This window comes from Phyllostomus hastatus, unplaced genomic scaffold (assembly GCF_019186645.2).
Source record: "Phyllostomus hastatus isolate PE091 unplaced genomic scaffold, TTU_PhHast_1.1 phas_contig_86, whole genome shotgun sequence".
Classification (NCBI taxonomy): domain Eukaryota; kingdom Metazoa; phylum Chordata; class Mammalia; order Chiroptera; family Phyllostomidae; genus Phyllostomus; species Phyllostomus hastatus.
The window spans coordinates 16780262-16852350 of NW_025333977.1; positions in this window are offsets into that span (position 1 = coordinate 16780262).

Sequence of the window (72089 nt, forward strand, 5' to 3'; positions counted from 1 at the left end):
TAATAATTAATTATTCAATCAGTACTTTCTTAAATATGCACCACTATTAACATAGATATTTAGTTAGTATTGAAAAAGAAAGGGTGCAAATAGAATTGCACATTAAGCACCATTTACTAAGAAGCCCCAGTGTTCTCAGGCTCCCCAGGCAACCTAATCCCTGAAGGGAGCAGGAAGAGTCAGCTATGTGTCATTACCTGGGATTACTGAGGAAGAGATAAAACAATAAAGAGGAAATTTCTTTGTTAAGTACATGTGCAAGGTCCTTCTACTTCAAGGCATGCCAGTAGGAAGCAAAACAGAGACCATAAAGAGGATGTCTGTAGCCTGGAAAAAGGATCAAAATGGATAAGAGACACAAAACACCAGAAGATCTAGGAACAGGATTGTTTAGTGGGAGACCCAACAGAAGCCCACAAAGAACCAGTAAAGAGATTGGTTAGTTTGAAAGAAAACTTACCCCTTCCTGAACCCAAGATAATATAATCAGAGCCTAACAAAGGCCCATCTCAGGGTAGCAGGCATTTGCTTGTGCATTTGCACATTCATATGCTTGTGCAATCTCTTTTCATTTGCAGCCATACAGGCCTGGCAGGCATTAGCCTACCCTGGGCCATTGCACAGAATCTCTGGACCCTGGGCCAATGCACAGAATCTCTGGACCCTGGCCCTTCTTCTAGACTCGATGAAGAGCTGGAATTCTCTAGCAGGATTTAGCTGAGCCATCTGGTCATGGATGAAACACTGGGTACATGGGAGCAATCATTTATTTGTACTATAGTAAGTTAGTAAGTCTTTTTTTAAGGTTTTATTTTTTATTTATTTATTTATTTTAAGAGAGGGGAAAGGAGGGAGAAAGACAGGGAGAGAAATATCAATGTATGGTTGCCTTTCACATGGCCCCCACTGGGGACCTGACCCGCAACCCAGGCATGGACCTGACTGGGAATCAAACTGGCGATCCTTGGGTTCACAGCTCGTGCTCAATCCACTGAGCTACACCAGCCAGGACAATTGTACCACAGTGAGTTTTACTACTACACTTCATCCTCCCATGTGTGGGTCCCCTGAAATGTTTTTTGTGTGACTCCAAGGTAGAACTCTATTTCTACCAGCAACGTTTAAACATCAAAATTGTCTGCTTTGCAAAATAGAAAGTATTTGTGGAAGAGCTAGTATTAACCTTCTCTATTTCATGAAAGTGTTAAATTGTAGTTAAGAATCTATTAGGAAAAAATCCTGAATAATGAGTTAATATTTAAAAAAAAAGCTTTTGTCCAGAGAGATAGAAAGGTCTTTGTAGAATAGTGATCCAAAGAACTTTATAGAATGTAAGATTTAGAGTTCATTTGGAATGATATATCTAGTAGAAAAATAAATACAGTTTTCTGTATCAGAAAATTTTCTCTTCATTAAAATGAAGGCTCTGGCTGGAGAGCAGGTGCTTTTTCTATTTTATACGCTGACGTTTCTCAGGTACTCCAAGTAGTAGTGTGAGTTACATAAGAAGTGTCTCAGTAAATAATTTTTTGTGAAATAATTAAAGTAATGAAGTTGCATTTGAGGTTAAATTTTGCACCACATTAATATGCTGAAAGTTAGTTGTGTGAAGCCACATTGAAAGATATGAAGCTGAAATATTTCTATACATGAAAAAAGATAACTGAGAAGAGAAAAAGAGCTTTGATCATAAAGATATCATTTGGATTAAATGACATACCATGAATATGAAATAACTTGGCTATAGAGTTATTAATGGACAATGAAGGCTGTCTGACCACTGTCCAAAAATTATATGAAAAAGCATCCTGGACATAAAACTAAAAATGGTGCCAGGATGGAAAAAACACAAAAAACATTTATTTTGATTATACAAGCTTAATGTGTAGTCATAAATCTATTAGTCACACTGGAATAGTATTATAAAACAAAAAAAAAGTATAATGAAAGACAGCCTTTAATGCATTTTTAAAAATGGAATCATGTTTCATATGGTTGAATTTAAATCAGATTTCTTTGTTTAAAATATTATTAGAAATGAAGGGTCCTATCCCTGGCTGCTATGGCTCAGTGGATTGAGCACAGGCCTGTGAACCAAAGGGTTTCCAGTTTGATTCTCAGTTAGGGCACGTGCCTGGTTTGTGAGCCAGGTCCCCAGTAGGGGGCACACAAGAGACAATCACACACTGATGTTTCTTTCCTCTTTTTCCTTCCCTTCCCTTTTCTATAAAAATAAATAAATAAAATATTTTTTTTAAAAAATGAAGGGTTCCAGATTCAGATTACTATTATCCTTAATATCTTCAATATCTTGCATCTAGCTTATCATTGGTGTCTCTAACATAGTAGCAACTGAAGTACAAAATTTAGTCATTCCATTTTAAAATAATATGTGATGTCAGAGAAGTCTCTGTGTCTCTCTCTCTTTTGTGCAGAAATACACATTCAGGAACCAAACACAAGAACCTGTATCACAACTTCAAATCACACAATACTTGAGAAGAATAACAACATATTTTTATGATTTGCTCTAAAATTTAAACCTAAAAATACTTTCATATATTATGGTTTATCTAAATCTTTTAAATGTTAATAAATATCATAGGTCTATTTGAACACAAATCAAAGTTAAGAGAATATTTTTATGGTGCCCCTTTAACACATGGAAGAATAGATAGTTTTGATTGCTTTACTTTCAAACAGAATAGTAAATGGCACCTCACAAAGAACTGTTTCCATCTCTATCTGGTTCATAATTGCCTCTTTTTTTATGTATAATGTCTAAAAGACCGGTGGTGCTAATTTGTTTTCATTTCTGATATTTATACTTTATAGTAAATATTGAGAGTAAAATTATTATTTTTAAATTGTATACTTGTTTACTTTCAAGTTCCTGTCTCAAAAATACTTAGTAAATAGTATTTTATAGATAGATTTTAATAGAAAAATATGCACAATATGAATTTACCACTTTGTTTTAAAAGTACAGTACCATTAAATACACTAACTTTATTTGCAACCATCATCACCATCTATATCCAGAACTTTTCACCTTCCCTAACTGAAACTTTCTACCCGTTAAAACAATAATTTCATATTCTTTCTTCCCCTAGCCCCTGGCAGCTGTCCACCATTCTGCTTTCTGTCTCTATCAATTTGACTAATCTAAGTACCTAATAGCAGTGGAATCACATATTATTCATATTTTTGTGGCAGACATTTTACTTATTATAATGTTTTCAAGATTTATACATGTTGAAACTTGTATTAGAATTTCCTACCATTTTAAGGTTTTAAGGGTATCCCATTGACTGTATGAGGTCTGTCTGTATAAAGTCCAACCGTTTTTAATATATAACAAGAACGGTTTGCATGACATCAATGTAATTAGGCAGCCAAAAAGAGTGGATGGAAGGTGTATGCATGAACAATGATGGTTTCATTTTACTAGTTAGTGGGACAGTAGGCACCATTGAGTGAGTATGTGTACTATGTGATTTGAGTGAATAGAGCAACAGATCTGCATCAAATTTTGCATTAAGCTTGAACATTCCTCCACAGAAAAAATTCAGATGATTCAGAAGGCCACAGCTATGGGCAGCTTCATCGTGACAATGTGCCACTCATGCATCATGTTTCATGCAGAGATTTTGGTGAAATATCTAATTTTGGCTAATAAGCAAGCAAATTGTAACCAGAGATATTGAAATAAAGAACAAATCAACAGTAACCAGAAGAGATTGGGGTGGGGGATAATGGGAGAAGGAAGGGTAAAGTTCATCAAGGGACATGTATAAAGGACCTGTGGACAAAGCCAAAAAGGGGTAGGATTGAGGGTGGGAAGTGGGGGTGGGTGAGGCTGGTGCAAGTGGTGGTGGGAGAATAAAGACAAAAGTACTTGAACAAAAATAAAAAAGAAGAAAAAAAATAGAAAGCCTTTAAAAAGTAAAATTTATATAGGTCAGAAACTCAGATCTACATGAACACAAAGCATTAGAGAAAGACTAATAATAAAAACAGGTAAACTATTTAAAAATAGTTTTATTCCTAATTGATTAAATGCTTAGGAATAAATATACTAACATATGTATAAGCTCTAAATGAAAAAATACATAACTCTGATGGAAAAGAATCAAGGCTCTAAATAATTTGACATGTACATGATGTATTAGGAACACAATGTTTTTAAGACGTCAGTTTTCCCAATTTGATCTAAAGATTCAATGAAATCCCAATCAAAATTTCAGCAAATTATTTTGGGCATATAAACCAACTGATTTCTAAAGTTTAGAGAGGCAAGACAGGCGTAACAGCCAATGTTGTATTGGAAAGAGCAAAGTTAGAAAACTGACAGTATCAGATTTTAAGACCAACTGTAAAGCTGAAGTGATCGAGACAGTGTGGCATTGGTAAAATAATAGACAAATAGATCAACAGAAGAAAATGCAGAGTGCTGAAACTGACTCCTAGAAACATAGCCAACTGATCTGTAACAAAGGAGCAAAGTCAATGAAATAAAAAATGGATAGTCTTTTCAACAAATGGTGCTTGAACCACTGGACATCCACATGCAAAAATATGAATTACGACACAGAATTTTCACCCTTTATAAGAATTAACTCAAAATGAATTATATCTAAACATAAAACACAATTAGAAAATTTTTAGAAATGAACATAGAATAATACTAGGTGATAGGTTCGGCAATCACTTTTTAAATAAAACACCAAAAGCACAACTGGTGAATGAAAAACTTGGTATTTTTACTTCATTAAAATTAAACACTTTGTCTGCTATAAGATTGTAAAGGGAGTGAAAAACAAGCTACAGACTGGAAGAAAATAATTGTAAGACACCTAACTGCTGAACAACTATTATCTCAAATATATAAGACCTTCTAAAAGTCAATAATAAGTAAAGGAACCAAATAAAAATTGGACAAGAGATCTTGAACAGATAGTTTACTAAAAAATATAGACAGATGACATTCAGGCATATAAAAAGATGCTCAACATCATATATCATTAAGTAATTACAAATTAAAATAATCAGCTACCACTATATTTTTATTAAAAATGCCTAAATTTAAAAACAGTGACAGCACCAACTATTTGTGAGGCAATAGTAATTCTCATGCATTGCTGGTTGGAATGAAAAATGGTACAGCCACTTTGGAAGACAGTTTGGTGGTACTTGAAATCATACTTACTGGTATTGACTCAAATGAGCTTAACCAAATTTATGTCCACAAAAAACATGCACAAAAATGTTTACAGCAGCTTTCTTCATAATTGCCAAAACTTGGATGCAACTAAGATGCCCTTCTGTGGTATATAGCCAAACGAATTGTGGTACATCCATTAAATGGTATTATAACCATTGATAAAAATAAATGAATTATCAAGTCATCACAGGACATGGAACAACCTTAAATGCATATTGCCAAGTAAAATAAGCCATTGTAAAAAGACTATGTACTGTAGAATCAAATTCTATGCAAATATTGGAATGATATTTTCAAAAATTCAAATAGGTATTATCACTCCCTTCTTGTCAACATTTCTGTGTTATTGCTTTACACTGAGAATACAATTCTAAATCATCAGACTTACAAGTTTTAATTCTTCTTGACCTTGGCTGCTGCTTTCAACTCATTTCTCACCATTTTCCTCCTGTTCACTCTATACCAGCTGCACTGAAATGATTGCTCTTTTTCAGTCGCTGAAACTACTCTTGATTTAGGATTTTAACATCTGCTGTTCCCTCTAGTTGAAATCTTTCTGCTTAGATATTTTTATGTCTCTTCACTCACAGTGATTTCTTAGTGGCCCACACAGGCAAGATCAAACAAAAATAATTTGTCAACTACAACAAAAAGATGAGAATTTAATGGTGAACACAAATGAAAATTATAGATACATTGCAGACATTTGTAATGATCTATTAATAGACATTCAATTTTTACTTGAGATAAGCAACATTTTTTATTATAAGTATGTCTCACACAAAACTTAGGACATACCAATACTGAGAAATGTATTTATTTTTGACTATCTAAAATTAAAGTAATTGAACATCCTGTATTTTTATACATTAAATGTAACATCTGTACACTCATACATTTTATTATTATCTGTGGAATAGAATGAAAGTCTCTTCCAAACCAAACATGGGATTCCCGAACTTTACTCTGATTATACCATCCAAATCACCTGCCACAACTGAACTGATCATTGTTGCAGAAGAATGCCTTCTACTGAGTGGCTCTGGTCAGATTGTTTGCAATGGCCTAAATCAATCCCCATTGCAAGGGCTGTTGGACTTGCTCCAGCTTCTATCACAGGCCAATTCAGAAACAGCATTCTATTGGAAACAAGGATAAGCCTATCCAAATAGCACGCCTATTTTACAATTTCAGAGGGTGAACTAAATTTTGGAAAAATAACCATAACATATTGTCACAAATGGCAATTTACTTTTACCTAATTGACTCATGTTAATCACATTTCCAGGCTAAATAGAATAAATAAAGGGAGGAAGGAAGGAAGGAAGGAAGGAAGGAAGGGAGGGAGGGAGGGAGGGAGGGAGGGAGGGAGGGAGGGAGGGAGGGAGGGAGGGAGGGAGGGAGAGAAAGAAAGAAAGAAAGAAAGAAAGAAAGAAAGAAAGAAAGAAAGAAAGAAAGAAAGAAAGAAAGGGAGGAAGGGAGGGAGGAAGGGAGGGAGGGAGAGAGAGAAAGAAAGAAAAGAAAAGAAAAGAAAGAAAAGAAAAGAAAGGGAGGGAGGGTGGGAAGAGAAAAAAAGTCAATGCCAATCATTATTTACATTCAATAAGCCACACAGCTTAATTGCAGTGAAAAAAAATACCATGAATCAATAGTGATAGATTTAGGTACTGTTGTTTAGGCAGTAACTAATTAAGCACACAGAGAAAAAATGTTGGATATAACAAAGTTGTCAAGTTCAGGCAATTTTGCTTATGGATAACAGAAAATTTTCTTCAAACTTTTGCACTTCATGAACAAATTCTCTCCCTCTCCCACCCCCATTCTCCATATGTGCATATGCATGTAATATAAATCATATCTCAAAATTTCAAAAGCTCAAATTACCTAGGCCAAAAATTTGGTTGCTTTTTTTCTTGCTAAAATTAAGAATTAGTATCCTTAGGTCTTTCATGTCTTTCATTTCATAGTACTATAAATAGATAACTAGAAAGCACCATTGTAATTGTAATAAAAATCATTTGCTTTTAAAGTAATATTTTATAAAAATCATAATGTATAACATTGTAGAACCGACTTATTGAAATACCCAAATAAAACATCAAACTAATTTAATTGCATTCAGAGGACAGAAAAGATATATCTGATTTACAAATAAATAACATATAACAGATATATTTTGAGGTCCTTAAATTTCCTCACCTATAAGTATACATATTAAAATTTACATTATTATATTATTGTTTATTATTCAAATCTATTTCTGCTTTCTGAAGCCAAAACTCCTACTCTTCTTATTTGTTCTGAATTTGTAACAGTAGTTTCTTAAAATTTTCTAATTATAGATTCCGTCAGAATGTAAAACCCTTAAAAATATAATTAACCTCTTGATTTATCATTGGAATTTCTTAACCCAGTAAGAAAGATTTCAGTTATGTCTTGGTTAAAATGTATTACTTTTTTGTTTTGAAAAGGGCATAATTTACATGAGTTATTTATGGACTTTCCTTGTTTGGTGTTTTAGAAAGCCGGTATTTTAAAATAATCTAGAGAATTTCTTAACATGGAAAAAATGTGACACTATTTTATTAAGGAATCTGTTAGTTTGGGATCTTTCTTTGTTTTTATATAACATAAAAATCTCAGGAGTTCTCTCTACACTTAACTAAAAATGAGGCATCATGAAAAAAATCTTTTGAAAGGGAACTTCCTAGTCAAAATGCTGCAGGGTTTTTCCTTTTTCTTTTTTTTTTTTCCTTTTCTCCCAGAGGAAAGTATTTTTCAAAACTTACTGGGAATGTAACCTTTCTTTGCAGAAAGTGAAACTCCACAAATCAGCTATATGTATTCCGTACTGAGTTTAAAAACATTTTACTGATCTAAAATATTCAATAGCAGGAGGATTTTTTTTTCTGTGATACAAGGTTACTTGAGGATTCATACATTTCAAGTGAAACTGAATTTTTTTTTAGGCCATGCTTATATTTCAGCTGCTACAGATTTGGAAGAAGAAAAGTACTAGAGTTCTGATTTTTATTCTTAGCTTTTGGCTGAACAAAGTTTCCTGGATTACAATTGAGGGGGAACTGTTGGCAAAGCTGAGACATAATCTTGAGGAAAGAAGCTTAGCAATAAAACTATGATTATCAGAGAAAGAAGGAAGTTGAGTAATTGTCCTAAGGTACTATGAAGGCAGAGTAACTAAATAACAACAGAGACATCTATTATTTAACTGACATTCAGGTCTCAGTGGAACACGCTTGGGAAATTAAAATTGGCATGGAATTCTATATTTATCAAGTTATGATGCCATGGGGGAAAAACAACAACAAAAACAACATATGTCTTCCACACCAAAAATAAAGTACCAGTGAAATCAAACAGCAAAACAATATCTTTGTGTTACATGAGTCAGCAAGTGGGCTGTGTTCCAGTCACATTGAAACCTGAGTCAAGGCTGACAGAGGATTCACTTTCTAATAATACTGCCAACAGAATTTCCTATACAAGCCATCAGAATTTCCTTCTACCAGGAAAGAAAGCATGAAGAATCACACAGTGCTTTTTTGTTTACATACAATTTTGTTGCACTATTTATCAAGCCCATGTTGTAAGTAAGCCCATGAGTTAGAGTAATTTATTTATTTGTGTGTTTGTTTGTTTGTTTTCAATTACAGTTTACATTCATTTTACATTCATTTCTATTCTGTTTTCTGGCCACAACACCTTTTGACAAAAGTCAATATATACCTTATATCCAAACATAGTAACTTAAAAAACACAGAAAAAAAAGACATTCTAGTATGTTTCTAAAGAACAGAGGATAAGTAAAGTAACGATGATCACTAGAAACGTAGAGGCGAGGTTGCATGGGCAAGCCTGAAGACTAGGGAGGCCTAGAGAAAAAAAAAATGGCGAGCACACAATTGAAAAACTTGGGTCTTGGTTATAAAATAATGCATAAAGATAAATTTGAGAAAGAAGAAAATAAGTTACAAATTCTGACAATAGTGATGACAAGGTTTTGATGCAATAGTTAGGCAGAATTACAGTGACAAATAAAAGGAATCATCAGTCAAATGAAAAGAATTAGTTAAATGTCATATTCTTGTTTTTGAAATTTTGCTTAATGTTATGTGTTATAATTGATATTACCATCACAGGCATTGTATCATTATTGTTATTTCTGCTGATTAAAGCTTTTGTGGATCTTGTCTGACATTTTGTGAAAAGTGGCAAATGATGTTATAAATGTATTGGTGTTTTAGAAGTGGATTTGAAAATTCAAAGTAATTTTGTATTCAACAAAAATAAAACATACACAATCAAGGTAACATGTCTAGCTACCCTAATAGTGTAAATGCCTTAAAATATGGCAGTGTATTTTAGTTAATATCCTTTGAAATGCATAATACAAATAACAAAGAAATTATTTTCTATTTAACTATATTAAATCTACCAAGAAGTAATGGCCAATCTACTTCTTTATAAAAAGGCTGTCAGGGAGGAAGCTGTCCTCTTCATAGCTCCAGTGAGAGCTTGTGAAAACAGAATGCTAAGGCAGCTGATCAGCCCCAAAGGCTACTCATTACCCATGTCGTAAAGCTAATGCAAGAAAGCTTAGATCTGGTCACATCCTGAGAAGGGCTAATGTTTTCTCAACCATAAACATTCAGTTGAGGCCAGTTTTCTACCATGTCATGTTGTAGTAATATCAAGCATATGCCTCTTGGTTCCTGAGAATTGCAGCTAAGTAGCTTGTGAGTTAAAGATACAGGGCAAGAAACAAAAATTCTTCCAAATGATCTCATTGCCATATCTCAGTCTCTGATCATACTAACTTTTGAGCTGATGTTTTCTCTCATGTGTCATTTAAAAATCCCACAGTAGAAAGGTCAGATAAACTTACTCTTAGTTGAAGATACAACCCTTCTAGTTTTCTCTGTGCTGACCCAGAGGCAATGTGTACAGGACATGAGAAAAATTCTGTTCCAGGGAGATTTTATCTATTGCCAGTCATTTACTCTTGTGTGTCAACTACATTAAATATTTCTCTTCTTTTGTTTTCTAAGATAAAAGTTTGGAAAAAAAATAAAAAATAAAGTTTTCCAGCTATTTGCTTACAAATTTAAGCTGTCAGATGAGTATCAAATTTATAGATAAATATTGGACTTTGACATACTTTATACAAAGATGCAGAAAATGTTATTGATACAGAGCCTTCCTCTGTGATGCTTAATAATTATAATCATATGAGTAGCTTTATCAGAATAGGCAGTTAGTTAGTTATTAAGAAAAGAGAAGGATGCAAACTAAACCTGATTAATCTGAAAACAGCAGTTTCATAGTTATCCTGGAGAAAAACAGGCATCAATCTGGACAATATTGACTTAGTGGACAAGGAAGGAAAGAAAACAAAACTCAACACCCAAAAAACAACCCAAATAAAAAATGGACAAAAGACCTGTATAGATGGGCATACAGTCGATCAATAAACATTGAACATCACTAATCTTCAGAGAACTGGCAATTAAACCCACAATGAGATATCATGTCACTTGTCAGAAGAACTATCATCAATAAATCAAGATGCAAGTGCTGGTGAGGGTGTGGAGAAAAGGGGGACCCTTTTGCACTGTTGGTGGGAATCAGCTACTGTAGAAAGCTGTATGGAGATATCTTAAAAAATTAAAAATGGACCTGCTTTTTGACCCTGTAATCCCACTTCTAGGAGTAGATCCAAATTAACCCAAAATACTAATTTGAAAGAACATAAGCCCCCCCATGTTCACTAAAGGATTATTTACAATACCAAGATATGGAAGCAGCGTGAGTGTCCATCAGTGGATGAGTGGGTAAGAAAACTAGGGGACTTTTACACAATGGAATACTGGTCATAAAAAAGAAAATTGTACCCTTTGCAACAATATGGATGAACTTGGAGAACATTATGCTAAGTGAAATAAGCCGGTCAAAGACAGACAAATATCATATATTTTCACTCATATGTGGAATCTAAAGAACAAACTGAAGGAAAATAGAGACTGATTCATAGATAGAGAGCAGGATGACAGATAAGCAGGGAGGAAGGTTAAGGTATGGAAGGATGGATCAAAAAGTTAAAAGAACTTGTGAACATGGACAACAGTGAGGTGATCATGGGGGGAGAGGAGTATAAAGGGACTAAATGGTAATGAAAAAGACAATAAAATTAAAAATAAATAATTATATATGTATTTTATTATAACATTGTTATTTCAACATACCAGGAATAATCTACTATAATCTTATGGGAAGATTCATTAACAAGAGAATGGAAGCAAAATCATACTTCAAAAAGACTTCTTGCCCTGGCTGGTGTAGCTCCGTGGATTGAGTGCAGGCTGTGAACCAAAGTGTCGCAGGTTCAATTCCCAGCCAGGGTACATGCCTGGTTTGCAGGCCACAGCTCCCAGAAACCGCACATTGATGTTTCTCTCTCTCTCTCTCTCTCTCTCCCTCTCTCTCTCTCTCCCTCCCTCCCTTTCCTCTCTAAAAATAAATAAATAAAATTTTAAAAAAAGACTTCTTATAAATATAGACTTTTGAAGGGGAATTATCATTATGTAGTATTATATTATTATTGCTTTTATCTTGCAATGTTACTATTAAGTTCCTTTTTGCAATAATAAAAACTTTAACTTTTCATTTAAAAAAAACTTTCCAAATCAGAAATGGTGAGTAGAATTTGTATTTAATCATCAAAATGTACAACTGTGATGTAGGAAATTCAAAGGGCACTATTAAAACCTCCAGATAAAGGTAAGTTTAGCAAAGTCCAATTAAAAACCAAAGGCACCACCCTGGCTGGTGTAGCTCAGTGGATTGAGTGCTGGCCTACAAACTAAAAGATCACTGGTTCAATTCCCAATCAGGGCACATACCTGGGTTGTGGGCCAAGTCCCCAGTAGCAGGTGCTCAAGAGATAATTACACATTGATGTCTTCCTCTCTATCTCCCTCTCCTTCCCTCTCTAAAAAATAAATAAATCTTTTTAAAAAAACCCTAGGCACCAAAACAAATGGCAATTTTATATTATGTCAGTAATCAATGGGAACATACAATTTTAAAGATAATTTTTGCAGTGGCATCAAAAAATGGAATCCTTAGGAATAAATATCTTTAGGAATAAAAATTCTTGGGAATAAATCCTTAGGAATTTAATGAAAATCAAAATATCTTAATTAAGTAAGGGTGTTCCATGGCCTTTATTGAGGGATTAAAATTTTTTTAAAGATTTTATTTATTTATTTTTAGAGAGGGAAGGGAGGGAGAAAGAGAGAGAGAGAGAGAAATATTAATGTGTGGTTGCTGGGGGTCATGGCCTGCAACCCATGCACCTTGACTGGGAATTAAATTTTTTGTACATTCATTATCATCACAATCAAAATTTTCCTAGGCTCTATTGTAGATATGGACATCCTAGATATAACTTTATGGGGGTATACAAGAAAGTAGAAGCTAGAATACCATAAACAATTTATAATTTAAAAAATTTGGAGACTTTTAGAACATCTGAAGGCTAACTATTAATCCAATGAAATCATAAAAAACAATATTGGAATATAGACAGACATAGATATTAATGGACATGATAGTTCAAAAATAAACCTATATATATATAAATACATATATTTCTATATTCAGTTGATTTTCAACAAAGTGACAGGAAAGTTCAATAGGAAAAGAATAATACAGGAATAAGTGGATCCATAACTTAAAAAAAATAAAATTTTCTTATTACTTAACACACTAAAAATAATTATGACATAATTATTTATATTTAGGTCATAGCATGAATTATGACCTACATTCAAAAAATAAAACTACAAAAACCTCCAGAGAAAAATCTTATTGCACTGAGGAAGGGAGCATTTCCTGGGTAAGACAGAAAAAATATATACCATAACTTTTTGTGTGTCCTTGAAAAACACTTTAATAAAATGAAAAATTAAGCAACAGTCTGTAACAAAAAAATTAAATTTATTTCTGGATAATATGTTGAATATAAAAATTATTACAAATATAAAAAATCAAATAAGTTAATAATAAACAAAAATTTGAAGACAATACACACAAGAACATCCAGAAATGGAATAAGCCCATGGAAAGATGCTCAGTTATTAATACGTTAAAGAAATGGAAACTAAACCAAAATGAGAAACCCCTACATATCCACTAGAAAAGCTAAAATTAGAAAGACTTTATCAACAGTTCAGAAATAGCCAGAGTAAAATCAATGAATCACTGAAGTAATATTAATAAAAGTTAATTGTGCACACACCAAAAAGATAGTTTGAAAACAAGAAGACATCAAAACAAACATAGAATGCGGCTCAGGGGTGTTTGTACAGAGCAGCTTATTTGGGAAGAACGAAGTGGCTTTTATTCTTGGCAGTGATTGGTTACAATATTAGAATTTTTATGGTTACTTCACAGCAACCTTGGGAAACCGTTCAAGATTTGCTTTTGATTTCCAGAGTCATAAGCAAGAAACAGCCCAGGTCTAGTTAGTCTTACAAAAGAAGCTAAATTAAGCTCTGCTTTTATGACTAGACTGGTTTTGTCTGCTCAGGGAATTTCCAAGGTTGGTCTCTGTTTATGTTTTACTTTAACAACCGACAGTATCAATTTTGGAAAAACTGTAAGACTCATATTGCTGGTGAGAAAGTAAAATGTTAAAAGCAATTTGGGAAAGAGGTTGGCAGTTATTTTACAAAACAAAGCACAAATTTGCCAAGTAGCATATCCATTCTGAGATATTTACTCTAGAAAAATTAAACACACACAGATGAAGACTCATCTATATTTCCTCATATTAGCTAAAAATCGGACAAAACCCAAGTGTCTTTCCATAGGTGAATAGAAAACAAACCTCCAGAATGAAATAGCCTGCCAATACCTCGATTTTAGCCAAGCGAGACCCATTTTGGACTTCAGATCTCCAGAGATGTAAGATATTACATTTGTGTGTTTTTTAAACCACAAAATTTGTAGTAATGTGTTACAGCAACCATAGGAAATTAGCAAAGGTATATCTTGTAATCTAGAACAGAGAGTGAAGAATCGAACCATATCTAGTAATAGGTTTTGGGGGCTACAATATAATAAAAATCAGATTCCAAATTTGGGAGAGCTCAGGATACTAAGCAACCTACTCTAGCAGTAAGAGCAAATATAATTTAAGGTGTTTCCATGATTAAAAGGCCAGCTCTTGTTTCTTTCAGTCCTTAAAGGAACATTAGGGATATCATCAAAATTTGCTAATGGCCCTAAGTTCCCACCAGAAAGACATTCAAACCTCTTAAACAGAAGATAATATAATCTTTACATTTATTTTTGTTTCTTTAATTTTTTAAAATGATTTTATTTGATTTTAGAGAGAGGAATGGAGGGAGAGAGAGAAACATCAATGTATGGTTGCCTTTCGTGTGCCCCCTGCTGGGGACTCAGCCCACAACCCAGGTATGTGTCCTGGCTGGGAATAGAATCGGAGATCCTTTGGTTCAAAGGCTGGAGCTCAACTCACTGAGCCACACAGGTCAGGGCTTAATTCTTTATAAATAGTTCCCCATTCTCAATCAAAATGAGTAAGCACCGGAGGTAACACGATGATATAAAAGGAAACTGCAAGAGAAAATGAACCATACAAATGAATCCACAGGAATTAAAATAACCCTGCTTATTTTAACAGAAATACATAAAATACAAGATTGATAAATACAAAATAAACCCCAAAACAATAAAAAACCTAATGGTATGGCTCAGTGGACTGGGTGCTAACCTGTGTACCAAAGAGTTGCTGGTTCAATTCCTAGTTAGGACACATGCCTGGGTTGCAGGCTGGGTCCCCAGTGGAGAACATGTGAGAGGCAGTCTCACCCTGACGTTTCTCTCCCTCTCTTTCTGCCTCCATTCCCATCTCTCTAAAAATAAAAAGTCTTTTAAATAGTAAATCACAATATTCACTATTAAGGACTGAATAAATGAGTTAATCAGCAATCTGGACTGAGCTGAAGACTGTGTTCAGAATTGGAAATGCATAAAAAATAAATACTCATAAAGAGAAAAAATATAGAAAATACAGGAGAGGGTTAGAAATATAGGAAATAAAGTTTAAAATATGTATAACTGATATTTCAGAAGAAAGGTGTTTGCAAATATGAAAAAAAATGAAGTTAAAACTTTTAAAGAAATTTAACCAAAGGGAGGAAAAAAGCAAAGACCAAAGGAAATAAACCAAATTTCAAAAACTATAAGGACTCCAAGAATGTTCTACTAGGACATCCTACCAAGCATTGTGAGGGTGTCAGACCACTAGAATGCTCATATGTTGCTGGGAGAGATCTGAAGAGGTGGTATGTAAGTTGGTAAAATAACTTGGGAGAATGTCTGTCATATATGCTTTCAATACACTTATTATCGATGACCACACCATTCCACTCCTCGGCATATACCAAGGAAAAATATAAGTGCATATATATTGACACATAAAATAATATTCATAAGGCACTATTTATAAAATCCAAAATGAAACAAAACATACAAAGCCCCATCATTATAGTGTGTTTAAATAAACTATGGTGCATCTATAAAATAAAGGTTATACAGAAATAATTTACAAATATAGAATAACTTCTTAAACCCAATGGTGAATAAAAAAAGCCAGACAGATATAATATATTTGTATATATTATTGTATTTATATAGATAAAAGCCAGACAAAAGTAAATTATTCATGGCATCTGGAATAATGGTTGCCTTTGCAGAAGAGGAAAAGAGAAACACATGATTTCAGATGAAAGCATTAAATGACTTCATTAACTGGTTGGTCATACACAGTGATTTATTTCAATATTGTTATTAATCACATCAGGAAAGACTCTTTTTCCCTCTGTAAAGTTATATACACATTATAGATATTTGGATCTTAAATATATTTTAGGGGTCAATTATTCTGTTTACCACAACTGATAAATTTTTAAAGAGCACTAGAATTTATTTTTTGTAGTTCTTTCAGATAGTAACAATGATAGCTTGCAGGTTTTTTATTTTTTCCACAGATATTTCTTGCTTTCCTTCTTTAAAACACTTGATACATTTGCTTTTCTTTGACCAACTGTAGCATTCCAGGTTTAAATAACTTGATGAATGTCATGTGCATCCCTTCTCTGATTTATCACATTTTCTATCATCTACCATGCTGACCAATGGTTTGAAATGGAAGAGCTCAGCCAGCAGCCTGGGACATAGTGACAATGTCAGAACATCAATTTCTTGTTTGGAAATCGGAATATAGCACACTTCAAATGCAAATACTTCATAAGATTTTAAGAAATTCCTCTTTGCATTAAATTTAATTTCATTTTCTCTATGAGTACCAACATGTATATTTAACCTATTAAAATCTACTTTGAGTTAGTATTGTACATTTTATGCATAAGGTGATAGCTTAGTGATTGTCAACTGCCATTAACTATTTTCTGTCATGGCTGATATTATAGTCATAAGCAGTGGCAGTACACATTTATACCTGCTCCTCCAAATATTAATCAGCTTTGCTTTACAGAACCATATGTCTTAAGAAAGAAAATAAGTATTAAAATGTGGCAGATACCAGCCAGCAGTATCCATCCCTGCTGCGATGCTTGTCCAAACATGAGAAAAACATACACAGAGACAACCAGGTCCTGTGGGGAAATAGGGACAGAATGGCCACTCTCTCTAGTGGAGAACACCCCGTTTCCATCCCCAAGCAGATTTTTATTAAGAATACAGACTTAGTTTGTGGATTCACAATCTGGAAGAAAAGATCAAAAGAAGTAGGTGACTTTCAAAGGTGCAGACAAAACCCCTTTTGTGATTCTGGGCAGAGCTTGGAGTTTTAACATTTGAAAAGACTAACAAGGCTCAAAGGGCTAATTTTGGTTTCCTGTCTGTGCCTTCAAATTCTAATCTAATAACATCCTCCAGCAAACAGATCTCACAGGGTCTTGCATATTCTGTGTCCTGGGACTGATTACTCCAGGGGTCCGCTGTTTCTGGTCTGGGCTGCACCGCCTCTGCTATTTCCACAGGTCTGAGCCAACAGAGGAGACAAAGGCAGCCAGGAGACTTGGATTTCTCACATCTAAGAACAAGGACTCAGGCTTTGACAAAGCCGAGGGGGCAGGGGTTGATGTCCATCACCCCTTCATTTCCACAGCCCCACGTTTCTTCCCAGAGGCCTCCTTGTGATCATGCCTTAAGCGATTCCCTCCATAGGAAATCTTACCTGTCACTGACTAACTGATCAAGCATAGCAGGTTAGGCATAGGACAGGCAGCATTCATGCCAGGGAAATAAGTTTTGTCTCCTTAGTGGCTCCTGGTCCGGAGGTCTCTCACTCAGCCTAAGTCACAGGGCGTTACAGCTTCCTGAGACCAGGGAGGGCGGTCCCCAACATTAAAATAGTATTTTGTATTTACCAAAATATTTGCTATTACTAAAGTTCTTCAGTCATTGTTGTAATTCAAAGTTTCAATATGCTTTTAATATTTTTCTTTTATTTTTTTTAGACTGAAGGGTATTGCCCCAATATGCAGGTATACTAGCAATAATCTCTATATTCTTGGTTTCCTGATTTTTAAGATTTAGTTTTATTTAAAAATTTTTTACATATAACTTCTAGGTTGACTTTTTTTCAGATATGTAAGCATGTTGTTAGATTTTTATGACCTTTATTGTCTTTGATGAAAACTTAGGCTTATTCATACCATTTTTTGTATGTAATACATTATTTTTCTCTTGATTATTTCAAGTCTTTTTTTTTACCAATTTTTTTAAATGACTATTATATACATAGGGTGCATTTCTCTTTGAATTTATGTTGCTTGCAATTGGCTGAGATTCTGGGATTTTAATTTTTATTTTTTTACCAAATATGTAAATATTACAATCATTCTTCAATATCAAATCTATCCAGAGAGTAGTGTAATATGAAAAATAGGGATATTTATTGAAGAAGATGTAAGATATAAGAAACACTGAATATAGAACAATGATGCCTCAGTCCCCTTCAAAGTCCCTTGGGAGCTCACACAGTTCTCCCAGTTGCCATCAGCTGCCCATTATATTTTCCTGAATCTCATTGATGGTCTGATATCTCTTCCCTTTCAAAGGTGATTTTAGTTTTGGGAAAAGCCAGAAGTCACAGGGTGCCAAATCTGGGCTTCAGGGGGGCTGAATCTCCTGGGCGATTTGATGATTCACTGAAACCTCTGCACGATGACATAAATGCACAAGCAGGCACTCTGTCATGATGAAACTGCCAATCACCAGTTGCCCATAGCTGTGGTTTTTTGAATCACCTGAATAGTTTCCACAGAGGAATTTTCAAACTTAAAGTAAAATTTGATGCAGATTCATTGCTCCACTCACTCAGTCATTTTGAGTATGATAACCACACAGTACACCTGCTCACTCAATGACATTTATGGCCTCCATTGACTAGTTCAGTGAAGTCATCATTGTTCACACATGCTCATTCCAGTCCAGTCTCCTTGGCTTCTAGGTTACCTTGATGTCCATGTCCTGCAAACCACAGTCTGGCGATCTCTCTCTCTCTCTCTCTCTCTCTCTCTCTCTCTCTCTCTCTCTCTCCCCCTCTCTCTCTCTCACTCTGTCTCAATCCATATATATATATGGATGGTAAGGGGATTAGTCTGATTAGTCTGATTGTCCTACTAAGTTTCCCAGCTCATCCTTCTCAGCAGGATGTAGGATTTTGGCCCTTATTCTATATTTTGTACTTTAGCCGCAAAAGAATACATGTATCTTTGCTGATTTTCCTGTACCAAGCAGAGGAAATTTGCTAAAGAAAAGTTCAGAGTATAGTTTGTATGTCTTAAGCACAGATTGTGGAGATAAATTACTTTAGGATGTTATTTTCACTCTCTACCATAATATCATCTCCAGAAAGTTGGTTTCTCCCCTAGCAAAGGCTTCAAAATTTTGCTAATGCCTTTAAATAGATTATCTTAATATAATTTTTCTACTTTTCCCAGGGGGGTCCACAAGTTATCCTAGTAGAGGTCCTTCCTACAGTAGAAGCCTTTCCTATAATAGGAGTCTCATCAAGTTTCTTTCTAACATGAAAAATATAGATGAATATCTAGATAATGTGGTAACAGGTGCAAACATCTTAATAGGTTCGTTATTCCTTCCCCCACACAAAGTGGCACTTAACCAATGTCTCTCCTTTAGACTGGCACAGATAGGGTGATGAATTGACTCTCTTTATCTGGGATTTGTGAAATTCTCAGGATACTGGACTCTAAGTACTATATCCAGAAATGTTCTCAGAGAATCAAGATAAATTAGTAACCTGCAGCGGCAGTCTACTAACATTGATTTTTAATGTGGGATAATCTTGAGGACTTCAAACATGACAGCTCTTATCATCTCTACTTTACATCAATGTCATGTGCCAGAGCAACAAAACTATATTCCAAGATACTTATAATTACTATGAAAAAGTTAAATTCAAGGTCATAAATATTCACCTGAAGCTCTTGCTTCTTTCCATGGGAAATATCACAAGCACTATTTTGAAACAAATTTTAATTCACTTTTTAAGTTTTTGTTTTCTATCAGTTATGATTATTTTTAAAATCATTTGCTCTTCTGCAGAATGGGGCAAGACCCTGAGTTTTTAAACCTAGCACCTTCACTGATTAGCTATGAGACTTTGGATAAGTTATAGAATCTCTCATTTTCTTCATCAGTAGTACATGAATTATATGCTTATTATATGTATTAAACTAGTTAATATCTATAAATAAAACAAAATACAATGCCTACTCTGTAATAAATGCTATATAGACATTGATTATATAAATACAATACATATTAATACAATATTTTCTTATACATTTTTAAAACTCACTTCTAAGCTTGAATTACAAGCATGATTATATCTACTACCTGAATTTACAGTATATGGTTTTTACATGAAATTTCATATGGTCATGGCTTATAACAAGATTTGGTTTTCCCAAAGTGTGATATGATGGCATTAAACAAACATTGCCAAAGATATTTAGGAAATCACACAGGGGTCATTCCAACTTTTCCTTGAATGTATATCTATTTGTGTGCTTCTTGAGGGCATGCATCATCACTCACGCTTGTGATTTTTACTATTACGTGCATGCTGCCGTCTTCTAAATCTACATTTCAGTATCGGCTGACCCCGTGCTGACTCTCCCTTTGCACCACTGTCTTTATGAGGTCTGCCTGTGGAATAGATGTCACCAGAAGTAACTCTTTTTATATGAGCATCCAGAATTGTTGCTTGTAGGCATTTTCTGTTACCCTGGTCTGACATTTTCCATGACAGTTGTTTATCGTAACAGTATGCATGTTTTGTTTGCTCTCATTCTGCTAATGTTTAGAGATATTTTTGAAATAAGTATATTTCTTATTTTTGATGCTTAATTTATAGATAAGTTTTATGATGAATAATCAGTCCTCGTTGGTCTATGAACATTTGTATGGATCCCTAATAATCATATGATTACATTTTTTAAAAAGTCTTGGTTTTGGGATTTCATACAAGTTTTTTGTTTGCTTTTTTAATTTTATTCTTCAACTACAGTTTATATTCAACATTATTTTTACTAGTTTCAGCTGCACAGCATAGAGATTATACAATAAAATACTTTAAGTATTTCCCCAGTATTTCCAGTACCCACCTGGCACCATACATAGTTATTACAATATTATTGTCTATATTTCCTATGTGGCATTGTATGTTCCTGTGAGTATTTTGTAACTACCAATCTGTATGATTAGTTCTTTCACATTTTTTTACTCAGTCGCCAAACTCCCCACCCTCTGGCAGCCATCAGTTTGCTCCTTGTGTCTGAGTCAGTTGCAAGTTTGTTTATTTTTCTCTTATTAAAAGTATCAGTTTTTGAAAAACAATTGTACTTCAAAAAATGCTAAAGAAGCTAACCAACATTCAATAACTAATGCCAATGGCTTATTTGACCATTTGCTTCATAATTTAAAAAGAAAAATGAAATACATAAATACATTATTTACTTATTACTACATAAATAAGTAGTAATTAAAATTAATGGCTGATACTTGTTCATATCTTCTCTGTATAATCTGTCAAACTTAGAAAAAAGTAATTTCCTCTAAAATTTCAAAGGTAGTGTTCTACCAATCAAATTCATTCAATGTATTTATTCTCTGACACAATATTCTAGAAGTATACTAATATTATGGCACATTTTCCCATGTCATTTTTTAACAGGAATTAAACTGCATCTATAAATAATTCTTTATCTCAATATGCTTCACTAATTTTAACAATCAATAATTGGAATTTAACAAACTACTTAATATCTAACTATTAACATTGGTCTGAGAGGTATGCAAAAAAATTGCTGTAGATGATTATTAATCTGTTCCTAAAACAAACAACAACAAAATAAACAACAACATGATCTCCAGTTCTTCTGAAATCATGGTAATACAGATTTCTCCAAAGAAAATTGTATTTTGCTGTGGCATGCTGGTATTAAATTCTCAAAAATTAAAATTTTCAACTGTAAACTTGACTTCAAAATTTCACATAAAAGTATTACCAATCTCTTATGCAAATTTGCAATTACTGAAGTTTAGAATGAGATGACAAATTGAAAATTTGGACATAAACCTGAAAGTTTCTATTTGTACATTAACAGTATTTTTACAGAATTAAAATATAGCCATTGAAGGAATATTTACCTACTTAAGATTTGCTGACTGCATGGACATACCAAATTAAATATAGCATCAGAAATACTGATGCTATATTTGTCAACAGAAAAGGAAAATAATTACCTTAAAAATGGCCTGTCCAAAAAGTATGAAGTCATGTAGTATGGAAAAGAGAGGGAGGGAAAAAGAGAGGGAGAGAAATATCAAGGTATGGTTGCCTCTAGTGTGCCCTCTACTGCGGACCTGGCCTGCAACCCAGGCATGTGTGCTGACTGGGAATCGAACCTGCAACCCTTTGTTTCACAGGCCACCAGCGCTCAATCTACTAAGCCACACCAGCCAGGTAAATATGTATTCTTTACTTCAAGCCAAGATTAGTATGCATATTCACTTCTATCTATGGCACTTCTACATACTCCTTGAAATTCATTCAAAAGCTAATACAATTACAAGCACTTTTCAAATAAAAACATAGTTTAGAATTTTCTGTCTATACAGTATTATATCATCAATTGGAAAAGACAGACTACAGTTTCCATCCCTGTTTCTACAGAAAATTTAAAAGAAGTATTTTCATATTATTGGCACCCCAAAATTTAAAAATAACATGGTTGAATCACTGAATTGCTCAAATTTATCTTATTTAAATGATAATTTATTTTAAAATACTACCACACTAACAAATTTTCAATAACTTTCTATGATTAATTAGCGTCACTCAATTTTAATAGCCTTTATACTTTGCCTTTATAGGAACTAGAGAGAGTGTGCTGAGCATCAATAAGATGGTAGCAACAAAAGCCAAAAAATAGATATTTTATTTTTTTATTACCCCATACTACTTCTTGAAGATATAAAGATAATTGGATAATCATGAAAGAGGCCTTCAATAAAGTTAAGATATTATTTGTTCTTGGTTGAGATTTAGTATTTTTTAAGAATATTTGTACTCTGAATTGTCCACTTATAAATGCTATGGCAGGTGGACTTCTATTAGCCATAGATGACCTCATAAAATTCTGTTCCATGATGTCATGTGGGACTTTTATTTATTTCTTTTTGTATCTATTTTTAAAGTTTTTTTCATACACATATTTATTCTTATATTTTTCTAAGGTAAATATTCATTAATATAAGACATTTTAAAACAACATTAGTTTTAAAAGAGCATTTTTTAAATCTTTTAAATTCTTACAGAGTAAAATGATTTTTTCTTATAGTCTTTGGAAAGTTTTATTTTTATTATTTTCTTAATATATTTAAAATCATTGGGTAAATAAATTGTTTAAAACCTATTTATTTAATTCATATGATTTAAAATCTCAATGATTTGTTCTGAAGAGTCTAAGTCAACTCAAATATTCATTTTTGAGTATATGAGTATGCATACTGAGCTAAATGGCAACATATTTATATTGCTGAGACTGAAGGTTATTAAAAGTAATGAACTCTGTGTTGCTTATAATTACATTTCTTTCATAAATCCAGAAAAGATGTTCAATATATTCTCTTAAAATTCCTAAATTGTGTATATTTTATCCAAGTAAATGCAGAGATTTGTTTGTATGTTTTTCACTCATGCCTATATTGAACTATATTATAAATAATATGCTTATGCAAAATTATAATTACTGCTTTGCATGTATATTTTCCCACCAATGGTGTACACTGGACACTTAAAGGAAAATATGTGTATCATCTATCATCTATCTATCATCTATCCTTATTTTTTATTTTCCAACTACAGATTTATGCTTTATATTTTATTAATTAGATCCTAGCTTGTTTTGTTTTTTAAAATAAGTGCTTATATCATTGATTTTCACCTCTTTTTAAATATATTATCTAATATTTCCTACTTTTTCTGTACTACTTCAGCTGAATTTCCCAGATTTTGATATGTTGCATTATAATTTTAGATAACTTAATGATATTTTTATTTTTTATTTTCAATTTGTAATCCCAACAATTCAATACATACATCTTTCAATAAAAACAAATTTAAAAGCATGAAAAAATTAAAAATATATATATACTCTCAAGAGACAAAGCAAGTTAGAGTCTGACTCATATATGAAACAGAATTGCAATTATTAGATAGGAAAGTTAAAGTGAGTGTGATTAACATGTTAAGAGCTATAATTGAAAAAAAATATAAAATATAATAAATGGCAATTTAATTATAGATATGGTAGCACTAAGAAAGTATTAAAATAAAATGCAATGTATAAAAATAAGACTGTAGTGGAAATGAAGAGTGCCTTAGAAGGGCTAATCATTTCATTAGACACAGAGAAGGAAAAACCAGTGAACTTGAATATATGTCAACAGAAACTTCTCAATCTGTAATTCAAAGAATAAAAGAAAAGGAGTCACACAAGGACCTTTGAGAACTGTGGGATAATGCCACTCCCTTTCATACTAGGATCCATCATTTCTATTGAGAATGGTGTATTTTACAGTTCACTAATTCTCTCTTTAATTTGTTGACTTTGCTGCTAATATCATTAACTGAAAGGTCTATTTCATTTTTTTTCCAGCTCCAGCATGTTTATTTTACTTTTGCCATATGTTTTATTTTATATTTCCTAATTTATTAAAATGTTCAGTTCTGTTACAACTTCTGTATTAAAACTCCAATGTCCACTTCACTTGGGGTCTGCTCCAATTATGTTTTTTGTTGTTTTGTTTTTGGGTTTTTTTGGGTTTTTTTTTTGTCTTCACGTATTTGTTTATTCTTTCTTACATGCCAGGTGAAGTTTTGGTTGCCTACATGTATTATGAAAAATTGTAGAGATTCTGGATGATATTATTTAATTTTTTTCAAGAGAGACTTTTAAAAAAACTCTGGCTATGAAATAGAGAAAGGACAGTTCTTCTTGCACTATTAAAGGTAGGCCCTTTCTTGACCACAGCTCTTTATGAATTCTAACTCAAATCACGTCAAATATTTGTCTAACAGAATTTTTGCTCAACTCTGAAATCCAGGGTTCAAGTCTTTTGTTGTTGTTATTTTTATTCAAGGACCATTAAATGGCTGAAATTTGTTTACATCTCATTCATATTTGGCTACTATGTCCAGTGCTGAGCATTCATGGTTTAGGCAACTAACACTTCTTTGATGTGTGACATTAGGCAGAATAATATTTTTCCTCTTTATGATTGCATTGTGTCTAGGATCTTGGCCCCTCAACTATTGACTAATAGGTAGCAATGAATTCACATAGTTTTGTCTCCCCAGTCTTGAGACACAACTGTAAATTCTAGTTAGCGGCATTTTATTAGTCTGCAGTATAATTCAAAACATCTGCTTGTTGAAGTGCAGGGGCAACTTCAATGTGTTTCACTTCTTTCTGATATCTTGGCCTATAAATCCTGGATACTTTCCTTGTTTCCAGATGCCTGTGGGTTTTTATTTTGTTTTGATGTGTCAATCTAGGTTTTATTGTTGTTCTTCAAGGGAAGATTAGTCTTATTCTAACTTCTCCATCATAGCCAGAAGCCAGGATATTTGTCCTTGCTTTTGTTTTAAGTTGCTATTTTAATATACACAGTAATGTTTGATATTTGTACATATTATTGTAATAGAAGTCCAGCAATTGGAGACCATACATAAAGGTCTTCTACTAGTGTTTTAGCTCCTAGAGTAACTAGATCCTGTCTTTGTTCTTAACACAATGTAGATTATCCATAAACATTTTTTTGGTTTAATAAATACATGATTAAGCTTGAGCTGTTATTTTTTTAGATTGTTGATAATACATCAATTATTTCTTTATGCATTCTCCTTCATACTACTTTCATTCAATAATCAGTAACTTCTAGTTACTCATTGTCCCCATTTTAACCTTAATCTGGATTTTTATTTCTTCAAGAATGAAGTTTTAAGTCTACGTATAACTCTGTGTTCCAAATAGATATATAGAAGTATTTATTTATTTATTTATTTATTTAGTATTTCTTTACAATGGATAAACACTGAGATGACAACAGTTAATGTTAAAGAAGTAGTACTTCAAAATTGCTAAGAGAGACATTATTCTTCATTTGTGGTAAAATTTTTACTTACCTTTTTATGGGGCCTGACTCCTGTCTTGCAATTTTATCATCTGAAATTGGTTCCTGCACTTGCCAGTTGGTGTATTTTAAGGCTTTCATCAGATTTGCTACCCTAATTTTTCCTCATCTAGTTCTGAAGCAGAGTAACTACTTCACATATATTCCCTGAGATTATGACTATCTATAAAACTTGGAACCAACTGCTCATCATATGCCCAAATAATGTTTACCTCTTCCTCTGACAGTAGGGCTGGGCCAGTGAAGCTCAAGCACAGCCTGACCTTTTGTGTTTACTTTAACCCAGCATTTGATTGGGATTTGGTTAGATCAGATGCTAATACTTAAGAGTTCACAGCTATTTCACTTTTTTTATTTTTAAGATATTAGCAACAGGATTGACTCATGCTGTGGTTACTTTGGAGGAACTCGTTTTTTGTGTTTTTTTTTTCCTAGAAGGATTTTTACTAAAGGCATATCAACACAACAGTATAATTCTGATGACCTGACTCCTGGTGATTCATATTAAGCTCTGAAGAATAATCATCAGAATTTACTTCGTGGGACATGAAATTTTTTTCAGTATTTTGAATATTAAAAAATCAGAAAAATGTTTCACTAATTTTATTGTATATTGGAAATGCAAATATTTTGACTGTGAAAAGAAATGCTCTTCTAAATGAAGTAAAAAAGTAATGATTTTATATTGACATATGTTTACTCTTCAGATCATTAGTTTGAAAATGTTTTTTAGTGGGTCAAGCTAACTACAAGTACATCATTAGCTCTTAAGCACTTCAGCATTTGTAAAAGTGCTAAAGTGTAATGTATGTTTTCCTTTTGCTAGAAATTAAGATAGAATTTTTGTTAAAGGAACCCATTTGCACCAAATGATGATGCAAAACAATAGAAACTAGTATCATTCTAATTCCAGAGATTTCTTTTAAACAATGCTTTGATATTACATAATAAATACAGTCTAATTTCTAAAGAAAACTGTTGCCTGATGCAACTTTCAAAAATGTTTAAAAAATATTAATGACATTTGTTATTTGGTGATTTATCATTTAAAGTAAATATATTAAATTCCACATTCACATTCAAATACAACACTGTTATAGTTTTTATTTCTGTTCCTGAAAAGAAATAAAATACAATGAAAATGTGAAGAATAAGAAAACTTTATACATTCTTCATATGTTAGGAAAAGTTAGTGTTTAAAATGTATAAAGGCTATCATTGTTATCTTTGTTTCACAAAGTTTGGTCACCTGGTGAATTAGAACATTCAAGTCAATAAAATTCTGGGCATCATTTGCATAGAATTAATATTAAAAATATATAATTCTATACATATGCCACTGATGTGACAGATAATTAAGACCAGAACTTTAAACTTTTTAAAGGTCATTTTCCTTTATTTTATTTTATTTTTTTATTTTAATTGTTGTTCAAGTACAGTTTTCTGTCTTTTACTCCATCCCAGCCCCCCATCCCTCCCATTTCTACTCACCCGTAGTTTTTGTCCATGTGTCCTTTATACTTGTTCCTGTAAACCCTTCCCCTTTTCCCCTGAAATTCTCTTTCCTCTAAGGTCATTTTCTTTTATATTCAACATATAAAAATGAAAATTTAGCCTTAGCTTATGTGGCTCAATGGATCAAGTACTGGCCTGTAAACCAAAGGGTCGCTGTTGGATTCTCAGTCAGGGCTCATGCTTGGGTTGTGGACCAGGACCTAGTAGGGGGCATGAGAGAAGCAACCACACATTGTTGTTTCTTTTCCTCCCTTTCTCCCTCCCTTCCCCTCTCTCTAAAAATAAATAAGTGCAATCTTTTAAAAAAAGAGATGAAAATTTAACTAATATTTGTATGGAATAGTTCATGTGGATATGATGCTGGAGTTTTTCACATAAATCAAGGAAGGTTTAAAAATTTCTCTGTGAGTAGCGGGGAAATAGCTATTCTTCAGGAAAAAGTGACGCCAGGGAATGAAAAAAATTCTCTCTTCTTTAAATCACTGTTTTTGTTTACATGTATTTTTTTCTTTTTTACAATTGAATTTTTCCAAAATATGTGTGAAAATGGCCAACCAAATCATTCCAACTTTACATATGACAATGTCAAAGAGGGAATGGTTTCCTATTTATCAATCTAAATAATATAGGGAATGCTTTTAATTAGTGCATAATCAATTAAAGGAGATTGAGCCTTTAAGAACATGCCGACACCCCTTTGAAATTTACGGTTACAGTGATGGGAGTATAATTTCACCAAAAGGAGAAAGTTTAACCTCATTATAAATAAGAAAGGTTGATCAGGCAAAACAAAATTCCCCTTCAGTATTCCTGACACTACGTCTCCATTCCTTTATCCATGCATATTTAAATGCATATATCACTTTTTCTCTCTCCTTGGACCTCAAGATAGTGTATGTAATGAAGTAATTTTGTTTCTAATAATATATTAGTTACATGGGAAAATTAAAATGTTTCTATTCATTAAAAATTCAGCAAATTATTTTGGTCACGAAAAAACATAGACATAGATGAAAGATATAAATTGTATGAAAGTATTTCTCTCTAAGAATTAACAGAGGTGAGAGGAAAGAAACAAATAATATCCGCTAGAAAGCTAAAATAATTTAAAATGAGCCCTATTCTCCAATAGAAACAGGAGATACACCGGGTTTATCTTTAAACTGTAGATAATAAATGTTCGATTGCATTTAAATTAATCTATTCTGATTAGAAAATGGAAGGAAGCTGTTTGAATTTTTAAGCATATGAGTAACTACTAGAAATTTATATGAGTAATTTTACAATGGGAAATATTTTTACATGTGCCTTCATAAATTGTCACTGAGGAGCACAGACCCAATGTGATTAAAAAACAAATATTTGAAGTTTTAATAATAACATATTTACTTGACTTATTTTTCTGAAATATTTAAAAATAATTAGAGACATCATTATATTTACCCTTTCATACTACCTTATGCAACTCTAAAATATAAGGCCATAGTGGCATAACCATAATATTAAGCTAAAATATTACAACTTAAGTTTTGAGAATGTGAATGTTTATTATACTATTTTCCCTACCTTTTTGTATGTCTTAAAGTTTTCATATAAATTTTAAATGTTTCTTTAAAAATAATATTTAATTTATTGAACATTCTAATTTTATACTTGTACATTTTATCCTTAGGCTAACATTCTTACTTTTCTATTAATTTCTATGTTACAGATAAGGGAATGTAAAAATATTTTATTTTTAATCACCATAGCTACAATTTTAAAAAATAAACTCCGGACTAAAAAAGGCAGAAAAAGTAAATGTTTGGTTTAATTCTATCTGGCTATAGTTTACACTAAAAATAATACAACTCATTTGTGCTGCATGTAAATTACTTTTGATACATAATGTACCCTCTAACAAATGGTCATCTTAAAAGCCAAAATAAGAGCAGTGCAGAAGAATTTCCTTTCTTTGAGTGAATAGTAATATCTTTATATCTATCAGAATTAACTTTCATGAGGAGTTGAATGAGTCACAATATTAATAAAAATATTTATAATACTGGCTGGTGTGGCTCAGTGGGTTGAGTGCTGGCTTGTTAACCAAAGGGTTGTTGGTTTGATTCTCAGTTGGGGCATATGCCTGGGTTGTGGGCCAGGTCTTGGGGCTGAGGCGTGAGATGCAACCACATGTTGATGTTTCTCTCCTTCTCTTTCTCTCTCCCCACCTCTCTCTCTAAAAATGAATAAATAAAACCTGAAAACTGTTTAAAAATAATAGTGTTTATAGGTAATATCTGTTCCAGATATGATCACATGCTTTGTTTCATTAATAACATTAAATATCATCACAGTTCTATGGCTATTACTAAAAGAAAGAAACATGAGTGATGGAATTACTCAAGGTCTCATAGTTAATAAATGTGGAACAAAAATATTAATCCAATTTTTATTCACACCAGAATAACTCCTAAGCTCAAGTTTGTTGAGCAGCTAAATATCTAATAATTTCACTTGCCTAAGTCTTGAAGATAAAGTAATATATTTGTTTCAATGTCAAACATATTGATCTTTTTAATGTTAATTCTTTTCATTAAGGTGTCTGTTCTTTTTAAAAATTTCTCTTCATTTTTATATGTATTTATTTTATATTTAGAGTAGTCTATGGTCTCTACTTATGTTAATTGCTTTGGTTTTTTGTGCCAAATTTATTTTTAAATAATTTTAGTATGTTCTTTTAATATTTTATTGTGAATTAATTGGTTTGTTTTTGTTAAGCTCTCATGAATATATGCCTACAGAGTAGTTTTGAATTTTCTTTTTTCAGAGGAGGTTTTAATACCAAGGCAAATATAGTTTATTTCTGTGGTTGAGGTTCTTATACAACAATAGAGCATACATTTAGAATCCACCATGCACTTTCATACTTTAAGCTGGTGATTTAACTTTTTCTTCACTGGCCTTTTCCTCTACCTAGCTCTTGAATGAATAAAAAATACATTTCCTTTTTAGTGGGTTAGTTTAGGGAGAGATTTTTCTAGATCTGGTTTCTCATAAAAATGGAGTTCTCATGCTTATAACCTTTGCCAATGAATGAATTTTCAATATCTCACAATGGTTTCTTTTTAAAACTATTTTAATGGGTACATGAACAATTCAAATCCCAGACCCTAGAACTGTGGCTTTAAAAGAGTAAGAATTGTTTATTTACATTTTGATTTAGTATACACATCTATACAAGTTAACTTTTGCATAGATGCCATTGAAAAGATGCCATTGACTAGGTTACTACCTAGTCAAAAATAACACCTCAATAAAACTTCAACTGAAGTACTCATTGAGAGTAATCTAAGTACTTTTTCTGCTTAATTCTAATGTGCAAATTTTTATTTCTGGCACAACCAACCAGATCATTTTAGTAATCACTGATAGATAATTCACCGTCTTCAGATTAAAAAGCAGTACCTGGAATCTAAATTATATCTTATACTGGTCTGGTAAAATGTTCCTCTTACTTCAGAATGTTTGCTGTTTATCTTCAATTCTAAAAGTTAAGATTTTTTTCCTTTTAAAATTGAGTATGTCAAATTTTAAAAGTTATAAAAGATGACTATGTGTTTATAATAGGACTGGGTGGGGGCCACTCTGCATCAGCTTAGTGTGTCATGTTGCAGCTATTGGTTTCCACATTTCAGCCTGAATTCTTCTGAATCCATACCACAGTTTGAACACAGAGTGGGAGATCATTGAACACAATGGAATTTGTTTCTCCTGCAAAAAAGAATTCTTGTCTCTGAAAATACATTTTATTCTATGTAAAAATTGAATCCTTTCCTCTTTCCACTTCTTAAGTGGAGAAAAATATAGCCATGTTTTATGTTCAATTGAACTACAAAAAATGTTAGTTAGGGCCATTAAAGGAGATCTTACAGTTTTAATTTCTTATTTTTCAAAAGATTTTATTACTTCGCTTTTAGAGAGAGGGGAAGGGAGGGAGAAAGAGAAGAGAAACATCAATGTGTGAGAGAAACATTGACCAATTGCCTCTTGCACATCCCCAACCAGGGACCTGGCCAGCAACCCAGGCATGTGTCCTATCTAGGAATTGAACCATGACCTTTTGGTTTGTGGGACAACGCCCAACCCACTGAACCACACCAGTCAGGGCTAAATTCTTATTTTTTATGTTCACCTTTTAAATGTAAAACTAATGTTTGGGGAAGATATTTTTCCTTATTATTAACCAAAATAGAATTCCAAAGGTGTTTTATAAATGAAAATATTCAGTGAAATTATTTGGAGTTAACTATGCGATTATCTCACGTTCACTCAAAATTAACCTGAAGGATATTAGCCAATGTGGCTTCATTATTCCAGTAGAATCATTATTTTATACCTTGCCTAAATATACGAAACACAGATTTTCAAAAACTGCCCTCACCTTACTGGAAAGTAATTACTAACAGTATTTAGGTTTGTTCACATCACACGGTAATCACTGGTAAAATTCTTTATCAACTTTTAATGAAAGTATGTAAAGCAGAAAGTTGTAAAGATGAGCAACAAGATGATTGATTGGTAAGAAAAATTGTTTAATATATGCTGATCTTTGTAACAAAAAGGGAATGAGTTGCTGGAGGAATAAAGTAATTTAATGTGTTATTTTGCAAAACATTGCATTCTTGATTATAAACATCTGTCTTTCAATACCCAAGGCAAAGGTAAGGTGTTTTCTAAAAAGAATATTTATTATTTAAGGATTGCTGGATTTTAAAAGAAAATAGAAGACCACAGTATTTGTTCATCCAATTCTCCATTTTCAATAGACATATGATATTATTAAGCAAGACAACAATTTTCTTTTCATTTCATTATCATTGACAGTGCAATGCATTGATAGCTAGACACCATGTTGCTGGTATCTACTCTGTTTGCACGGTCTGGTTGTGAACAAGCATTAACACAATCAGCAAAAGTCATGAAAGAGTGCCAATACCTGCAAAGAAATTAGTTCGAAGCAATTGCATAGACATTAATATATAAGTTGAATCTTTAAATTGTCACTTTTGCTGAATTTAAGGCACTTTTTAAAGAAAACCAGTTCTTCCTCCAAAAGTGAAGAAACAAAAATCATCCTCAATTTTTAAGATCTTGATAGAACTCACTATCAGCTTTCGGAAAAATGTTTCTCCAAAGTTCTTTCTATAATTTTTCCTTAAGCTGTCAAATATTTTACCTAATTACTTCAACTCTGTCTGGCAGATGTGTCATCTGTTGACATATCTTGTCATTTTTCTGCCACTTTATCTGTCTTTCAATATATCCTAAGTAGTCTATTACTTAAAATGGGAGTCCACTTTTACAATACATAATATACCAATTCTAATTGCATATACATTTAGGAATCCTTTAATTTTTTAATATTTGTAAAATTAGAATTGTAACTGTAAATTATTTGAAATAATGGAAAACTGTCACTTCAAGATTAGCACTATAAATGTATTAATCTCTATCAAGTCATTTCTTGACTTCAGCTATTACATGGAAGGATATTTTTATAAGATGGTCCATATTTCTTGTAAATTCTTAACTGAAATGCTATGAATACTGACAATTTGTACATGTTAAGGATTTATTAATGCTTTCACCTTTTTATCTTTAGAGATTATTACTGTTTTACAAGAACAGAGAGAAACAAGCTAAACTGCATGTGTCGAGCCATTTAACTGGCTGGGGAAAATAATATGCTGATTGACCATTAACAATAAACATTTTCTTATTTATTAGCTCCTAAATTTATAGATTCATAAAATAACCTTTCTATTTTTTCACTGCAACATAAACTTTTAATATAATGTCTAGGAAGCATTTATATGCTCCAAATGAAAAATCCCTCTATTATAAATATCCCAAAATAATATGTTACAAGAAACTCTGCTTGGAGAATCTCAAAGATGGTAGGCTAGGTAAACATACCTTTCCTCCTAGCACAACATCAAAATTACAACTAAAGTATAGAAAAAACATCACTCAGAACCATCAAAAATTGAGCTGAATGGAAGTCCTGAAACTAAAGAATTAGAGAAGGAACCACATCTATCTAAACTGGTAGGAAGGATAGAGACAGGAAGATGCACAATGGGCTGGTCCTACACCCATAAATGCTAGAAAAAAATTGGATGGATACCTTGGGAGTCAGGGGTCTCAGTCCCACACCAGACCCCCCATCCCAGGGTTTCAGTGCCAGGAAGATAAGCCCCCATATCTTCTGGATGTAAAAACCAGTGGGGATTGAGCTGTTGTAAGAAACTACTGGATTCCCATGCAGTTCCCTTTAAAGGACCCATGCACAGACTTGCCCAGACTCACTCTCTTTGAGCACCAGCACCAGGGCAGCAGCTTGAAAGGTACCTGGTGCATATGGGGAGGAACTAGAGTGTCTGGCGTCAGGGCAAGAGATGGGAGACAGCTTTCTTCCAGACAGAACTGCTGGCAGAGTCCATTGTTCCTTTTCTGAGCCCTCCCCCTACACAGTCACAGAGCCACAAAGCAGCAGGCATCATATTGGAGAATCCATCAACCTGGCTCACACTGTTTGCCCCTTCTTGGTGATAATCTGTGGCCCACCCAAGCTGTTAACAGTGCTTTTTGGTATGAATGGTTTGTGTTAGCTCATGCTTTAGATCTTCCTAAATCATCTCAAAAAAGCAACAGCTGGTCTCAGTGAGTCCCTGAACCTCTTGCTAAGTGACCACAGACATGACAGTAGTATAGCTGGCCTTGGTTCACAGTCTGGCCATGCTTGGGCACCTCCAAGTCCAGCACAAGTAATAGCCATCTGCAGATTACTTTATAGTTTATACCATGTGGCCCCAGATAGAACACAGACAGTGGCTGAACTTGGCTTACACTTCCACTGAAACCCCAGAGTCTGTACACCCAGCAAACAGCTACAGATCACTTTGAAGCACCACCACCCAACCACCTCCACAAGTGACATGCTTAGGAGGTGGACTGAGGAGTCACTGAACCCTGCTGAAGTTGGTCCTGCTCTGTGGAGTAGGCCGAAGCACAGCTGATCCTCCACAGAGGACAGAGGTTGGAGGTTAGTGGTTATAGCTACTACTTGCACTTGACTGGCTTGGATATAACTGACCCATTGACCTGCCAATAACAATCAAAACTCAACTACAAGAAGAGGATATACTCAGCCCACACTAAGGGCATACCTCGAGTACTCAGCTAGGGTGATAGGGGAGGCTGTGTCACTGGAACCTACAGGAAACCTGCTACATTAGGCCACACTAACAGGACAGGGAGTAATGTCAGCTCTACCTCATATATAAAAACAAACACAGGAAGTGTACTAAAATGAGGAGACAAAGAAACATGGCCCAAATGAAAGAACAGAAGAAAACTCCAGAAAAATAAGTAAACAAAATGTAAGTAAGCAATCTATCAGAAGCAGAGTTCAAAACACTGCCTGTAATAGTGCTGGAGGGACTTAGTGAGGACCTCAACGTATTAAAAAGATTCAGTCAGAAATAAAGAATACAATAACTGAAATAAAGAATAATTTACAGGGAATCAACAGTTGGATGGATGAAACCAAGAATGAAATCAATGATTTGGAATGCAAGGAAGCAGAAAACAATGAATCAGAACAGCAAAAAGAAGAAAGAAAAAAATGATAGTGTAAGGAACCACCTCTGGGGCAACTTTAAGCATACTAACATTCACCTCATATGGATTGTGGAAGAAGAAGAGAAAGATCAAGAAACTGGAAACCTATTTGGAAAAAAAAAATAATGAAAGAACCTTCCCTAATTTAGGGAAGGAAATAAGTGTACAAGTCCAGGAAGCACAGAGAGTCCCAAACAAAATGGATGCAAAGAGGTCCACACCAAGACATACTATAATTAAAATGGCAAAGTTTAAAGATAAAGAGAGAATCTTAAAAGCAGAAAGAGAAAAGCAGGTAGTTACCTAAAAGGATTTTTTCCCATAAGGCTGTCAGCTTATTTTCCAAAGAGACTTTGCAGGCTAGATGGGATTGGCAAGAAATAGTCAAAGTGTTGAAAAGCAAGGACCTACAACCAAGATAGCTACAACCTAGATGGCTACAACTAGGCTTTGCTAGTCTACCAAGCAAAGTTATCTCTTACAAATGAATAGTAGATAAAGAGCTTCATGCATAAGGAAAAACTAAAGGAGTTCACCAAACCATTATTATATGAAATGTTAAAAGGACTTATTTAGAAAAAGAAGATTAAAAACTATAAACAATAAAATGGTAATATGTACACATGTATCAAAAATTGAATCTAAAAAACAAACTAATCAAAGAAGAAATTCAGAAACAGAGGACTAGAGCCAGAGAACATTTTGATGTTGCTAGAGGGGAGGGAGTCTAAGGGAATGGGTGAAAAGATGAATGGATTAAAAAGTACAAATTGATTGTTACAGAATAGTCTTGGGTATGTAAAGTATAGTATAGGAGAGGGAGTAGCCATAGAACTTATACACATGACCCATGAACATGAACGAAGTGTGGGGATTGCCTGAGGGAGTAGGAGACACTGAGTGGAGGGACACAAAGGGGGAAATATTGGGACAACTATAATAGCATAATTACTAAAATATAATTTAAAAAAAGAAAAAAATGAAACTCTTCCCTAAGCCATCTCCCAATTTTATTTTATTGAGGAAAGCCTCAATCTGTAGAGGAAAAGACACAAACATAATGATAAACTGGGTACAGAATAGAAATCCATGACAGCTGAGAATGGGGGAGGAAAATATGCTGGGTCAATCCTTACATGTGGAGGATGGACAGGAATACTTGTGAAAGTCATACACTTGAAAACTGGGTTTACAGTCCCTAGGAAGACCAAAGCCCAATTGGACCACCAAACACCGCCCTACTCCATGACACTCTTACACATAAATTTAAATACTTTTAATAAAAATAACAGTGAAATAAGCCCTGGCTGGCGTAGCTCAGTGGATTGAGCTCGGGCTGTGAACCAAAACATCACAGGTTTGATTCCCAGTCAGGGCACATGCCTGGGTTGCATGCCACGGCCCCCGGCAACCACATATTGATATTTCTCTCCCTCTCTCTTTCTCCCTCCCTTCCCTCTCTAAATAAATAAATAAATAAAATCTTAAAAATAAATAACAGTGAAATACAGCTTGTAATGTTTTAAGAGACCATTATCTCTGGGGAACAACAGAAGTATAAACATACCACCTAAATGGGGGGACAAACACAAGTATTACTAGAGATATCTGAAATAACGGTGTAGTGTACTTCATAGCAATATATAGGGGATTGAAAACAACAAAGTTTAGAGAGTAGGATTTGGGAATAAAAGGTCTTACATTACATGTGAAGCAGTTTAATATCATGTAAAGTTTGTCTCACAATAATTTAAAATATGTATTATAAATCCTAAAGCTACCACAAAAAGATTATATACATAGGTGTAAAGAATAAGTAAGTAGAGGAGACAAAATAGAATAATGAGAATTAATCAATCAACCCAGAGAAGGTGGGAAAATAGAAGTAAACAAAAAATAGAACAAATAGAAAACAGCCAAATGCTATGATACTTATAAAGCATAAATCAGTGATTGTGCCAATAAAGAAGTTATCAGAAGCAAATAATGAGGGAGGTCTGTCCAGAGAGTATCTAACCATGTAATATGATAAATAGGGAAATTCATTGAAAAAGATTCAAGATACAAGAAACATTATACATAGAAAAATGGTGCCTGAGTCTCCTTCAAAGTTATGACCTTCTTGAGGAAATCTGGTTCATTGGTAGTGGTTTGACTCATGTCATTAGCAATTGCAGCACAATGTTCTTTCTGCTCTGGTAGCAGAAGGCATGAAATGAATTTTGCCAGGACATGTTTTTTGCAAAGACCCTGAATCAAAATCTTGGACACGGTATTTTTTTTAGAACCCCCAGATCAGCTTCTAGTTCTCGCACTGTCGGTTGTCGATCTTTATTGATTACACCCCATACAGTTCAACATTCTCAGGTGTTCTGTTTGTTGCAGGCTTTCCAGAATGTCAGTCACTCTCAACAGATTCCCAACCATCTTTGAAGTGTTTGTGCCACAATTTTATTTATACTGCACTCATTGTATCACATCTGAAAACCTTCAGAATCATCTGAATAGTTTTCTGGGAATAATGTGGAAGCTTAGCAGAAAATTTGATGCAGATTCATTATTATACTTGCTCAGTCATTTTGAATATGACAGCCATACAGTACATAGGCTCCCTCAATGGCATCTACCACCCCCACTGACTAGTATAGTGAGGTTGCCGTTGTTCACACCTGCACATTTCAGTTCACTCTCCTTTGCTGACAGGTTATGTTGATGTCACATCAACCATTCTCATTATATTAACAATGTCTGACCTTTTCCCCAACAGACCTCATGTATCCTTTAAACAAGAAGCTTATTTAAAATATAAATACATATAAAAGTTAAAAGTAAAATGATGGAGAAAAATACCATACAGCCCTTTATTTACTAAAGAAATTAAGTCAATAACTAAAAACTTTCAAAACAGAAAGCACCAGGCTGAGATGGTTTTACTGGTGACCACTACTAAACATTTAAAGTAGAAGCAATACCAATTATCCAGAATATCTTCTAAAAATAGAAGCAGAAGAACACTTTCCTAACTTATTATTTAAGATCAACATTACCCTAGTACCCAAAACTAAGTGAATAATTTCAAGAAAAGAAAACTATAGATCTAGATAACTCATGAAGATAGACAAAAACAAAACCTATTAATATTTAACATTGAATTATACACCACAACAAAATGATATTTATTACAGCTAGGCAATGCTGGTTTGGTATTTAAAAATCAGTCAGTATAAACTATTCTTCTATAAGTTGATTACACAAGATAAATTATATTATAATATCAAATGATGAAAAAAATTGCCAAAATCAAATACTTATGCATGATATAAAGTCTCAAAAAACTATAATACAAAATATTCTCAATTTGATATCGAACATTAGAAAAAAACTAAAGCTAACCTCACACTTAATAGTGAAAGAAAGGACATTTTTCTTTTAAGATCAAAATTAAGGCTAGGATGTCTTATCTTCCCACAACTATTCAAAGTTCTATCAGAAGTTAATAATGAGTGACTAAAGACAAAATGAAATAATTAAAAACTATATATTGAAAAGAATAAAACAGCCCTGGCTGGCCTAGCTCAGTGGATTGAGTGTGGGCTGTGAACCAAAACATTGCAGGTTCAATTCCCAATCAGGGCACATGCCTGGGTTGCAGGCCATGGCCCCCAGCAACTGCACATTGATGTTTCTCTCTCTCTTTCTCCCTCCCTTCCCTGTCTAAAAATAAATAAATAAAATCTTTTAAAAGAAGAATAAAACAAAACTCACTTTATTTCCAGATGACTTGACAATCTATGTAGAAAACCTCAGAGTCTCCAAGAATCTCCTGTAACTAATAGAATCAGAAGGAAGAAGAGAACAAGTCTAGTTAGTATACAAGAGTAAATTGCTTCTTCGTATACAAGCATGAAAAATGGAATTTTAAATTTAAAAGCAATACATAATTTAAAAAAGCAATGTCATTTACATAGCAACAGCAAATTAAATTGAAATATTTTTAACATAAAAGTTATATATGAGCTCTGTATATGGAAAACTACAATATACTGATAAAATAAATGATCTAAATGAATGAAGATATATTCATCTTCATGGATTGGAAGATCCAGTTTGTTAACTGAAGTACTAACCAAAACCCCAGCCAGTTGGTTATAGATATTGATGAAATGATCTAACAATATTAACATGAAAAGGCAAAAGATACAGAGTCATCAGAATAATTGTTTAATAAGACAAAAAAAGTTGAAGGAGTTACACTGTTTGTATAATATGATGACTATAAATATACAGTAATTGAGGCAATGCATTGGCAAAGAATAAAACCATAGGTGAACAGAGCAAAATGTAGACTGCAAAAATAGATGTGCACAAAAACAGTCAACTGATTTTAAATGAAAGTGAGGTGGCAATTTAATGGAGAAAAAATATTCTTCTTAACAAATTATCTTGGAATGGTTGGAAGTGTGTACATTGAAAAACACCACCACCAACAAAACAAATCCATGAAGTTCTATGCAAGCTCACATTTTATATAAAATTTAAGTCAATATTTTCATAGATTTGCATCTAAAATGTTAAAGTATTGCTCATATAAAAGAAAACAAAGAGAAAATCTATATGACCTTGAGATTGGAGATTAATTTTCATATTCAACACAAAAACCTGAATCAATAAAAATTTTAACATTACATTTTATTACAATTGAAAACTTCTGCTTTGCAAAAGTTGCAAATAAAATAAAAAAGGCAAATAAAGAAAAGAAAAAAGTTATTTGTGAAACAAATATCTGTTAAGTAGTCAAATCCAAAATATACCAAAAAACTCTTAAAGTTCACAAGTTAGAAACAATCAAATTAAAAACTGAGCAATCTAAATGGACTACTCATCAAAGAAAATACACAGATAAAAAATAAGAATATAAGAAGATGTCCATATATGCCCTAGCTCACGATTCTATAACAAAAAAAAAAAACATAGATGTGTAGTTTAAACAACAGAAACTTATTTCTCAAGTTCCAGAGGCAGGAAAGTAAAAGATCAAGGTGTTGGCAGATTTGATTCCTGGTGAGAACTCTCTGGTTTGGAGATATCACTATGGATGCGTGTTTAATACAGATATAGATGGATAGATAGATATATGCTTTATAGACAAATAACAGGTAGATCTTGAATAGACAGATGATGATGATAGATAGATAGACAGATAGATAGACTGATAGACAGATGATAGAAAGATAGATGATGATAGATGTAGGTTAGTCTGCATAAAAGTATTTTTGCTCTGTCATCTGAGATGTCCTAGAAGCAAGGACATCACAGAAGCAACAGAGACTCACCACCAGGATATTGTTTTCTAAGTACAATTTTTCAACAAAAGGAACTGGATCTCATTGGTGAAATGACATACTCTAATGCTGGTCAGGGAATAAACAAGGTGAAGTGGCAAGTCTCTATAATGCCAGAAAGTAAAGGAGTACTAAGGAAAAAAAAATGGTTGCAGATATGTCAAAAGAATATAACATCCAACCCGCAAGAGCTCTTGATGACTAAACTTGGCACAAGTAGAGTGACATCATAAATGAGGATAACATTGGATTTTAACCTAAAGGATAAAATAAATATTCATGAATTCATTCTGTGGTGGGCAGAATTTAAGATGATCTCTAAGACTTTCAGTCTTCTTTTGTATATAAACAAACCCTGCATAATTTCTAAGGCAGCAACTTTAGTAGATATTCCTTCATGACTATGTTATGCTATATGGTAACTGGCCTTAACAAAGGGAGATTACCCAAATAAGCTTGAAATAATCAGATGATTCTTTTCAAAGCAGCTTGCTCAAAATCACTCGTCCCTGAAGAGGAAGTCTGAGAGATGTTCTCCATCTGATGGCTCAGAGCAAAGCAGACATCCAAGTTGTGATTTGCCTGTCAGGGGATATGACAATAGGATCTGAGAGTGGTCCTCCGATGAAGATGGCCCCCTAGGACAGCCAGCAAAGAAACGGGACCCCATATTACAACCACAAGGAAATGGATTCTGTTAACAAAGAAAATAAGTTTTGAAGTGTTTTTTTTTTCAAGTTTCCAAATATTTTAGCTTGGTTGACACTTTGACTTCACTGTTGTGATTCCCTGACTGGGGAACCACGCCACAACTTAATTTCTGCCCTACAGACCTGGGGTTTGATAAATGTGCATTGTTTTCAACTGCTAAATTTATAATTTTTTGCCATACAGTAATATAAAACAATTACAGTGCTATAAAATAAGTGCTTAAATAAACAAATCAACTGGAGAAAAGAAAATCTAACAGAATTCTAAATAATAAATGTAGAAAGGATGAGGAAGTCACCTTTAATACCAAAGTAATAATTGCTGCATACAGCATCCACAGTTGATTGATAAAATTAGCATGCTGAACTTTAAGGAGAAAAACTATTTGCATAGCTTCAAGTTATCTTTTCTACATTACTTATTAATTAGAAAGATGTCTGTTACACATGCCCACAAATTCTTTGATATTCTTTCCTCCAAGAAATGAAATATAATTTCATTTTCTTTGAGTGTAGGTTTGTTTTAGCAACTAAATTACAACAACAGAGAAAAGACATAGAAAAATAGTGATATTCCTATAGAGAAATATGGCAGACACCAAGTAATTAAGATTAATATCATGAGTCATAAGTCATACTGATAACACAATCTTCCTGATTTAAAACTGTGAGATCATCTCACCTCTTTAGTGTTCTTCCCCTAAGCCCTTAAATCTAGAATAAGGATGAGAAAATATCTTGAACAAATTTAAATTGAGGTCCATTCTAAAATAATACCTGGAGTGGAGGGTTTGTGGTTTTTTTATCATATTTCCCATTAATTTGCCAGTCTACCTTTCAGAGAAACCAGATGATGGATCATGGGGTAAAAGTGCATAGACTGTGCAGACTTAATCATGTAGTAGGACCAATTGCAGTTTTGTGTACAATATTTTTATCAGTGTTAAAGTAGAATAATAAGATTTCAGATACAACTCTGTGGGGCTTATGTAATGTGGGTACATAAGTAACGAATATCACAAAACATAATCTCTAGCCCGAAATCCTACGTCATGAAGAAGCACATGCAGAGATGGGAACAGAGCCATGGGATCTACTAGTCAGATCATGTACTGCACATCCAGAAACCTCAAAATTAAACTATGTTCTTAAAGAAAGTTTTTTATGTCTCTTTCCCCTTAGAGGTGACTCTATTGGGCAATTGTGCTTTGCATTTCCACAAATCTGGGCTCTGAAGATTCAGAAGTCCTAGTTCCCAAAGAGGAGTGCACTGTTGCCAGGGAAGAAAGAAAGGATTTCTGCTTATAACCTGTTACAGGCGTTGTCAAGACATTTTGAACTGTGTGTCCAAATACCAGAAGGTAAAAAGAAAAGTCATCACACTGGAAGAATGTAATCACAAGGAGGAGACAGTGCTGTTTTAACACAATAGGGACAAAAAGGATATGTGTTCAATCCAAGTAACCCACTTAGGTGGCTCTGGATGCTCCTGTGACCTATTTTAACTGTGAATGGACTTACACAGCAATCTGACCTGAACAGGCTATGGATATTGAAATTTTGTCAGTGGAGGTCTGGGACATAGCACCAGGTAGGTAGACCTGACAAAGAGATATTTTAGGGTAAAGGGCAATTGTATTGATTCATCATTGGGGAAACAATGAGTACTAATTGATAGTGCAGGGATCATCTAGAATGATAGGGGCTATTTTTTTTTTTTTTGCTCAGTTATCCCATTTGAGCAAAACGACACATGGAAATCATTGAGGAACTATGCCATGAACCTACATGGAGATTTGTGTGACACAGCGGTGGATTCTGGTGGTGATTAAAATACCCTGTATAACTCTAACTGCAGGGAATGTAGTTGATCAAATTGTTGTTCTCTAAAATCTGTCCCCAGGTTTATTTGAAGTCCATATATTCCATAGATGTTCCCAGGCAATGATGGAGTACTGTGAGACATAAGATCCCTCATGCAGTCAGAGTTGGCTCAAAAATTTCCTGTTTTCTCTCAAATAAACATTTGCCCTACTAAAATCCTTCCGTGTTCAATCTGGACTTAATATCAGTTTATGGAGGATCCAAATTAAATGGTGCTTGAACACAAGCCCTGTGATCCTGCCACAGTTGATCTGAAAACATAGACAGCTACTCAATACTGAGTGGGTGGCATATACAACGTGCAGAAAGAAATGTTGCACATATCCCGATGGGATGACATGGGACTCGACAAGATTTCATTGTGCTACTTAGCATGTTGCACAGTGTAAAACTTAAAAATTGTTTATTTCTGGAATTTTATTTTAAATATTTCTGAGCAACTATTGACCAGTTGGACATGGGTAACTGAAACTTCGGGAAGTGAAACTGCAGATAAGGGGCGGGGTGTGTAGTTGCCACTTTGCAGACTTTGACCCATTTCTCCCCATTTCCTCCACCACCCTGACCCCTGGTAGACAGCATTCTACTCTCTGTTCCTGTGTATTTCACTTTTTAAGATTCTATGTTCTGGTGAGATCATGGTGGTGTTTTGTTTTTTTTTTTCCCTGTGTCTGTCTTGTTTCACTGAGCATAGTGTCCCCCAGGTTTATCCATGTTGTTGCAAATAACAGGATCTCTTTCTTTCTTAAAACTGAATTTCATTTTATATTTTCTATATATATATATATGACAATATCTTTATCCATTAATTCAGAGAAAGACACAATGTTATTTCCATATCTTGGTTATTGAAAACATGGGAGTTCTGATAGTTGTTTGAGGTACTGATTTCATTTTCTTTAGGTGCATACCCAGAAGAGGGATTGTTGGATTGTATGGTAGCTTCACTTTGTTTTGTTTTGATTTTTGAGGGAATTCCATACTGTTTTCCATAATGGCTGTACAAATTTACATTTTCATCAGCAGTATACAAGATTTGCCTTTTTTCTACATCCTCATTGACACTTGTCTTTTCTTTATTTTTTTGTAGTCATCCTAACAGTTATAAGGTGATATCTCATTGTGGTTTTAATGTGTACTTACCTAATGATTAGTGATGCTGAGCATCTTTTGATATATTTGTTGGTCATTTGTATGTCTCCTTTGGAAAATATCCATTCAGGATCTTTGCCAATTTTTAAAAATTAGGTTATTTATTTTTGTTTGCTTTTTTTTTTCTTTTTGTTATTGAAGTGTACGTCCCCCATGTTTAGGATATTATCCCCATATTGGATATATTATTTGAACATATTTGCTTTCATTCCATAGGTATATTTTTCATTTTGTTTATTGTTTCCTTTCTTGTGCAGATTTTGTTCAATTTGATATAGTCCTACTTGTCTATTTTTGCTTTAGGTGTCTTATTCATAAAATTATTGCCAAGGTCAATGTCAAGATACTTTCCCCCTATGTTTTATTTTAGGAGTTTTATGAATTCAGATCTTATGTTTAGGTATTTAATAGTTTTGAGTAATTTTTGTGTATAGTGTAAGGTAAAACTGTTTTCTTAGCTTTGCCAAAATTTCTTTTGAGTTGCTTATGTTTTCGTATTGATCTATAAATTTTTTTAAAAAATTCTAGATCAGCAATTCCAAACTTTTTTCATTTCATGGCACACATAAACTAATTATTAAAATTCTAGAGCACACCAAAATATATATTATATTTTTTGCCAATCTGACAAAAATAAGTATAATTTTGATACATTCACATCAGAAAGCTATTATTATGTTGACTGTTTTCATTTTTTTTTAATTTGACAATCAAGGGAAAAAGAGGTCAGTGTCCTTGACTAAATAGGTATTACATGCTTTAAGACTTCTTGGGGCACACCAATGGAAACTTTCTGTTCTAGATAATAAGCTCTTTGTATAAATCTTTGTGATAAATATTTTCTCCTTGTTTGTGGTTTATAATTTTACTTTTTAAATTATGTTTTTTGATGAATGGAAACAGTCAATCCAATGTAGTCAACTATTTCAATCTTTTCATTAATAGTTTGTGATTTACTTACTTTACATAAGATCAGCTTGCCAGCCTTGGCCAGGCCTACTGGTATCTCACCAGGGTATTTTCAGCTTGTCAGACTCAGCTTAGATTTTCTACCCACCAGCCTATACACACAGTTACTCCTGTGAAAGGTTTTGAGCTTGCTAGTCCTGGCCTGCAGTTTCCTAAACACCAGTCTTGGCCTGCTGACTGTGGGGTACTCCTGGTAGGCCGTATCTGATCCATTTCTCCTCAATTCTGTGAGCTACAACCATACCTTCTCTTGTCAAATCTGATTTCCAACATTTGGTGAGACTGTTACAGGGTGCAGCCAAGAGGGGGGACCCCAAATGGGCATTTGAAATGGGGTCCAGAACTCAAGGTGTCCAGGAGATTTTAAGATGTCCTCACCCCTCCACCCCCAAGTGTGGGTTGGGGGAAGGGACAAATAGAGCAGGGCCTTTGAGAGCTGTTTCGCATAACAACAGCCTTGCATTTACCCTCTGGTATGGTCATTTATCATATCTATAACCTTTGACTGGTTACATAGATATGTTAAATACCTGTGGCCATGCTCTGAGCCAGGGGGATGGAAGGAAATTCCCCCCCAAGCCATAACTGGGGGGCAGGTCCCCTGAGTTAACAGCGCCTGTGTGGGGGCTTGGAGAAGATTGGCTCCATGACATGGGACCAAGCCTGCCCAGACTCATGATGGCAGTCCAGTAAAGCTGGAAGGATATGAGTTCTGGCATGTGAGGCCGAGTGTGGGAGGAGTCGGAAATGGGGCTGCAGAGAAAGATTGGCGTAGAGGTTTAAACCCAGACTCGGCAGCCATTGAGGAGGGAAAACCACTCGGCTTTGGCAGAGTGGAGACTCCTGCAGCCCTGCGAGAGAGAATCACCATGCAGCTTTAGCAGAGAACCGCCACTGCCACTCAGCTTTGGCAGAGTGGAAACCCCCCTTCTTGCAGTCATGGCGGGGAGAACCACTTGGTTTTGGCTGAGTGGGGACTCCCATCGCACTGAGAGAGAGGACCACGTGGCTGGAGCAGAGATCCCGGTGACACAGCTGAGGGTACTAAGAGCCGAGAAAGGTCTACCAGCTGAGACGGATTACTGGGAAGAACCAGGGGCTGCCTGAGCCACAGACTTCTATTTCCTTTCCTGAGATACGGTACCGCAGACTGGGCAAAGGGGGAAAGGAAGGACTGTGTGTGTTTGTGGGTGTTTTAAGGGACTTTGGGATTCTGATGAAGACATTAGGTTACTACTTTAAGTCTGTATAGCATTAAATAAACATTTTCTTTCCTTTTCATGAATCTCTGGCATTGAGAGATGTCTTTCCTATAGGTGGCAGACATAATGAACCTGGGGAGTTCCTTTCGGGTAATAGTATATCATCCCAGGCCCCCCTTGTTGTTCTGTAACAACGCCCTTTGCCAACTTTTTTTTCCTTGAATGTTTTCTCTCAGACATAAAATATTCATTAGATTTATTTATCTTATTTTAGTTAATTGTGTATTATAATTGTTATTAATATTTAAGTCTCATTCAAATTACTGTGCGATTTTATTTTCCTAATTGGAGCCTGATTAATATATACTGTTCTCTATAGTCTTTAATATTCATTGAAACCAGTAACAGTGCTCTTCATCTTTTTTTAAATTGTTTTCACATTCATTTATTCAGCACAGTTGTCTCCATTTCCCTCCACCACATCCCACCAGCCCAGCCATCTCCCCACTTCCCACGGTATCTTTATTGTCCCTTATTGTTTTGTATTCTTAAATTATTTCTGATTATTCTTAACATATCCATTTGTATATTTGTATACAATTGTATAATTATGTTACAGTTCACCAAATTTATCCTGTATAGAGCAGTATGCTGATTGTAAGAGAGATTTATATACTTTATATACTCCCATGTTGTCCTCAACTTCTGTATTCAGCGAGGGTTGCTTCCCTGTCTTGCCAATATGAAAATGGACAGAAATTTCTATAAGCTGAAATAATATTAAAACAAAAATACATTATTTTTATTAAACAAATTTAAAAAGAGCAAGCAAATTCCTCATTAACTTGGAGGAAAGCTAATTGCTATGCAATCAATTATTTAACTTAAATTTTAGAAAGTCCATAGTGAAGCTAGCAATGATTATTGTTAGAATTTTTTGCCAATTTATAAATGATTTTAAGAAAGACATAAAATGCATCTGATAAAGTATGTTCCCATTGATCCATTGATATTTTGATGTCTGGATTCATCTTAAGAGTTAAAGAATCATTGAAAATAGACTGAGAATGTTGCTAAAATCTCTAATTTGTATCACAGCACACAACAGTCATGATAATTAAGTCAACTGATATCCCTTATAATTGCTTCTTGTCAGAACCTGTGGTATTTCCCCATTGAGTAGGAAATGGGACTGCATAAATTAAACTTAGTGCTAGAATTATTTGCCTCTTAGGCAGAATTCATCAAAACCAAGAGTGAGGTTCAGAATGACGCATAATAAAAGTACCAAAAGAGATGATTATCTGTAAAGCTCAACTTAATGGGACTGAACTCACAGAGAAAACAACCATGTAGTGAATTAGTTCAAATACAAGTAGTAGAATGACCAGCATGCTATGACGAGCAGAACAAAAACAAAACAAATTTCAATATTTTTGGATTATAATAAATTATAAAACTTAATCTTATAAAACTTAACATTTTTCTAATTAAAATATTTTGTTATAAAATTAACAAATGCACATATGAAAAATGTAAAAGAAAAAGAAGAAGAAATCCTCTGAATTTTTATTCTAGCCCAGATTCCAGAGGGCAGTCATGGTTTCTTGTGCAATTACATAAATGATGGAATTGTTAATTTGGAAGGTATGTGCATTGATAGTTTGGATTGCTAGCCAAAGATTTTATATTGATTAACACCTTTCACTAGAGGAATTGCCAGACAATGAAAATGATAGGAAGCGAGGGGTGAAGCAATGGTTTCTTCATCTCCAAGTCATGATCTGCTCCTCTTTGCAGCACATTGACACTCAAAAAGTCTCAAAAATCACTGCACAAATTGTGCCCTTGTATCTTTTTATTGTGAAAGTTATGGAACCATAGAGATGACTTTGCCTAGATTTGCTCCCAGGATGGCCTAAAGTTTTGCTTAATTTCTCCTGGTATTTTTCTTTCTCTCCTCTACCTTGTGCATGACACCTTACATACTCATTGGATTGTCATAGGTGCACTCAGTAAGCCACTTTATTTGTAAATATCTCCGTATTTACTTGTGTGTCAGTTTTTCAAATCATGGTCATCCATGCATTGAGTTTTATAAATATTATTTCATTTCACTTTTTTTATTGGAGTAAGTTTTCCCAAATTAAAGTATATGCATGCACTTTCATTATATAACATTCAGTTTTGCACAAACACTTAATGAATTCACAAATAAAGGAAGGCTAGCATTTCCGCTTGCTATTTAGAAAGTTATTAAAATATGGCAGATAAACAGAAAATGCTTTACAGATATCATCACTTTTAATCATTTAGGGGTTGCTTCAATTATGCTATAAAGTACAGAAATAATGTCAGTTTACTTTAAAAGATAATAATACTGGAAATGGCTTTAAAACTGATTTAAATTATTTTTTAATTAAAAAAGTCTGTGTCCAGGTTCACCCTTTGAAATCCTATCTACTTCCTAACTCTTAAGGTCCTTAAAAAGAGTATTGTAAATGATGGGACAGAAACATGATATCTGATATTGTGTGCTAGAAAAGAGAAACAGCAAGTGACCATGGTTAAGGGAAGGCTTTATGGCACTATCAAACACTTACATGATCACTGAGGGGTAGCTGTCACTGGAAATGGAAATCTATAAGGAGACTACCATAAAAGTAGTAATTTCAGATTCACTAGTGTTTAAAATTAAAAGTTAGCAGTGCATTGTGGCTATAACTTAAGTGGTTAAGAAAGTAAGAAAGCAAGAAGAGTTTCCTACTTCCACTTAGCATTTTCGCTATTTTTTGTAATGTCTCTTTATAATGAAAATGTTGTTAAGATTATCAAGAATATGGTTATAAGGCTGTGTGAATAAAACATTCTAAATTTTTGAATTATAAAACAGTGGTTAGTCGCTTATTTATTAACACAGTAATTTTTTAATCCACTGAAAGAGGAAATATTTTACGTTAGGTAAACCAATTTGACCAGTACCTTTGTCTTTCCTCTTCCGGAATATAATTAGCTGCAGGCAGGACCTAATTAGAGATGTGACAAAACCAAGTAAAAGTGTTTAGTGAAGAAAATAGTGGCTGCTTAAATAGTTTTACAGAAATTTATGACATTACACTATTTTAAAAAATAAAGAAAAGAAAATCTAAAAAATTTATCACTAGCTTACAAAATTTTGGAAAATTAAGTGTTTTTTACTTTTTTTGTTGTTGTTGAACATGAAAGATATTTGTACTAAGGTATGTGCTGAGATGTGTATAAGGTGTTACAGGGAGACATTAAAATAATTAGCCTGGAAAAAACTTTAAAAGTGTTCATAAAATTATCAGGGTTTGAGAAAACAAAACAAGGGAAGCATGGAATGTAAACAGCTATAAAGAATTGAAACTGAGAAGATTTAGGAGAGAAGATAAACAGTGTGGGACTTACTGCTATGCTATCCACTTACATGTTTGGTACTAGAGAACGTGTTTCTCTGATAACCTTGAAGAGAAGTGCTTTCCTTAGCAGCACTGAATATAAAGTGTAAGCCTCACATGATAAGAGAATTCTATTATTACATATCATCAAAATTCCAAGATACAGTTTTTAAAAGTTTCAGATTTCATTATTAACAAGGATTAGAAACTTTTTGCAATGTGCCCATAGACTTTGGTTTTCATGTGATTTAATAGGTAATGCTGCAAAAAACCTAAAACACACATCATGTTTTATATATTTTAAGCAGATAAGATATAGCAGAGTTACTAATGTGTGTGTATTTTAATTAACAGAAGTAGAAATCTACACATAAAGAATAAAAAACCTAATTTAGTATTATTTATTGATACGATATTATTATTCAAATATAATTGAACAGGATACTTCCTGGCTAGTAAACAGTTCATTTTTTGTGTGTGAGAACACTGATTATTTTCCTGGAGAATTACTTCAAGTACAATATGAAGTAAAAAATAAAAAATAAAACCAAAAGGCAAAAAATCTTACCTATTTTTATAAATAGAGGGATTTAAAGTTTAAAATATTTAAAGATCTATAAATCTAGTCCCCATATACCTTTTTATTTTAATCTATAATGTAATTTTTCTACAGTATACATTCCTTTTCCAAGCTATGCACTCTTTCTACATAGTATATTATGATTTTATATGCACCATGCTTGTATTTATTCTGTTATTGCAGCATGGAAGGCTTTTCAAGTACATTTCCCACACATATAAAAATATTGACTGACCTTCAAGATATAACCTCCATTGCCAGCTATTCTCCAGTGTCTTTCCTGATTCTTTCATACAATTATTACTTCTATAGCTCTTTGCATGTTCCCCTAGGAACAAATTTTATTATGCTAATGTTTGATTGTTTCCTTGTCATTCTTCTGAATTATACATACCAAAATTCTGAAGAAATAGCATAAGATGAAGCTAATAGTTGAGATGAGTTGGAAATATCAAGGAATTAAATATCTTTGGTTAAGAGCAATTCCACTCTTATGATTTTACCCCAGAGAACTAAAATCTATGTCTGTAAAAAGGCTCATACATGAATGTTCATAGAAGTTTTATTCGGTAATAGTGTCCCAAAAGGTAGAAAGAATCCAAATACCCATCTACAGAAGAATGGACAATCAAATCATGTTATTTTCATACAATGGAACTAAATACTACTCACCATGAAAAAAGAACAGACTTCTAATTCATGCAAGCACTAAGATGAATATCACAAACATTATACTGTGTGAAAAAAATAAAAAAATAAATGTAAACACAATATGGCTCCTTTTATGTGAAGTTCTAAAACAGATACAGATAACCTGTAGTAAAATATACAGTAAAGGGATGGGGGTGGGTAACTAAGAATTGGCACAAGAGAACTTCTGGAGTGATGGTAATGTTCTGTATAGTGATAGTGTGTGGGGTGCAAAGGTATATCTACTCATCAAAACATTAAATTATACACTTCAGGATTATGCATTAAAAGTATAACATTCTTTTAAAAATGAAATATGAAATTTTATTTTGCATATTCTATTTTCTATAGTAGTACATTTTGGCAAATATGAAAGTATTTTTATCAATTCAAGGCATTAGATAATATGTAAATACATGAAAAATAATAGGAGACAGAAAAGAGTTATGGATATGGCAAAAGAGGAAACTAGACTGTACTCCGTGGGTTAGCATTTAAGTTGTCCACATGAATTCATTATACACGTACATGGTGTGAGACAATACTCCATTAGTCTCTTGTGTTTTTGCCTATCTTCTGAGAACAAGTATTGAAAACATTTGTTCCAGATAACTTTCCAAGAATGTTTTTATAGCAAAATCAGTCTAGTGGGAGGATGAACTCATTGTGTCCGTGATACCCAATGAAGCAGAGGGAAGGTTGGCTTCTGGATCAGGGTAGTAAAGTCACACTATACATCAAAGTATGGACAGATTCTCTAGCAGCTCCTTTATAATATTGAGGTTTCCTGAGGTCATACTTCCTGATTGTAACACTAACCTACCGTGTAGACAGAATCTACCTGGACCCATTGTGCTAAAGAGTAGTGACAAATCCTAACCAAGTGATTGTATTTAACATCACCAACTTTGGGACAAACCAGTGTCACTTGCCTTCTGACATTACACACTAGAAAGGACATGTTGCTGCCTAAACTGTGCAACCTAAATCTAATCATGAGGAAATGACAATTAAGGATCTCTTACAATATTAATGACCTATGCTCTTCAGAAATGTAAAGGTCACAAAAAAAAACCCTTGAGAAATTCCAAGGGATCATTACAGTTTATAAGAAATTAAACAGACTTAACAAATAACTGCAAAATGTGACCTTTATAAATAGAACATTTACCCACAGGTCACCAAATGATAATGCATCGAATTTTCCCATTATGCACTGAGTACTGCTGACCTGCCAGGTCATAACATTTAATGAGCCAGCAGCAGTTGGAACTGGCACAACTGGGGTCATGAAAAGGACCCAGGGGCAGGAGTAAGCTATGTCAGCGGGTAGTCAAGACCTCCACACAACTGCACCCAAGGCTTGAACCCGTTGCCATTTGTGGTGTTTCATCTGACCAGCTAAATAAGAAAAAAGTCCTACTTAGTCTATGAATGAGTTGACTTCATGTGAGTGAACAGTGAAAATATTCAATGGCTGCTTCACAACCACAATCAGATATGTCCCTGAAGGACATTGGAGAGAAAAAATGTTTCCAATGGGCAGAACTGAGAGCAGTGCACCTAGTCATCCACTTTATGTGGAAGCAGTGGTGAGAGGTGAGAATAATACACATTCCTGGGCAGTGGCAAGTGGCCTGACAGGGACCTGCAAAGAAACATCCTAGGACATGGAGGGGGGAATGTTCTGGGGTACATCGTGAGTATGATCATATAGGAGTGAGCAAAATTTGTGAAAATTTTGCTCTCACAGAATCTCTAAAAAATAGCCACCACTTAGAAAGTACTAGACAAACAACTAAAACAGGGGTCAGTAAATATTTTCAGTAATGAACTAGAGAAATGTCTTAGATATTGTGGACTACATATGATCACTATTACATATTCATATTTGTTTTGGCCATAGTGTTCTGACCCCTGTAGTAGACAAAATGGCTCAGTTGAAATTAGTGACATTTTGTCATGAGCCACCTTCAAATGAGCACCGTGGGCAAATGAACAGTGTGACCATGGTGGCAGAAGGAGGGCCCTACATGACAGTGGCAGATGAGGCTATCTCTGATGACATAAAGTAGAATAATTTTGGGACGGTCATAAAAATGAAACTGAGTGGCCTTTAATTGGGTTGCTTAGAAGAAAGCTTAATGGTCAAAGTATAATATATATTTTGTGTTTTAAAAATTGGATATTACTGTCTTAGACATGCGGTAGAAGGAGATTCTTGTGTATTGCTTCAAAGTTCGATAGCATTCACCATTGCCTTTTGATGCATATTTACAATAGCCCATATTTCTTATTACTTTACAAGCTGCAGTCTTCTAAGACATATTCTTAGTGCCCATGAATCAGACCTTAGAGCATCTCTAGCCCATCATCTAAGATTTATGGATCCCAAATCTTAGTAATCATAGATCCATTTGTAAGCCTTATCTGAACCATTTTTTTATGACATTTCTGAGTTCAGTTCAAAGGATCTACATTGTTGACAAGATCTCTAGTTATTGAATGGATCAATTTTCCAACTATTTTTAAAAATGTACTATACTGAAATTTTATAGTTTTCAATTATTTTATGCCTCATGTGATAAATTATCTGTGATAACAATTGCTTAGAATGGATGCCATCAGTAGAAGCTAACATAAAAATTACTTAGATGGTGTCAATGTAAATTACGATTTTCATTCTGGGATAACTCTTTAAAGTATATTTGACATAAGGTATTAGTTTTAGGTGCACAACATAGTGATTTGACATTTATATACTTTATGAAGTGATTACCACAATAAATCTAGCCATTTGTCACCATACATGTTATTATAATATTATTGACTACATTTCCTATGTTGTACATTATTTTCCCATGACTTATTTTATAATAGGAAGGTTGTACTCCTGCATCCCCTTCACTTTTTTTCATCTATTCCCTCAGTCCTCCCTACCTTTGGTAACTATCAATTTGTTCTCTGTGTCTATTAATCTGTTTCTGTTTCATTTTGTTTTTAGAGATTCTACATATGAGTGAAATCATATGGCATTTGTTTTTCTCTGACATACGTTAATTAGCAAAATAGCATTATTTACTCTTGACCCAATCATTTTGTCACAAATGGCAAGAATTCATTTTTTTATAGCTGGTAACATTAATTTAAGTAATAAGATATCAATAAAAGAAGGGAGCACAGGGAATCAGATATTATCAAGCATAATTAATAATAAAGCATAAGCCTATTTTTATAGAAATCTGTAACATTCATAAGTACCCCAGGGGATCACACATCAGTCTCCCAACGGGATTAACACCCCGCAGTCCTCACCGAGTAGGAAGGAAGGACCATTTTTCAATCTTCCCAGAGTACATACAACCTTCCCACTTGTCCAGACAATTGGGGTGGGGTAAACAATAAGGATAACAAATTGATCTGTTGGGTGCATGCGCAGTAGAAGTCAAGATGGTGCAGGGAGAGGTGTTTCTACTAAGAGGCATGTGCAGTAGGAACCAAGATCACAGACCATAGACCCTGTCAATCTAGCCTAGGAAAAGGGTTGAATTGGATATGATACAGAGAGCCCTGTAAGATCTAGGAAATGGACTGGTTAGGGAAAAGGACCCAATGCAAGCCTTCAGAAGATTGGAAATTTGATCTAAAAAGTTCCTAGTCCTTCCTAAACCTGAGATAAGATAACTGAATCTTAACAAAGAGCACCTACCTCTACTTCACCTCTACCTTTCCTTCTAAGTAACATGGGCTGCCCTGTTGGCTCACACATTTTCTCTCTGTAGCTACTGTATCGCCCTAGCAGTGTCATGGACCTCGCAACTTCTAGAAGCCTGTGGAAGACTGCAAGGACCTGGGTATAGTGCCAGCCAGAGCACAGGAAGGAACACAGACTAAGTTAGTTGAATGAGGACAGAGACATGAACTGAACCAATGGTGCAAAATACCTGGACACTGTATCTATTTCTGGACTTGATGAAGACAAAGTTGAATTTCTTTCACAGCAGGAAGAATGAAATGAGACATCAGGAACCTGGGGACAGCCTTTCCTTTCCACCCAAATAAATTTTACCATGTCCACCCTTATGCAGGTCCCCAGAATACTTTCCTTGCAAACCTGTGAAAGGATTTCATTTCCACTGGCAATAGTGATATTCCATTGGATATATTTTATCCATTCATCAATAAATGGACATTTAGATTGTTTGCATATCTTTGCTATTTTAAATAATGTTGCAATTCACATGGGGTGTGTATATGTTTTCAAATCAGTGTTTTTGTAATCTTTGGGTAAATATTCAGAAGTGATGAATTATTGGGTTTTATGATAGTTCCATTTTTAATGTTCTGAGAACCTCCATACTATTTTCCATATTGGCTGTACCAATTTATAATCCCACCAACAGTGCATGAGAGTTGCCTTGCTCTCCACAACTTTTCTAATACTTGCTCTTGTTGTCTTTTTGATAATAGCCATTCTCATAAGTGTGATGTGATAGCCCATTGTTGTTTTGATTTGCATATCCCAGACTGTTAGTGATGTTGATCATTTTTCCATGTGTCTGTTGGGCATCTATATGTCTTCTTTGCAAAAAGAATATGTCTACTCAGATGTTATGTTAATTTTTAATTGGATTTTTTGGGTGTTAAGTTGTGTGAGTTCCTTATGTGTTTTGGATGTTAACCCCTTATTGGATATATCTTTTGTAAATATCTTCTCTGATCCATTGGGCTGCCATTTTTGTTGTCAATGGTTTCCTTCCTTGTACAAAAGCTTTTTAGTTTGATATAGTACTCTTTGTTTATTGTTGCTTTTGTAACCCATGGCCAAAGAAATATATTCAAAATATATTGTTAAGACTGATTACAAAGAGTTTATTCTATGTTTTCTCCTAGAAGTTTTATGGTTTCAGGTCTTACATGTGAGTTTTTATAGATTTTGAGTTTCTTTTAGCATATAGTGTAATAAATTTGTTCAGTTTCTTCTTCCTTCCTCTCTCCCTCTCTCTTCTCTCTTTCTTTCCCTCCCTCCCTTCCTTCTTTCCTTCCTTCCCCTCCCTCCCTCCCTCCCTCTCTCTCTCCTTCCTTCCTTTCTTTCTCTCTCTCTTCTCTTTCTTCCTTTCTTTCTCTCTCTCTCCTCTCCCTTCCTTCCTTCCTTCCTTTCTTTCTCTTTCTTTCTTTCTTTCTTTCTTTCTTTCTTTCTTTCTTTCTTTCTTTCTTTCTTTCTTTCTTTCTTTCTCTCTCTTTCTTTTTCTTTCTCTTCTATCTCTCCCCCCCCACACACAAAGCAGGCTAGTTTTCCCAACACTATTTATTAAAAGAGAATCTTAATTCCATATATATTCTTATCTCCTCTGTTGTAGATTAATTGACTTCTATAGGGTGGGTTTATTTCTTGGCTCTCCATTCTGTTCTACTGATCTCCTTTTAAGCCAGGACTGCAGAGATGGGTATAAGACTGAGACCCCCTTATTCCTCAGGGGTAACCTTTGTGGTTGTGAGATTCCCTACCACTTGTGGGTTGCAGCTTCTAGTGTGTTGGTCCTGACTAGATCTTATTTCTGGCCCTCCAATCCAACACAATGTGGCTTTTTCTTTATATCTTTAGCTGTATAAAAATGTTCTGCTAGTCTTTACATCATTTTCAGCAATAGTTGTTCTATATGTAGTTAAAGTTTGAGACTCAGGTAACATGATGCAATCTTTGGTAGTGTGATGGATATAATGCCTCAGACCAAAACCTTGAGTGCCTTAAGCAGGAAGAAAGGCAGTTATCTATAACACAGATTAGAAGTGGAAATGCAAATTCTGGGGTACTCCTCCCCCATGGAATATGTATAACTCTTACAGAGTCAGACTGGAGTCTTCTTAACCACAAGACCTAGTTTAGGGATCTGCTTGCTCACAGCTAGGTAGTAACACATCCAAATAAATTTAAGGTCCCAAGACCAAGATGGCCTTAAATTTCCCCTCAACTTGATAAAATTTTAATGAAGCTTCTTCCTGGCTAGGCTTCAGACTTCTCTTCTCTTAAAATATTTGCTTTAGAAAACTTGCAAATGTGAATTATTTCTGTGCCCATCTGAAATATAAATATTCCTTCAGCTTCTTTTACAACCCTAAAATATCTTTTTCAAGGACCTCAGAGCTATCTCTTTAAAATGCAAACATCTGAAGAGATGGAGCTTTTCACTCCCAGTCTCTGTGAGAAGTTATGAGCCTAATATCAATAAACAATAATTTATAAACATAAATTGCTTCATCCCAAGGACCTACCTGACCCCTAACATGCTCCAGTGTTTTGCAATTAGCTTACTCCAGCATGTGAAAATTCTGCTTTCTTTTGTTTCAGTGTTGAGTCTGCTGTTCAATATTGCAAGTAGTCTTGAATACAGGCTTCCTCATCTGTTTAACCCTGCCTGGTGCAATTTTAGACACTCACTACTTGAGCATATGTAAGAAAAGGAGAAAATCACAAGGACTGTACTGAAAAGCCCCAGGAAGACAGACTGCTTTCTTTTAAAACAGTCCGCCCAAATCAAACAAAGTAGGTGTCTAAGTCAACCAGATTTTCTATATCCCTGTGCTTCCTTCCTTGTCTTGGCTCAGTTGTTAAAAATTACATTATAAAAGTTAAGAAGTATATAAGGGGAATCTTTCTCCCTCTCTCCTTGACCAGGGCAGCTCTCACCATTTAGAAGTGTCCAGTCATGGTCTAGGAGTCTTGTGACCTAGAGCTCAGCTTTTACCTTCAGGTTCTCTGCCCCGAAAGTCCCTGCTACTCCTCAGGCTCTCAGGCTCACTGAGGGAAACCCTGTTCCTTTGGTGTCTCATCTGGGAAGGTGGTGCCCTGGACTCAGTTGGCTGTGGGAATAAGAGAAGAAAGGAAGACACCCCTGAATAGGTGTGGGTGTAACTTGATTTATTATGTTTAAATACTATGGTGTATGATTTATGGGCTTCAGTCTCCAAAATTTAGGGATAGGCCAAACATTTCAATTATGCTTGAAATACTAGGACCTAGATGAAATCATCTATACCACTTTCTGTCTGAAAGGAAAAAAAAATATAGCTGACAACTTTCAAATGTAGCTGAGTTCTCACATCTCCTAAAGGCTATTGCTAATTTCAAGAGAAAATAGTTTGTTTCATGAACAGTTGTCAACTCCTTACTCACATGGGTTAAATACTTTTATACATCATAACAACTACTCAACATAGTCTGTTTGAATCCCAAGGAAAATCTATAATCTGCTTGATTTACCAGTGATCCACAGTGATCTGGAACTTCAGCCTAGATCTTATGAAAGCTTTAATTCTTTTATCTTCCACTGTCATCTAAGTGATTTTGAGGAATTATAGTATTTTGAAATAATATTGTATATGTTTTTAGCAGTATAGCTAATTACATACTTTTAATTGGTTTTTCTATTTATTCAATACTTCATTAAAAATATTTAACCTATGTGCTGGGTTAAAAATGGTGAAAAAGCCTGTAAATATTCATAGGAAATATACCACCTGGGAGCCTGTACTCTAAAAATGGCATACTGTATTTCTGAACCATATGCAAATTTACAAGTGAGAATAATCTACTTTATAGCAAATATACAGGAAGAAAGACCCTGAGAAATTTGAGATCCCTAGTATATTCCAAACATCATGAGATCGTGCTTCTTTTCCACAGATATTAAAAACAAAATTTTTAAAAGAAATATAACCAATCCTATTCTCGGAAAGAAAAAGATCCCCTCATGAAAAACCAAGTACGTTTGACTGTGGGTGTTGAGTTTTGGGCAACCAGATGCTAGACCAATGGATATGTAAATTAAACTGAATACTAACAAAAGAATAACTTTAAAAGTTTTGTTAAACACCGTGTTGGCCAATTAAGCAGATATAAGAATGATTAATTTGAAAGACAATGAGAATTATTTTTGACTCACTTCTATTTATTTAAGAGTGTATTGCATTAAAGTAATTGACATCAATTAAGTTATTACAAGTTTTCACAATAAAGGTCGACACATCAAAATTATTCCTAACTTTACCAAAAGAAAAAAAAAGTGTTAAGGTTTAACACTTAGAAAAGGAATTCTAAGAAAAGGTTTTAAAGGAATTCAGAAAATACCCTGAATAATGGTCTCCTAATGATTTTGAAGTATATAGCCAGGGTGTCTTAATTTCAAAATTGTCAGTCTTAATTACATAATTAACAAAGCATTTTAAGTACCCTTTAGAGAAACAGTTTGTAAACATTATAGATTTTCACAAGGGTGATATTTTATTATAGTTTAATTACTTTGGAGATGTTTATAGACAGAGCTCCCATGAAGCTGAGCATCAGTGCAGCTGAGAAGGCCCTGAAACCCTTCTATCATGGTCCTCTTCACGAACACAGAGATGAAATGCACACACTAGATCTAAGTAAGATTGTGCAGCTTGCAGAGACATTTCCCAGGCAGCTTATATCTTCCATTGCACATAATCTTTGTATTTCCAGTTACAACAGCATCTTCTACCACCACCCAGTCCCTCTCCAATTAAAATAGGATGTTTTAGAAATGGGAGGTTTTACAGCTAAACAGTTTATTTATGACATAATACTTTTAAAAACTCCTTATATTTTTCACTGAAAAATTTATTGAAAGCATCTGGTAGCAGAGATTGGATTTTTTTTTAAAGGAAAACAGAAAGTCTGTTGTCCCAGAAAAAAAAATGTTTTGTGCATGCCTTACCCTGTAGGAATACTTGCTTTAATATCTGCTTTGGTTTTTCAGTGGGGTCAGATGTAAAGCCTAACTCTCTTCATCTGAAATGTGGTGTTCAGCTCTCTTGATGAGGATGAATCCAACCTGCATCTGCCTGCTTCTTATCACCCTCCTATTGGTTTCTTTTCTCCTTCCCCTGAATCGTCTTTTGCCTGTATCTTAAGTACCACAGCTGGTGGATTCAGTGCACTGGAGCAGGGAGCAGTTGATGATGCCCAATAGCATTCTTAGATATGTTGCTGGCTTAGGACAGACCTGATAGAATACAGTCTCCTGGGAAGCTCACAGTCCACTAGGTCTTAGAATAGTCATATATATAAAAATATAAATAAGATAACTTTTATCCAACCTCCTAAGTTACCAAAAAACATTTAAATCAGAAATCATCTTCATTATTCAAATTAGCATATTATTCTATAATATGAAAATCACTTTAATTAAAATTAATATACTTCACTTTGGAAATATCTACAAATATCACTTTCAGTTGATAGACAAATATATGCATTTTTATTAGTTTATAGTATATGGGTTTAATCAATAAAAAACTAACTGTGCTGATATTTATTTTGAATATTTTAGTGAATGATTTTTTATAATTTTATATTTCAAATTAGACACATACATTTTTATAAAATATACAACACTGAGAATTCTGTGTAAGATGACATGAATAAAAAATGTAATAAATGTGTGTATTTTAAGTGTACGGAAAAAATATACTCTGATGTGTTTATTGAGGAATTAATTTCAAGTGACATTTTATATTTCAGAATGGATAAGTTGGGAAGATTTCTCTGACCTTTGTTACTCTATTAGAAATTACTATCTGAATGTCCCCAGGATGAATTTGGCTAGAAATGTCAGAAGAACAAGGGGCAACTAGTGGTGTATATGAAGTCATGGGTGAAATGTTAATCAAGGCAGTTCAGCAGTGAACACATGTGGTGGTTGGGGGGATATGGCAAAGGTATAAGGTAGATGGCTGGTGAGCAGGAAAAATTAGATTTTTAAATGGAAAATAACACTAATAGTGATAAATTAAATAACTGTTTAATTGCAGCAAAAATCATTTGTTCATATTTTACATGTATTATCTTATTCAGTTCTCACAGAAAAAAATATAATTAAAATAAACAACTAAAGAAACTAAGACTGAGGTGTAGGAGACCATTCTGCATGGCGTGGGCCCAGCTCCCACTGGGAGATGCACAGGACCACGCCCATGGATAGGTTCTCCCATGGGGAACCAGGCCTGCAATGTGCCTAGACCACTATGAGACTTGCTATTGCTAAAAAACTCCCTCACCCTGAATTGAGATAGCAAGTGCTTACTGTAACTTCCTAAAATCCATGCTAAAACTCCCCAGTATGGAGTGTACCTGGTTCAACTACTTTTCCCTTTTCATTTGCAAATATCCCTCTTCTGTGATGTGATTAGAGGCATTGGCTCCTTTGTTTTCTGTAAAAGGTAACCACCTAAAGCAATCTGTGCATAATAAATGAGGACCATCAGGTAATGTGCGGAGAAATCCAATCAAGTCCCGTTTGCTCCCCTTGAGAGGAAAAACCATGTTGTCCCTTTTCCTCTACCAGGCTTGGTAGTCCCTGTGAATGTCTCTCCTCCATCCACAATGTTACGGACCCCACAGCTGGGGTCTGCATCACTGAGGGAATTTAAGGTATTGATATTCCCAGAATAATTTTGAAGACAATATTCATTTTATTTCATTTTTTAACCCACTAGTTTTTTCATTGGGTTTATTGCGGTAACACTGGTTAGCAAAATTATGTAGGTTTCATGTGCACAATTCTACAATCCATCATTGGTAGACAGTATTTATTTTAGACTAATTAACCACCTAGTGTGTGCTCATAACTGTGATAATCTACTCCTTCCCTATGGAACACATTGTACTGCATGGTGTTCTGTTGTATGAATTGATTCCCTATTATTGTGTATACCAGGTACCTTGATGGAGCAAAGCAGAATAAATATAATCCCGGCTATTAAATACTGGATTTTTTTTACAATTTGGGAAAATTAATTTGTACTAACAATGTAAATTCAACTCAACATATCCTTTTCCTACTTTATCTTTGCGGCAAATGTGGTACAATCCCATTCTGCCTATTCATCACATGAATTCTTGTAGCTGAAAGTGGCTAGAGAAATAAACACAAGCCTATGTTTAATGGTCACCCTTTAAACTTAAAATGACCAAATTCAACTTGCTATTGACTGGCAATCATGACAGTTTCCGAGTCTATTGCTACCCTACTCACTAAGATAATTTTATACCTTCCCCTTTTATTTTTTCCTTTCTTGAAACTTCTATCATCTTTTATTCTCATCCTGTTACTCAGCTGACATTTTTTATTTCTTATTCCACAATGGAAAAAATATATACACGATTTTGAAGGGGGTTTTCTCAAAGAATCACCACCACATGTAACAATTCACTGCTATTTGCACTCATCTAACTTCTCACTAATTACTATGATGAATTGTCTAAGTTTTTATCCAAAGCAACCCTTCCCTTTTTTTCACAAGATCCAATACTATTCCTTGTTTTAAAATGCAACACCTTAGTGATTTTCCTCACTCTCCCACATGAGGAATTTCTCCCTGCTCCCTGGATCAATATGATCAGCATACACACAGGTTTTTACTTTTTCTTAAATTTTAGAATTGATTTTAGAGAAAGAAGGGGAGAGAGAGAGAGAGAATAGAGAGATTTGTTGCCATAAATATTTATGCATTCATTAGTTAATTCTTGCATGTGTCCTGACTGGGGATCGAACCCACAACCTTGCCACATCGGGATGACACTCTAATGACATTCTAACCAACTGAGCTACCTGGCCCCAGGGTGAGGCATGAGACAGCATAGGAAGAACTCTGAGACTGCAATACTGTAATTGGCCAGCATTTAGCACCCTGGTTGCTAGGAAACGCCTTTTACCGATTAGGTAGAATGAATAGTAAACCGAGGCAGGGAGGAAGAAGGAGACAAGTCTCACATGCTAACTTAGCAGTCCTGAGCCTGGTCTGATAATATTGCCAGGTGTTCCAACATCACAGGAAACACTATGTTAGCACAAAAGAAGGAAAGTCCTTGAAATTCTATGTAACATTTTCACAATCTGGGAAAGAAAGCATTGAAATTGTGCTTTTATCCCAAGGCCTGAGTGTGGGAGAGAGTCCCTGGTGCCCAAAGAAAGTGCCCCGATTTTAATTAACTGCCTCCTGTCATGTATGTGTTTTACAACAAGACCCACACACATCCCTAAGTCTGGGTAGTCACATTCCCCAGGAAAGCTGGAGCCACATTTACCTGTTAATCAATATGTAACTTTTTTTCCCTCCTATCCCACCAACTATGTAAGTCCTGAGAATAAAGGACTCTTCTCCCTCTCTCTCTCTCTCTCATGGGTGCTCTTGGCTCTCGGGCCACAGGGCCTCTGGCCACCAGGCCTCAGACTGCCCAGGGGCTTGCCAGCCTAGTCTCCAGCCTCTCTTGCTTTTCTCACCCTGCTTTGCCCTCAAACTTTGCCTTTCACCCCTTACTCTACCTGGTCCTATTCTCTTTCATGGGATCAGGCCACTAATAAACTGATGACGTACTACTAGATTTGCTGATATGTAATTCTTTACATGTGTCAGCAAGAAGAACTAGGTCTCTCCCGTCAACGAGGGTACACTAGCAATGAATGATGAAATAATACATAAGGGATCTTATATATTCCCTTATGCATTATTTCATCATTCATTTCATCATTCATATTTTCCATGTATACTTTGATGATAAATGATCTGTTTAACAAGATGTATGGGGTCTAGACTACTGTTACTATAATTATTATTATTTTTGTTTTTGTTGAACATGAAATGTGTTGTTGTGACCATCAATACTCACTTTATTCATTAGACTGATACAAACTATGACAGCCTTCACAACTGTCAACTAAAGATAGAAGTTTGAGGAATATATATGTAAGACTCATTTCTCTGGCTAAATATATACTGAAAGTAAATGCTGGAAACACCTGCATTTCTAAAGAGATTTACTAGTGCAATGAAGTTCACGTGCAGTTGCCAGATGACTCTAAATTGTGTTGTACCTGACAGAGGACTAGAGAATGATCTTTAAAATACATCTACTAAAATTATTCCAAAACTCCAGGGGCATAGTTTCTAAAGGAATTGGATTGTATTTCAGTCCAAAATAAATGATTTCCTTGACGATTTTTGAAACTACCTGGTACTATAGTCCAGTTTGTTTATTTTCCTTAATTTTTAATCCAGAAAGGAAGATGCCAGTCATTGTCATTTCAAGGCAGCTACTAAGAACATATTTAACATATTATGCTCTTCTGTAGATTTTGCTGATTATGCTTGTTTATTTTTGCTTCCTATTGCAAGATAACTAGGCTTGGCATACCCACTACTGAAATAAATATACGTAGCATTGCATGAAAAACTGGGACTGCCAAGTGAGCATCTGAGCTCAGATGTAAGTGCTGGAAAAGTTGGAAGGGAAGTCATCTGGTGTGCTAAGAGCTGAGAAATGACATGGCTGTCATGAAAGCCAAATGTCATGGGAAGGGCCAGGAGTGAATGGGAGACAGCTATCTAGAATGTTTGCTGTAGAACAGAAAAAGTATGCAATTTTATGAGAAGAATGATTATAACAATGAAATAGGCTAATTTATGAGAAGAATGGTGTTGGTAAAGAATGAAAATATCTATTGTCTAAAAATTTTATAACAATCGTAATTGGTGAGACTTTTTTTAGTGTCATGAAATTAGAAGCAGCTGCTCTTTCAGGTGGTAACAAAGCCTGATCGTAATATGTCAAAGAGACTTTCTGGGTGCCAAAAATTTTTGTCATCATGGAGAACTGCAACTGTCCAGGAAAGAAAGGATCTTTTATTGTAGGAGTGAGAACATTTAAATTGTTGCTTTCTAATATGTTATCATCACTGAAGATTGTTGTTTATGTGGGACAGTAATGTTTGCGTAGCAAACAAACAACTTTTACTATATGGGGAAAAAAAGGTTAATAAAATCAATTTTGGTCATTGTTTTTCAACAAGCCTTTGTTTTCAATGTTTCAAAATAACATAAGGTTGTATCAGTCATATAAAATGGAGTATCCATTACCACTATAAAACTGAAAGCATGTATAATTAAAATTAGTTTATCAAATCAAATTCCATTTATTAGATGTAATTATAATTTTTAAAAGAAAAAATATACTGAGGGTAGAGGTACAAAACTAAGTTACAATAAAGTGGTTAAAATTTTTTCCTTATAAAAGGACATTAAATTTAGCATAATATTCTATTAATGTTGACATTTATTGTTTCTTTTTTTTAGCTACTGCTTTTCTTTTGTTTTTAGCATTTTTTTAAAGATTTTATTTATTTACTTTTAGACAGGGAAGGGAGGGAGAAAGAGAGAGAGAGAGAATAAGCCAGGGCTTATTGTTTCTTATTAAACAAATAAATATACTTGCCCAGGTAAGTAATATATTCCTAATTTTTCTATTTAACATAAATGTACTGAGCAACTAGTATATGTCACTGGCAGATATGGCATTGAACATGTATGACATAAATCTCATCCCAGCCCTGGCTGGTATAGCTCAGTGGATTGAGCACGGGCTTTGAACCAAAGTGTCACAGGTTTGATTCCCAGTCAGGGTACATGCCTGGGTTGCAGGCCATGACCCCCTAGCAACCGCACATTGATGTTTCTCTCTCTCTCTCTCCTTCCCTTCCTTCTCTAAAAATAAATAAATAAAATCTTAAAAAAAAATCTCAGCCCTCAGAGATCTCATAATACTGCAATTACACATTAATTGCATTTAGTTAGTTAAATATTATATTAAATATTAATAATATGACTTATTTGGTTTTAGATGATGAGGTCTATGAAAATTATTATTAGGTCATTTGCGTCAACCCCAGGTATTTCATATCTTGGTTGTGGTCATAGTTATTTGGTTGTATATGTATACTTGTCAAAGGGCATCAAAATATACAATTAAAATTAATAATTAAACTGGGCAATTCAAATTATAGAATTCAACTTATGCATATAAATTATATTTTGATGAAATATTTTAATTTACATACTATAGCAATTGCTTATATGTATATATCTAAATATCCCAGAGTAATTTTTATGGGAAAATAAAAGGAGACATAGAAAAAGAGCAAGTAGGAATTGTGGTTCAATAAATTTCAGAAATTATAGGTCAAAGATTAGTATAATGTTGTATTTTAGGAATATCACTTTGATTTAAAATGAGGTTATTTAGTCATTGTGTGCCCTTCAACCTCCAGGATGACATTACTGAACTCATTAATAGATAGCATAGATAAGGGCTTTTATGAACTTTTAATGATTTATATAAAAATAAAATTATATTGCCCTGCTATAGTGACATTTTACCTTCCTTTGAGGCCTTTGTTTTTAGGAATATTTTACACAGACTTTTCTTGCAAAGAAATGAAGAAAAATAAAAATGTCTTCTGCTTATCTGACACTCATTATGTGCTGTTATATCCTTTAGATTAACGCAAAAGCATATGTCCTATTAATGACTAATGACCGCATAAGTTCAAAATAATATTTGGAAATGAACCCTTTGAAAGTAACTGTCTTAATCTGTTCTACCATTTCTTTTTTTATTTTATTTTAATCATTGTTCAAGTACAGTTTTCTCCCTTTTACTCCCATTCCAGCCCACCCACCCAACCCTCTCCACTTCCCTCCCATTACCACCCTCCCCCTAGTTTTTGTCCATGTGTCCTTTAAATTTGTTCCTGTAAACCCTTCCCATTCTCCCTTGAAATTCCCTCTTCTCTCCCCTCTGGACACTCTCAGTCTGTCCTCTATTTCAGTGTCTTTGGTTATATTTTGCTTGTTTCTTTGTTTTCTTGTTTAGGTTCCTGTTAAAGGCGAGATCATATGGTATTTGTCTTTCACTGTCTGGCTTGTTTCGCTTAGCATAATGCTTTCCAGCTCCATCCATACTGTTGCAAAGGGTAGGAGCTCCTTCTTTCTTTCTGCTGTGTAGTATTACATTGTGTAGATGTACCATAGTTTTTTGATCCATTCATTTACTGATGGGCATCTAGGTTGCTTCCAGCACCCAGCTATTTTAAATTGTGCTGCTATGAACATCGGGGTGCAAAGGTTCTTTTGTATTGGTGTTTTAGTGTTCTTAGGACAGAGTCCCAGCAGTGGAATTGCAGGGTCAAAAGGCAGATCCATTTTTTGTTTTCTGAGGAAGTTCCATACTGCTTTCCATAGTGGTTGTACCAGTCTGCAGTCCTACCAACAGTGCACTAGGGTCCCCTTTTCTCCACAACCTCTCCAACACTTGTTGTTTGTTGCTTTGTTTATGATGGCCATTCTGACTGATGTGAAGTAGTATCTCATTGTGGTTTTAATGTGCATCTCTCTGATAGCTAGCGATATTGAACATTGTTTCATGTGTCTTTGGATCTTCTGTATGTCCTCCTTGGAGAAGTGTCTGTTCAAGTCCTTTGCCCATTTTTTTAAGTGGGTTGCATGTCTTCTTAGAGTGGAGTTGTGTAAGTTCTTTATATATTTTGGAGATTAAACCCTTGTCTGAGGTATCATTGGCAAATATGTTTTCCCATACAGTTGGTTCTCTTTTTATTTTGATACTGTTTTCTTTAGCTGTGCAAAAGCTTTTTATTTTGATGAGGTCCCATTTGTTTATTCTTTCCTTTATGTCCCTTACAATTTCTTTTTTTAAAGATTTTATTTATTTATTGTTAGAGAGGGAAGGGAGGGAGAAAGAGAGAGAGAGAGAGAGAGAAACATCAATGTACAGTTGCTGGGGGCTGTGGCCTGCAACCCAGGCATGTGTCCTGACTGGTTTGATTCCCATCGAACCAGCGATGCTTTGGTTCACAGCCCACACACAATCCACTGAGCTACACCAGCCAGGGCTTAATCTGTGCTCCAGTTTCTAAGTGGTAGGAATTAATAGCATGTCAGGGCAGAAAATCAGGGGTATAGAGCCTGTTGACCTATTTTAGACTGATTCAAACAGACTGATGTTTGCCCAGAAATAGAATCGTTAGGATTATCCTGATATCAGAATATTCAAATGTCACAGTGCTAAAAAATATAGAAGGAAAAATAAAGAAGGAAAATGTGCTTCTGGTCTTTAAACCAATGTTTAAATAGTAAAATGAAGCCTTTATATCCTAATTTTGTAAAGGTGAAGGCAGCACTATTAATGTCATAATAAAAAATAGAGAAGAAAATCAGTATTAATAGCCAATATATGGATAAATATGATATCTAATAAGACTAATCTCTTATCACAGCTGTTTCTGTATATTTGGGCTTTATTCTTTGGTTCCCCTTTTTCCCTTATTCTTCTATCCCTATTTCTTCTCCTATAAACATGGACTTTGACCACAGAATTCAGTTCATATTTTATCTCCTCTAGGAAAACTTCCTGGCTTTGACCTCTAGCCCTGTGCCAAAGTACTGTATCATGCTGTGTTCTCATGATACACTGTGTATGTTCCTTGCCCAAGACAGTTATTGCATGGTATTGAAGTTTGTCTCTTTCCTAATTCATGTCCACCACGAGTACCAAGCTCCTTAATAAAGAATTGTCTGAAAAGCGGCTTCTAGAAATACTTTTCTCTTATTCTCTATCACAACAAATTTAGGCCATTTTAAAGCATATTGCAACCTCCCATTTATTAACTTTTTTCACTTATTTTACATTATAGGGTGTTCACATGACTGGAGACCTCCCTTCCTTGTTGTTCTATTCCCAGTACACACTCAAACACCTATGGAATAACTGACTTTTTAAATCACTGTTGTGCAGCAGACACCATCTTATCTAAAACACAATAGATATGTAAATAAGAAAAAGGCTCATGTGAAATATTAGAAAGTGAGAATGGACATTATTGCTAACATGTGAAATTATTCTATTTGGATATGCAAATTAACAATACAGGCAGAGAATAACTTTGTATCAGAATTCTAGATTGCATTCTACATTTTTGCCTAAATTTTATATACCAGTGCCTGATTTCTCCATTACAAAGTAAACTCAATTTTACAAGTGTCTTCTACCATAGCTTCTATCATAGAGAAAAGCAATTGTGAAAAACATTAAGCTATGAGGTCTGTCTGGAAAAAGTCCAACTGTGATTAATATAATAAGAATGGTTTGTGCAACATCAGTGTAACCTGGCAGCCAAGGAGAGAGGACTGAAATACACATGTATGAATGATGACAACTTCACTGTACTAGTCAGTGGGGGTTGTACATACCATTGAGTGAGCATGTGTACTGTGTGGCTATCACATTAAAAATGACTGAATGAGTACAGCTATGAATTTGCATCAAATTTTGGGTGAAGCTTGAACATTCCTTCCCAGAAACTATCCAGATGGTTGAGAAGGCCACAGCCATGGGAAACTGGGAAGAGCTTCATGACAACAATGCAACAATGTTCCTGCATCAGGTCTTGTGCAGTTTTTTTTTGCAAAACATCAGATCACCCAGGTGACTCGGCCCCTCTACAGCCACAATTTGGCACCCTGTGACTTCTGGCTTTTCCCAACACTAAAATCACCTTTGAAAGGGAAAAGATTTCAGACCATTGATGAGACTCAAGAAAATAAAATGTGGTGGCTGATTTGAACTGGAAGAACTGTGTGAGTCAGGGGTGTCAAACTCATTTCCACAGAGGGCTACATCAGCCTTGTGGTTGCCTTCAGAGGGCTGAATATAATTTTAGGACTATATAAATGTAACTACTCCATAACAGTTAAGTGAGAGCTCGGCCCTGCCACTAGGTAGAAACAAGGTACCAGACTGGATAAAACAAGGTGAGGGCCAGATTTGGCCAGCAGGCCTTGTGTTTGCCAACTGTGGAATGTGAGTTCCCAAGGTGCCTACTTTGAAGGGGACTGAGGCATTATTGTCCTGTGTACAATGTTTCTTATATCTTGTATCTTCTTCAATAAATGTCTTCATTTTTCATAGTACATCTCTGGATATTTTCTGGACAGACTGTAGAATATTTTTTTCAACTTCACATTGAAAATGAGTGTATTAGGGTCACTGTTGTGATAGATTTTTTCACAGTACAAATCTAGCTAATACAGGAAGGAAAGCAATAAAATGTGTTGGCAAATATCAGGATAAGAAATTTGATACACACACAATACATAAATAAAATATACCAAAGGTATCAAGTGTTTTGACTTATGAAGAAAGGCATATTTACTTAGTTTGTATATGTGCTGATAGAATTTATGGGAGAGGCCAAACAGGATAATCGATCAGAGCAAAACTTAATCAGTGGCTCACAACTTTGCTATAATTTAATAGTTCTCACATATACCCCCAGATTATTGGTTATAAAATACAACTAAAGAAAAAAGAAAGGTGGTAAGGAAGTAAAAATAAATGAGAAAGGACATAAAAGAAAATGGATAATAAAAGAATGGACATAGAAAATGTGCTGAAGATGGAATTGACTACATGAGGAAGGGATACAGTCTCTGCCAAAAACTCATCAATTATCTCACAAAATTATGACCCAGTGTCTGAATTCAGTATGTTTAAGTTCTTTTCTCTCTGATCCAGAGATTATTTCTGCCTAAGCTCAGTACAACTATAGTAATAGCTACAACTCATATATTTCCTAGTTAGAGAATCCTGCAGCTGGGAATTTCACATTATCTTAGAGAGACACCAAATGACCTCAACAAAATATGATAGATAGATGAGTAGATATTTGAGATATTTGCTATTTTTAATTTAAATACATTGAAGTAGATATTTCTGCGTAAACATCCCTGATGATTTTTTTTTAAATTAAGATAAATATTTTTAGAAATTGCAATAAAAGCATGAATGTATTCCCTTTGAAATGTTTTATAATCTTTATTACCCTCTAGATCAATCTATATAACATTATAGGTTGAAAATCATAAGAAATTATTATTATAAAAAGGTCTTTATGGTCTAAACATTTTCTTTTTATTTTATATACTTCTATTTTTTTGTTATTCAGTTTGAGTTTCTTTTAGATTAAATTAATGACTGTGTATTGTGGTAAAATATATAACAAAAGTTGCAATTTTAACTATTTTTATTATACAATTCTGACACTAATAAGCAGAACATAATCAACAAAACAAACAAGCAAGCAAAATATAACCAGAGACATTGAAATAAAGAATAAACTGACAGTAACCAGAGAAGAGTGGGGAGAGGGAAAATGGGGGAAAATAGAGGAAGAGACATCAAGGAACATGTATAAAGGACCAATGGACAAAGCCAAAGTGGGTAGGATCAAGGGTGGGGGGCAAGGGGCAAGCGAGTAGGGGGAGAAAATGGAGACAACTGTACTTGAACAACAATAAATTTTTTAATTAAAAAATAGAATATAATTAGAAATTGGAAAATTTTTAAATAATAGTATTAGTATCTTACAGACTTTTAGATAAATGCAATATTACATTACATTTTCAGTGAATCAGAACTATTTGGATGGTAAATTTGATATATTGCATGGGTTTCTTTTACCTTCTCTAAGTTCTTCTAATCTAAGTTTGTTACACTTATAACTTAATAAGAATTATAAAAGAATAATATATTCTAAGTAAATGATAAAGAACACACAAAAAAGATTGTAAAAGTACTTTTAAATTGTGCAAGAGTGAATATGGATATGGATGTTTTTAAATTCTGTAGAATTTGTACTTGTACAGAATTTTAATCATAGATGATTATAAATTTAATAAGTGCTTTTATAGACAGTATTTCTAATAGCTACTTAATTCCTTCATAACATACCATGCATCAGATAAAGATTTTCATATTGCACAACTGAAGAAAAGAATACACACAACAACATACACAACAAAATATATTCACAACAGCTTTCAGTAAGTTGTATTTTATTGATTTGTTCATTTCCTTTTATGTTTTAATATATTTAATGTATAGTCAAAATAATTTTATATAGATTTCATTGATATTTCCACATGAAAAAAATTATACTAAAAT